We start from the raw sequence: 71,307 nt of genomic DNA, 5'->3' as shown, positions 1-71,307 counted from the left end.
AACAAATGGCTATTGAAGATGGTAGTTCACTAGACTTGGCTGACGCAGTTCATAAAGGGGTGGTGGATTTTTTTCAGCAGCTGTTGTCTATGCAACCTATTTTCGTTGATGAGCCAGGTATGAATTTGCCATTTCCTATTACTTCAAATGTAGAAAACATAGCCTTGGGTGCAGTTCTTTCAATGGAGGAGGTGAAGAAAGCTTTGTGGTCCATTCCACAAGATAGTAGCCCTGGTCCAGATGGGTTCTCTGCAAGTTTTTTTTAGCATGTTTGGGATATTGTCAAAGATGATTTGCTTAAGATGGCTATAGGAGATTTTGAGGGGAAGCCATTATCCACTTTCTTTGGTGCCACTAATATTGTGTTGCTCCCAAAAGTTGAATTTCCTGATAATTTCTCTAAATTTTCGGCAAATAAGCTTGTGTTCTGTGGTGTATAAAATTTTGGCAAAAATTATGGTATTAAGGCTGACACTAATTATGGACAAGATCATTTCAGAAGAGCAGGTCGCATTTCTCAAAGGGTGTAGTATTTTTTATAACATTGCCATTGCTCAAGAAATGGTCCAAGATGGAATCCCTTTTTTAGATTCCCAAAATACCCTTTTCTCCTTTTTTCGCTCAACTAGGGTTTTGTCATATTCTTATCGCATTAGAGTTCCCACGTAGGGTTGCATGGCAACCGTTGACGCCAATGGAGGTCACCATTTGTATGTGGGCCTTGTCTCGGCGATGCCTAAGCCCGTCCCCAATTTGTATGTTCTACTTCATGCGCTGAAAACCATTGATGGTGAATTATATTTTCAATTTTCAAAGGAAGAAATCTCATGCTTAGAAGAATCATTCAAGTTTTCCATTGTTCTAAAGTTTCTCAAGCAGTGCCCCTCTCTAGATGCCATTCAGGCTTTCATACGTAGCTGGCGGGGTCTAGAGGGAACCCCAGTGGTTTTTTCTATAAGGTGCCCTTGTAACATTTTTATCCGCATTTCTTCAAAGGCTGACTTTTTGAAGGCCTTATCGCGTGAAGCTTTCAATATAGATGGTGTTACCTTGCGTTTCATTGGACCCCTAAGTTCAGTGAAGATGAAGAACCATCTTCAGTTCTAGTATGGATCTTGCTGCCAGGTTTGCCACGTAACTTCTACCATGAGTCGTATCTATGAATTCTCACTGCTCCAATAGGAAAATTTATTAGGTGTGACAATCCCACTCGGTGTGTCACCCAAACTAATGGCGTTCGATTATGTGTGGAAATGGACGCCACCGAAGAGCCTCTCCCCATTCTTTTGGATTGGGGTCCCTGAGTTGGCATCAAGCCGCAAGCAAGAAGTCGAGTTTGAAAAACTTCCTGCTTTTTGTTGCAGGTGCAAGGTGCAAGGGCATAACTCTCGGACATGTCACGCTGGTAAGCCTATGACCGAGGATAAATTAAGGTTTCATAAAACAGTTTCTAAGTCGAGAGAGGAATTGAAGGACAATCATAATCAAGTTGTGGATGTGGAGCAACCTGTCATGGAGTAGAAAGAATATGAGAATAATGCAAATGCATGGGGTTTGTCACTGAGTAATCAAGAAGGAAAGCTAGTAGAGGATACTAGCATTAGAGATACTTGAGGTGACTAACTGGGTCTTGTGTAGCAACCACAAATGGCTTATATGGTTTCTAATGTTCTGGTTAAGGATTCTCACCCACTTCCATGGGTGGTTGAAGCTGAAATAGCAATTCTAAGAGAGGAAGTAGGGGAGTTACAGAATGCTATTGTGGTGCATGCTGAAGAAGATCCTCCAAGTGTAGGGGACATTTGTTTGGGAGGGACGTCTATGCTAGATCCAGAACCTAAGCTACATTTGGAGGTTTTTCCTCAGGAGAAAGATTATCTAACAGAATCTGAGGGCCATGTTACTAAGACAAAATACAACAAAAGGCAGTTTGCAAAAGTAAGGAGCTCTTCTCGTGTTCATAACCAAACCACTAAATTATCTCTATGATTGGTTCCATCTTTGCATGGAATATTAGAGGGATAGGAACCTCTAAAGGTCATTTAAAGAATTTAATTGGCACCCTTAAGCCAGATATTATTGTCTTATGGAGCCGTTTCAAAGTTTTGATAAAACACAAGGTTTGATGAGATGCTTCCGCTTTGAAAATGGTATTTCTAATGAAGAAGTGGGTGGGAAAGTTTGGATATTTTGGACTAATGTAGTGATGGTGCAAGTTGTTTGAATGAGTTCTCAATTTATTTCGATTCGTGTCTGGACGGGACTGCAATAGTTTTTGTGTAATTTCATATAAAGTGTAGTCGTATTGAGAGGTAGGAGCTAAGGATGATCTTAGTTCACACCATCATGGTTGAGCCTTGTTTATTGCATGAGACTTTAATGTTATTCGATTTGACTTGGAAACATCCAAGGCCTTGAGCTTCTATGGAAGAGCTCAACAGTTGAATCCATCAAGGTGGTTTGATTGAAATGCAAACAAATGGTAAAAGGTTCACTTGGTGCAATGCTCAAAGTGGTCTCACAAGAAGCTGGGCAAAGCTAGATTGAGTGTTTCTTGATACCACTTTAATCTCTCGGTTTGCTAATGCTGCTTATTCTTACTTACTAAGATAGATGTCAGATCACTGCCCGATGCACATTGTTCTAATCAAAGATCCTTTTTCTTATGGCCTTCCCCATTTCGTTCCAGTAAATGTGGGTTGATCATCTAGATTTTTTGGCTTGTGTTCAGAGAGCTTGGATGGGTCCTGTTGCAGGTATGGGATTGTGGAAACTTGCTAATAAACTAAAAAAAGTCCAGGTGGCTCTTTGTGAGTGGAATAAGGTGGTCTTTGGTCTGATTACGGCCAAGATTGCACAGCTTGATGAGCAAATGGAGAGGCTTGAAAGCAGATTAATGCAAGGTTGGGATGAAGATGCTGATAGGGAGTTAAATTGTGCTTCTATGGAACTGGCTTCGTGGAGACGCAATGAGGATACTAGGTTGGAGCAAATGGCTAAGTTAAAATGGAAAGTGGAAGGTGACTGTAACTCCACTATTAACAGAAAGGCTCATGGTGGCAATATCATCCTCAAAGTGGACATGGTGAAAACGAATGATCAAGTCGATTTGCAATTTTTGTTGGAGGTCCTTCCTTGCTTCGGCTTTTCCCTTCAGGTATATGATTTATTTCATGCTTGTATTTCGTCTCCTTAGTTTTTGGTTATGATGAATAGGACAGCTAAAGGTTTATCCACTCTCTCCCTACCTATTTATCATTCTTCAAGAGGTTCTCTCTAGACTTATAAAGCATAGTGTTGTGGAGAAAATGTTTGGTCAATTTCTCAAGCCCAAGGTATGATTCAAATTTCTTATCTTATGTATGTTGATGATATGGTGATTTTTACTAATGGTAGTACAAGATCAATAAAGAAGCTTTTATCTGTTTCTGATAAGTATGAGAAGTGGTTAGGCCAGAGGATTAATAAAGAAAAAACAACAATGTTTTTTTCTCAGACTTTCTCTTTGGGTTGTAAGAGAGCTCTTAAGCTTATGACAGGGTTTTCGGAAGGTTTTTTTTCCCTTCAAATATTTAGGGGTGCCTACTATTTTGGGAAAATTTAAACTAGTGCATTTGGAGGAGAAGGTTAACAAAGTTCAAAATAAAATTAGTGGTTGGAAGATGAAGACTATCCTCTAGAGGCTGCCTTATTTTACTTCGACATGTGCTATCTAATATGGCATTGCATTTGTTTACTATTTGGCAGGTCCCTCAATCTATCATTAAAGAGCTACACTGCTTGATGAGTACTTTCTTTTGGTTAGATGCTAATGGTAAAGGAAAGAAAAAATGGGTGGCTTGGCATAAAATGTGTAAACCAGTTGAAGAATGTGGTTTAGGTTTATGTAACCTGGATGATATGCAAAAGGCTTATAATCCAAGGCAATTCTCTTTGGGCTCAATTCTTTAAAGGAAAATATGTGGGTTCCAAACCTTGGACCCTCCTTGATTCCAACAAGGGTACGAAAGTTTGGAAGATGATTGTTAAAAGTATTCTGTTGGTCCTTGATAATTCAAAGTGGCATATCAGGGAAGGTAACCTTTTCTTTTGGTATGATAAATGGAGGGATCGGGTTCCTTTAATTAATGATTTTCTGATTGTAGACCAACCTATGATTAAAGTTATGGACTGCAAACTGTCTAATTTGTGGGATGTGGATTTGTTGGCTTGATTAGCTGGGCACGACAATGTGGATGATATTCTTGATTCTCTAACTGTTTGCAAGAGGAGCTCGGATGTGTTGATTTGGACGAAGCATGAAAGTAGTTGTTTTTTACTAAATCAGCTTGGAACTATATCCGTATAAAAGGTTCCACTATGGTAGGGCATACTTGGATGTGACATAAGTTGATTCCTCTAAAGGTCCCAGTTTCTATGTGGAAGGCTTGGAATAATGCATTAAGTGTTGATGATCGTCTTTGTCGAATTGGTGTCCGAATTATTTCTAGGTGTGACTGTTGTAATGAGGGTAAGTATGAAGATCAAAATCATGTGCTATTAGAAGGAGATTTTGATGCTTGGGTGTGGCGCTACTATGGTGCTAGCTATTTTTGGATTACCTCTTGGTGGCGCTTGGAAGGAAACTATGGATACATGGTTTTGTCAGGTGTCCTCTTTTTCTCAAGTGGGGATTATTGTGGGGCATCTTCCTTCTTTTCTCTCTTGGCGTCGAAGATGTGTCGCTGACATGAAGGGTAGGCTAGAAACCTTCAGTGTGGTTTGGAAATCTATTCAACATTGGATTAGTTCAATTTGTCAAGACATTCACAAGGTTTCTAAATGTTCTAGACATGATTCTCAGGTTTTACACTCTTTGTCTATTCCACCTTTAGCTATGTCAAGGCGAAGTCCTAAGTTGGTGGCCTGGAAAAAGCCCAATCAAGGTTGGTTCAAGCTTAATATAAATGGTAGCAGTTTTGGTAATCTTGAACCCTCTAGGTTGGGTGGTATTACCAAAGATGATCATGGTAACTTAATTCATGCATTTGCTTCTTCTATAGGCATTGGTTTGAATAATAGAGCTGAGTTATTAGCTTTTCTGCATGGTCTTAAAGCTTGCAAAAGCTTGGGGATTGGTTTTGTGGAAATTGAACTAGACTCTCGAGTGGTGATGTCGTGGCAGAATAGAAGGAGATGTGGGGTATGGTATCTGGAACACTTTTGGGAGGGAATTAGTGCCATTATGGATTCGATGGTTTGCTTCGTGCAACATATTTTCAGAGAGGGTAATAAAGCTACAAATTGGCTTGCAAAGTATGGTGCGATGGGTCAATACATGGAGGGCATACTATTGGGGATGTTCCAAGGCTACTTAGAGGTCTCATTCCTTTGGATAAGCTGGGTCTTCCTTCCATTCATTGCTACTAATTTTCCTTTGGTTGATTATGGCTATTTGGTTTGATCTTGTATTGGTGTTTTTTTTTTTTATTGAAGTTTTTTGTATTTTTTGGGTTTTAGGTTTGTTTTTTTATGCCTGGGACTTGTTCCTCTACTTATTTGTAATTCCCAAGCATCACAGTTGTAACCATGGTTTTTCTCCACCACAAGTGAGGGCTATCAATAAAATTGGGTTGTCGTCCTCTTTTTAAAAAAAAAAAAAGAAAAAAGAAATGGTCCAAGGCATTAATAAGAACGATAGGGGAAAATATTATGATTAAAATTGATATGGCGAAGGTGTATGATCGAGTAAGCAGGAAGTTTTTGATGGAGGTTATGCGACAGTTGGGCTTCTTGGAAAAATGGAGAGGACTTATCTTCAATTGTATTTCTTCTCCAATGTGTTTGATTATATTGAATGGATCAACTAAAGGTTTTTTCAAGCCTTCACGGGGTCTTCATCAAGGTGATCCTTTATCTCCGTATCTTTTTATTTTATCTCAAGAGCTTCTTTCACATATGATTTAGGATGATTTTCGAAGGGAGAAGGTGAAGCCGTTTATTGCTCATGGGGGTACATTGATTAGTCATTTGTTTTATGCGAATCAAGTTCATTGGTAGATAAAAATACCTAAGAAAAGTGGGAGCAGTCTAACCGATTAAGCCTAATGCTCATCAAGTCACATGTGAGTAAGAGTATTAGAGGTTCAATCCCAGAGTGTGATAAAGTCAAAGACTACATAAAGGCTATTGAAGAGCAATTTGGTAGTTCCGATAAGGCATTAGCTGGCATCCTAATGAATAAATTATCAGTTATGAAGCATGGCAAATCCAAAAGCGTGCATGAGCACATAATGGAAATGAGGGATATTACAGCCCAACTAAAGTCTTTAGAGATTGAGATTTCAAAGTCATTCCTTATCCATTTTATACTCAACTCTCTTCCTAGAGAATATGGACCATTTAAGATTTCCTACAACACACATAAGGAAAAATGGTCCACTAATAAACTTTTAACCATATGTGTACAAGAAGAAGAGATATTGAAACATGAAAATATTAAGAGTGCTCATTTTGTTACTCAAAGGAAGGGACAATGGAAGAAAAGCAAAAGTGTCAGTATTAATAAGTGGAAGAAGGACGGGAAAGCAACATTCAAACGCTATAAAGACAATGATACATGCTTCTTCTGCAAGAAAAAAGGGCACAAAAAGAAAGATTGCATAAAGTATAAATCATGGCTTGAGAAGAAAGGTAATCTCAATTTTCTTGTGTGCTATGAGTCCAATTTTGTAGACTCTCATCATAATACATGGTGGATTGATTCAGATACCTCAATTCATGTTGTCAATATCATGCAGGGGTTTCTCAGCCTAAGAAAACCTATGGGAAGTGAACAAGGCATATACTTAGGAAATGGGATGCATTCGCACGTCGAGACTGTAGGAACTTTTAGACTTATTTTAAATAATGGTTATATTTTGGATCTTGAAAACACATTTTATGTACCTTCATTTTCTAGAAACTTGGTCTCTATATCTAGATTAGTACCTTTAGGATTTAAATTTAATTTTATGAATTCAAATGTTTATGTATTTAAAAACTCCACATTTGTAGGCTCTAGGACCTTGATTAATGGTTTGTATAAATTAAATTTAGATTCTATTTTTGAAAATAGTCTATTAACTCTGCATGATGATGTTGGCACTAAACGTAATATTGTTAATGAGTCCTCTATATTATGGCATAAGAGACTGGGACATATCTCCAAAGAGAGAATTAAAAGATTAGTAAATGATGAAGTCCTAAAAATTTTAGACTTCTCAGATTTTGGTACTTGTGTGGATTCCATAAAGTGTAAGAAAATTAACAAAACAAGTAAAGGTGCCAAGAGGAGTGAGGAAATTCTTGAGATCATACACACTGACATATGTGGACCATTTATAAGTACCCCTTGTTTGAATGGTCAGAGATATTTTATCTCATTCATTGATGATTATTCATGGTTTATGTATCTTTACCTCCTTTTTGATAAATCTGAAGCACTAGATGCTTTCAAAATATATAAAAAGGAAGTAAATAGACAATTAGAAAAGAAAATAAAGATCGTAAGATCTGACAGGGGTGGAGAATATTATGGTATATATATAGAGTTAGGGCAACGACCGAGTCTATTTGCAAATTTTCTCAAGGAATAAGGTATTATTGCTCAGTATACAATACTAGGTTCACCTCACCAAAATAGTATTGTTGAAAGGTGAAACTGTACCCTTATGGATATGGTAAGAAGTATGCTCAGTATTTGTAATCTTCTTCTATATTTGTGGAGTGAGGCCTTTAAAACTGCAATGTATATCTTAAATAGGGTTCCATCTAAGTTTATTCCCAAAATACCATTTGAATTATGGAAATGATGGAAACCTAGTTTAAGGCATATGCGCATATGAAGTTGTCCAGTTGAAGTTAGGATCTATAATCCACAACAAAAGAAATTGAATCCAAGGATAGTCAATGGCTATTTCATTGGCTATGCAAAAAATTCTAAAGGTTACAGGTTTTATTGTCCCTCACATACACCTAGAATTGTGGAAGCCAAAAATGCAAAATTTATTAACGATTTTGGAATAAGTGGGAGTAATGTTTCTCGAAAGATAGAGTGGGAGGAAACACGGAATTCAGATACTACATCCGTGACTGGAAATGAAATGATTATCATTCAAGGAAATCAATTTTATATTCTTGAAGATCAATAAGAACCACCACCACCTCATGAGGAACATACCAACTTTGACTCTATATTGCAACATCCACATAATATGGATGAAAATGTAGAATTAAAAAGATCCTCTAGAACAAGGAAGCCTGCTATTTCTTATGATTATTATGTGTAGAGTCTGGCTTTGATGTCGGACTTGAAGATGTTCCCATATCATTTTCACATACCATGAGTGGAGAAAATTCAAAATTTTGGCATGATGCTATGACAGAAGAAATGGAATCCATGGCTAAAAATCAAGTTTGAGAAATTGTCGAATTACTTGAAGGAGTTAATTAAGTCATTGGCTGTAAATGGGTTTATAAAACAAAGAAAGACTCAAATGGTAATATCAATGGATATAAAACCACACTTGTAGCTAAAAGATTTACACAAAGAGAAGGTATTGACTACAACAATACTTTCTCTCCAATTCCTAAAAATGATTCTTTTAGAGTGATCATGGCATTAGTAGCTCACTTTGATTCAGAGCTACATCTAATGGATATGAAAATAGCTTTTTAAAATGGGACTCTTGAAGAAAAGGTATACATGAAGCAACCTAAAGGGTTTCATTCTGATAAAGGTGATCATTTAGTTTGCAAGTTAAAGAAATTAATTTATGAACTAAAACAAACATATCGTCAATGGTATTTGAAGTTTCATGATGTTATTATTTCATTTGGTTTTATAGAGAACATCATGGATAACTGCATATACCTAAATTTAGTGGGAGTAAGTTTATTTTCTTAGTCCTATATGTTGATGATATTTTGCTTGCAACTTATGATTTGGGCCTACTACATGACACCAAAAAATTTCTATTCCGAAGCTTTGAAATGAAGGATTTAGGTGAATCTTCTTATGCTTTAGGCATCGAGATTCATTGAGATAGGTCTAAGAGAATTTTAGGACTTTCTCATAAAACCTACATTGAAAAGCTATCGAAAAAATTCAGAATGAATGAATGTATACCCAATGCAGCACCCATATTAAAGAGTGATAAATTCAATTTAAGTCAATGTCTGATAAATGCCTTGGAAAAGAAAGATATAAAAAACATTCCATATGCATTTGCTGTTAGTAGTTTAATGCATGCACAGGTTTGTATAAGACCTGATAGTGCATACATTGTGAGAATGTTGGAAAGATACCAAAGCAATCCTAGAATAGAACATTGGAAGGCTGCTAAAAAGGTTATGAGATATTTACAACGAACCAAGAATCATATGCTTACTTATAAGCATGTTGATTTTCTGGAAGCTATTGGATATTCAGACTCAGATTTTGCAGGTTGTCAAGACTCCAAAAAGTCCACTTCAGGGTATGTCCTCATGTTAGTAGTACCAAACAAACAATCATTGCATCATCTACTATGGAGGCAGAGTTTATAGCATGCTTTGAAGCAACTTCACAGGCAAAATGGTTGAGGGGTTTTATTACAAAGCTTCAAGTTGTGGATTTGATATCTAATCCATTAAGAATGTACTATGATAATTTGGCAACAGTTTTCTTTTCTAAAAATAACAAGAGTGGGAGTAAAAGCAAACATATTGACATAAAGTATCTTGTTGTCAAAGAGAGAGTTAAGGAACCAGAAGTTTCAATAGAGCATACAAGTATATCCTTTATGATTGCAAATATAATGACAAAAGGGCTCTCAATAAAAATGTCTTTGAAACATGTAGAGAGTATGGGATTAATGAACTTATTTTATATTTGATTTAATTATTGTATACAGTACTTGTTGTTGTGAATAATAATATTTTTATTTGTGCACATAAAATATTTGCTCCTAATCTATTTTTATGTGCTCCTAATCTATAATGTATAGACCCAGAATGATTTATAGGAAGTCATTCATAAAGAAATATATCACATATAGAAATTTATTTAGAGAGACTAATACAGTGTAATACATGGAAGGAAATGTTAATATAATAACATAACCGCCATGATTGATGTATTATATTTTTCTACTAAAGTTAATGCTTTGAGTAGTTTTATTTGTGGCCATATTTGGTTTTGGTTGCCCAGATGATTTTAAATGATTATCACGTAAGCCAAGTGGGAGAACGTGGGAGACTTAAAAATGACTTATGTGTCACACCCTTTCAATATATTATATATATTTATTTTAATAATATTATATTTATAGTAAAAACTCTGAGTAATTAAAATAAAAATACTACTCATTTAAAACCCAACAGTTACATTCCTTGATGGAAGGAAGCAACTCTTAGAAAACAGTGGATAACAGCCTTGTCCTATCTATATAGAAAAGCCTATGATTCTCCATTAGTCACAATTTTTCATTAACGTAAATAAAGATAGACTGAAAACTCCTATCCAATTCTCTCAATATAGAAATTTGTGAGGGTTCACAATTCAAAAACAATCGATTACTGCGAATACTTGATCAACGATAGCCAAAGATTAATATTCTAATGATTATTTTATTATTATATATTCTTCCAAATCTTACGCTTAGTTGCATACGAGGAGGAAGAAACAATGACTGACAATAATCAAAATTTAGGACAAGGGATTTAGAAGAAAGTTTATTGTTGACTTGACGTTTGTAGGATATACAATTTTGCTAGGTACAAATGGGATGTGCAAGCGGGAGGCAATCAGATTGTATGTGAGACTTATGTGGAATAAAAAATAAATAAAAAGGGCAAAAGCTAATAACCTTTCTCCTTCTCTTTCTTCTTTTCTCGACTTTTACTTTTTTTTCCTTGTTTGTTTTCTGTACACTCATTTCTTTCATTTCTCTGCACACATTTCTCTTCATCTTCAAAATTTCGGAACACCAATAGCTAGAGCAAACATTTATGTACACCAACCTTTCGATGGTGAATCATTGATAGCAAACATTTTGCTAAACAAGACATTCGGTACTCAACTATTTTCACCTTTCCTTTTGTCTTTCCTATGCTTGCAGGAGCCATTCTCAGAAAAATGTCTTTGATTTATGAGCTTTTGTTGGGGACTTAACCATCGAGGAGGTATGTTTTGTTGGGAAGAATTGAGAAGTATCAGGACATTTTCAAAGCTTCTAGATATGTAACAGTATTGGGAATCGCATGGCCATGAGTTCAAGCTTGATACACTTCTCATGCTTGATGTCAAATGTGCAGATGGAAAATCACTATTCATTTTGTTGTACATGTTTCGTTTGCTTTAGCTGAATTGAAAAGCTAAGAGAGGGCTCAAGAGACCGAGAGATGGGAGAAGACCCAGAAGATGGGAGAGTTGGAAAAAATGCTTCGAAAACAAATGCTCTTTCTTTACAGTTTATCCCTTGTAACACATGTTTTTTTTTTTTAAAATAAAAATAAAAGGCTAAGAATGTCAGCATGTGAAATAGTGCACTTTTCATCCATATGTTTAGCATTTAATTCGTGCCGTTTGAGCACAATTTGCACTAGGCGCTTGCAATAAGCGTTTTTCAAAAACAAGATGTAAGAAATGCCTGCATCAACCTTTCAGAGACATTTCAATGTAAGAAAAGTCTTCCTAGAGTTTTTTCTCAGCTTTTGCATCCAGCAAGCAAAAGGAAAATGGTAGGAACTTGTGAATAGGACTTTAACAGAAGTGAAAGAATGTCTTTTAAGTCTCATTTAGTTTTAGAGACTTATCTCATCTCATCTTAATATCTAAATACTATTTAAACATAAACAATGCTTTAACAATAAAGAGCGTACTGTAAAAGAAATCTGAAAATTTTTTGTGTTCTCTTTACTTCAATGATTTCCTGCTATTTTATCTAATGGAGGGTCTTCTTCTGAATTTTTGTGTTCATTTTATGCATTTAGAATGTAATTAGATGTTTCTTTTATATACTTCCTATGTACATAGATTTTGCCAATTTCTTTCAATGAATAAAAGTGTCTTTCTTACTTATAAAAATAAAATAAAAAAAAGTCAAATTTTTAACTTTTCAACTTTTCTATATAATCATTACAAATTTTTCAAACTTTCAAAAAAAAATACAAAAAATATTTTGACTTTTTTAAAAATCAAAATAAAATTTATATTAAAATATTATATTTTAATTTTATAATATTTGTATTCAATTTTTTCTTTTTTATTTTTCAAGATTCTATCAAATATCTTGAGTCAAATAATTTTATTATTATTTATAAATTATTTTATTATTATTTACATATTTCTTATCTATAACCAAACAAGGACAAAAGCGTGTAGACATACTAGAGAGTGGTTGACCGCTGAAAGGAAAGCACAAGGGTATTTCTCACAAAAATCTAGACTCGAAGGATTGGAAAAGAGCATGCTTCCATGGTAAACCATCAAGTCAATTCTCACAACATATGGTTTCCTGTGTTCTTTCCTTAAGCCTTTTGAAGCTTTCTTCTTGAATTTTTCTTTTCGAGGAAATTTGCCGACTCTTGGAGTCCAAGCCCTTGCATGTTGCCCAAAAGCATTCGGCCATGGTCTCTGTTCACATCCTGAATTCCTGGCGTAAGATTCATTTGTTTTCGCAACTCATATCAATTCATCTTATCTTATTTTATATTATCTAATCATTATAATTTTCTTAAATTTTTACACAAAATAAAATAAACAATTCAATTTTTTCAAATTCTAAAATAAAAATAATATTTAAAATCTATATTCTAATAATATTTTATTCAATTTTTAATTTTAATCTCAGCTCATCTTATCTGTAAAAACAAACAATATAATGTTATATTTTCACATCCTCACCGAATGATTAATGAATTACAAGGAACCTAACATTTTTACTACCTTTACAGAAACGTTGTGACATCTTGTATTTATGCACTTTGCTAGAAAATAAATCAACTCCAATAGTCCATTCAACAAACCTTACAATTGTACCAAAATAAATCGAGCAGTTAATTCTAATAAAAAGTTAGCAATTACATTTAAAAAAAAAAAAAAAACCTGAAGGAAATATGTTATACAGGTTGACCTATCTTAAATTTAAGAAGTAGATCTTCAATAACTGTCTAGGTCTTCCATAAGCTCTACACAATAGGGTAAAAAAATAATAAGCATAATAATTAAAACAAATTACTAATATGATATACATTTTAGAGACAGTTAAAAAAAAGATGAATAATACTACATACCTGTACCCAAATTCTCAAACTCCTCAACATCATCCAATAAGGTGCAAATGTTAATCGAAACAGAAGAAGACTGGAGCCAAATTTTGTGTACAAATAAGGGCTTCCACCATTAGTGGAGATAGGTTAATGCGGAAAGGATCAAGTACTCAACCTGTTGTGCTAAAAGCTGACTTAGAGGCCACTATAGATGTCGAAACTGCAAGAACATCCCTCGCAACTCTTGAAAGTGCACGGTATATAATGGAGTTAATCTTCCACCAAGTCAACAAGTCAGATTGCGCATCATCTTCTTCACATTTTTCAGATAAATACCGCTCCACTTCATATTTACTCTTCAAAGAGTTCTCCGACTCCAAACGCTTCTTAAATTTTGCATGAATAAATTATCTAAAACACCTAACCTGCCCCAGTGGTTGAAACCACCTTGAACTTATACTAGTACTATATACTATATTATTAGTCAATAGTAAATATTAATAGTATAATACTATTGGTATATACTACCGTATAGTACTATATCAATATGTTAATGATAATATTATATTAAATAATAGTAATATTATTATTATTAATATATACTAGTACTATATATTATACTAGTATAGTGTTAGTGTGTTACTGTTACATATAGTGATAATAATAAATTATATAGACTATATAGTTATACATTAAATAATATAGTAATACATTGATACTAAATATATATAGTTATACACATAGTGATTTGATTATAATGATTAGTATAAACTATATAATAGTATTAGTATTTGACTATTAGTATAGCTAATTGCTATATATTAGTAATATTAATTATAGTGAATCAGTGGTTTAGTATAACTATATTCTTTATTACTATATTAGAGACTAGTGTATTAGTATTAGTATAAATATTAGTATTAGTTATAGCTATATTAGACTATATAATAGTATTAATATTAGACTATTAGAATAGCTATATCATTATTTCATATGTAATTATTTAGTATAGTGATTTATATACTAATTTAGTATTTTATATATAGACTTAAAGTATATTACTAAGAGTAATAGTAATATAGTATTAGACTATTAGTATTAGGCCATAAAATGTAAATTTTAATATACTAACGTATATTAGTATTACTAATTAACTAATGTATTATGTACTTATAAAATATATATATATATATATATTGAGAATTTATTAGGCCATAAAAATTTTGTAATAAATTAATAAAATTTGAGTGATTTTCTTTCTTTTTTTAGTAAATAATATTTTATTGATCTTATTTACAATTTTGGTATATAAATTCAGATTTTTAAACTGTAGAGTCCATTTGAATCTCCTTAAAATTGTTGGTAAAAAATCACAATAACAAAATAAATTACAATAAGCTAAAATAACAAATAATAAAAAAGAACGAAGTCGGTTGGACTAAGCACGAAAATCTCGTTTTCTTTAAAGAGATTCAAGCCTTCTATAGTAAACAATATTTAAATATTGGTGCAACAGACCTCCTCTTGGTTTGTCCCCTTCAAGATATAACATCTTAAAGGTTATGACTCGAACTAACCCTGCACACGTAATTGAGTTCAAAGCTCTATAAAAAACACCTCTTTTTTATTTGGAATCTCTCCGATATCACACAAAAACTAACAGATGAATTAGTATGAAATTTTTATGCATACCATCTGACTGAACCAAAGGTAAACTTGCCGATAATTACAGTGTAACGGCACATTAATTGAAGAAGTAACCGAAGAATTGAACTCTGCATAAGTTAACACACAAAATAATGAGTTGAATCGGCTATCTCACGGAACAATGAGCTAAAACGGCTAAGCCTTTAAAAGAAACTATCAAAAATCATAATGAATCAAACATGGAAGATGTTGCAACGATGGGTTTCTCGAGCTGGAGCCATTTTCCCGTCACTAAATAGAAGGATAACATAAAGAGATGAGTTAAAGTCATAGCTAGAAAACTTGCACTTCAATAGCCACAAATGCAATACATGCCTACTGAACAATAACGTACAATACTAAAGCCTTGTTTGGTTAGTAAGTTGAAATAAAATGAGTTGATATAAAAGGTAAATAAAATATTTTTAAAATATTATTTTTTAATATTATTATTATTTTAAGATTTGAAAAAGTTGAATTATTTATTATTTTTTATATAAAAATTTGAGAAAATTATAATAATAAGATGAGATAAGATAAAATATTTTTATTATCTAATCAGAATTTAAATAAATCAATTTTATTAGAAATCGCTCAAACGACTTTCAAGCCGTAATTACAATATATTAATACTACAAAATCTGCAACGGCACACAATTAAATAAAATCTCATATCAATCCTTTAATTAATCCAACGGCACAAATTAAAAAATAGGATCGTCAGAAATTTTTTTTTTCTTTTTTAATGTACCAACAATTATTCCATCTACTTTATAAAAGAAAGGCAGCGTGAGTAGAAAGCAGAGTCAAGAGAGCCCCATAAGAGAGACTATGACTTAGACATTAATTATTGGAAAAGTATAGTTACAAGTATAATTGTGTATTAATCTATATATCAATACGATGTAATTGATTAAAAAGTAAATTTTATTAAAAATAGTGTTAATTTAAATTTTAAGTATAAATAAATCAATATTAGTACACAGATTAGTGCGCAATTGTACTTGTATGTAGCAAAACTCTTTTTTTATATTCAAAATTTAAATCAGTACTGTTTTTAATAAAATTTATTTTTTGATCAATCACATTAAATTAATATATATATTAATATATATTTATACTTGAAACTAGATTTTTCTATTTCATTAAAAAAGACAATGTTAGTAGAAAGGCGAAGTCAACAGGTCCACAAAAAAAATGAAGAAAAAGATATAGGAAACAGAGGAGGCCCCCAAAGAGAGAAAAGAAAGGGTTAAATCGATATTGGTGCTATAGCATTGGGGAAAACAAATGAGAAAGGACATTTGTAGTCACAAGTACGTTAGTATTATACAATTATTTAAAAAAAAAAGAATAAATACGAAAGTTACATGTAAAAAAATTAGTTTTTTAATAATAAATTTTATTCTTTTTCAAAATAACTATACGATATTTACACACTTTACAATTAAACTTAGTATTACTCAAATAATAATTTATACCTAATCTAGAAAACTGAAAGAACTGTACGTTCTATTCCTGAGTAATAATTGAACCGAGCCATGGGCCGGTACTAAGCGGTTAGTCGAACGAGTGATGGTGGCAAATTGGGTTCAAGGATTTAGCACAAGGAGATACAGCCTCACTAACTCTGAGGTCGATCAAATATATATACAGGGACTCAAAAGTCTGCAATTGATTATATGAACTCCCTTTACTGGTAAAATCAATCATGTCAGTTTTCAGTTTTGCACAAAATCCAATCAGTGAAAAATGAAGATAAATTGCTTCAATGTTTCGAGTAGATGAGCATCAGTTTCAATTTTTTTTTTAAATTTCTTTGTTTCCCAAACAAGGTTCCACATTTTCTAACAGATAAACATCATAACGTTTATTGTCTCCCAGCTACAATTTTCACTCTGCCCATTGAAAGAAACCGAATTGAAGCATAAACATAAGTTTAACTCCTTTACACTAACATCAAACAAAGCAACACATCAAAATACAGTTGCAAAGGGCTGCGGAAAAAAAAAAAAAAAAAAAAAAAAAAAAAAAAAAAAAAGAAGGACAGGACCAAACCCTCAAAGCAGTGGATTAGGATTATCTGGCAGCACCAACCCTCAGCTGAGAGAACACTCCACTATCGGTTGTATCAGAACCATCAACCTCTCCTCCTATCAACAAATCATTATCCTCCCAATCAGGGATGCTATTGAGCGAAGGCAGCTCGACAAAAAAAGCATTTGTTGTCGTGTCCTCGTGTGGCTCTCTGTGCACTTTAGTTTGATGAAGCTGTAATGCATACTCCAAGTCCCATATCACATCAAGCATTGTAGGCCTGCTAGCTCCTTCACCCTTCAAACACTTCTCAGCTGTTTCACCAAACTTTCTCAATGAATCAGGATTAATGTCTCCCACTAACAATGGATCAATAATACTTTCGAGTTGTCCTTTCTTTTGCCAAAGCATCCCCCATTCAGCTAGGTTCATTTCCTCCCTCTTGGTTGAGTTAATAATAGCTGGTCTAGCACAAAGGACTTCAAGAAGTACTACACCAAAGGAGTAGACATCAGATTTTTCCGTGAACTGAAGGGATCTAAAATATTCAGGATCCATATAACCAAAGCTACCTTTGATGCCAACACTAAAATGGTCTGGATCATTGGGGCCTGATGTTGAAAGACCAAAATCAGCAACTTTAGCCACATAATTCTTATTCAGAAGAATGTTTGTTGACTTGACATCACGATGAATTATTCCCCCATGCGAACATGTGTGAAGATAGTGAAGACCTTTTGCTGAACCAATACAAATTTCAAGACGTTGCTTCCAAGACAATTTAGACCTTTTAGATGATCTCTTAGACTTCTCATTCTGATCATAGAGATGATCTCTCAGTGTCCCCTTTTCCATGAATTCATACACCAATATCATCTCAGACCTTTCTTCGCAGTATCCAATCAAGGAAACAAGATGGCGATGACGAATTTTGGATAAGACCAAGACTTCTGTTTCGAATTCCGGAAGGCCCTGGCCATGTTTCAGATCACTTCGTTTCACCGCCACTGTCATTCCATTCTGAAGAGTCGCCTTATAGACTTTCCCAAACCCACCCTCACCTATCAATAGCTTGGGGTCAAAGTTATGAGTGGCATCTTGTATTTGAAGAAGAGGCATCTTTAACTCTAAGTTTAAACTACGAAGAGAAGACGCATTTGCTTTTCCTTTACGAGAAGTAGTAGCATCTTTTCCATGAAAAACTGGCCATGAACCCACACCTTCGTCACCTTGCTTTGCTTTCTTGTATTTTATACCCAAAAAGAACAGCACCATCACAATGAAAACAAAGGCCACACCACATACGGTACCAACTATAACATAAATATGACTCCTATTTTCTTTACCGGGAACATCGACCAAACTAGACTTCCTCATAAACTCCATAATCTCCACCCCATTCAGATAGGCAGTTTTATTTTTAGAATCCTGCCTAGGCCCTACACTAATATCCATGGATCCCGAGTCATCTGATTCAACCACCAAATCATAGTAAAGTGGAGCAGCCAACAGTTGAGTGACGTTATTTGTAGAGATCATGTGAGTGAAATTACCATAAAAATAGAGATTGAAGAAGACATCACTAGCATTTTTACTGATAATATCGCAAAAGTGCAGCCGAACCAGATGCGTGGCGTTCCTACTCACGTCAAAACGCCATGTTATTTTTGAAGAATTTGATGACCCTTTGCTGCTATCTAAGTTCAATTCTCGACATGTCTTGTAGACAAGATCCGATGCAGAATAATTATTTGCTCCATTAACATCATAGTGAAGCGGACCTTTATAAGGAACACAGGTTTTCCCAGATTCTACTGGGAGTAGATATTTATCATCCGGTATCCAATTCCTCCAGAGTGAGTCGTTATTCTGTGGACCTCCAACATCGACCCTGTGGATTGTAAGTAAAACCTGAGATCGTACACCATAGTATCTATCATTGCTCTTGCCACTGGGAGTAATTCGATCACTGGCATCCTCGACGAAATCTTGATCTGGAATTAGAAAGACTTCGATGGCGCTTACAAAAGCAAAAGATTTTCTCCGAGGAGTAAAGTGGATGCTGAATTTGGTTGCATTGATAGTGAGTAAGTATTCTTTAATCAAAGGTGAGTTGCTATTGTCTTGAATTCGAAAGTTTGACAACAGCGAGAAATTAAAGGCTGAAACATCGAAGTGGGCATCGGCCAGATTAGTCCTCCCGGAGGAAAACGGAAAGAAGTGGACACGAACATAATAAATGCCAAAATCAGTGATATGAAAATCAAATGAAGCTTGGTTTTTGAAAATTCTGGCAGTTTGATAAAGAGAGCTATCTGTTGATGAGTTGGTGGTGACAGTATTGATAGCAGAACTTGATCCAAAAGAGAAGGAGCCCAAATTCATGTCACCCACGAATTCCCGACCACTCAAAGATATGTTGGATACCGATCCACAATTGATAAAGTAATTGGTGGGAAGAGCAGAAGCTGATGAGAGAAGTAGAAATGAAGGAAATTGGAGATTCAGGAAGAGAACCATGAGAAAATGAAGTTTTTCCATGGAAAAAGGGGTAGGAATTGCACCCTTTTCTTTTGATCTTCTTTTCAGTGGGAGACGGAAGTGAACCTTAGCCGCATAGGAGGAGGAAGAAACAATGGCTGACAATAATCAAAATTTAGGATACGGGATTTAGAAGAAAGTTTATTGTTGACTTAGACGTCTGCTCTGTTCAGATAAGAGTCTAGCTTATAACGCCAAATGTGATGGCTGGCAGCTGGAAAAAAGAAGATGTAAGAAATGTCTCCATCAACCTTTCGTGGGATTGGGGTCGGAGACATTTCAACGTAAGAAAAGTCTTCCTACTTCATATAGTTTTTTTTCTCAGCTTTTGCATCCAGAAGGTAGGAGGAACTCGTATAGGACTTCAACAGAAATGCAAGGAAAATTTCTTTTTATGTCCCCGTTTGATTTTACAGTTTCTACATTTAAATATTATTTAAACATAAACAATACCTTAACAATAAGGAGCCTACTGTAAAAGAAATCTGAAAATTTTTCATCTTTTCTTTACTTCAATAATTTTCCGCTATTGTACATAATGGAGGGAGGTCTGCTTCTATAATATAATTAGATGCTTCTTTTTATATTATGCTTATTTCATTCGATAAATAAAAGTGTCTTTCTTATTTAACAAAAAAAAATATTTTCAAGTTTTTAACTTTTCATAATTATTATAAATTTGAAAAATTTATAAACAAAACACAAAAAATAATTCAACTTTTCTAAATATCAAAATAAAAATTATATTAAAATTTTCCATCTTAATAATACTTTAATTTTATAATATTTTTATTTAATTTTTTTTTCTTATTTTTTAAAAATTTAAAATATCTTAATTTCAAACAATTTTATTATTATCTATAAATTATTTTATTATAATTTACATATTTCTCGTTATGCAAACGAGGACAAAAGCGTGTAGATAGTGGTTGACCACTGATAGGAAAGCACAAGGATATTTCTCACAAAAATCTAGACTCGAACTATTGGAAAAAAGCATGGTTCCATGGTAAAGCATCAAGTCAATTCTCACAACATAGGATTTCCGTGTTCTTTCCGGTAGCCTTTTGAAACTTCCCTCAACTTTCTTCTTCTTGTATTTTTCTTTTTGAGGAAATTTGCCTACTCTTGGATTTCAAGCCCTTTCACGTCGCCCAAAAGCACTCGGCCATGGTTTCTGTTCACATCCTGGATTCCTAGTATAAGATCTAGGCCCAGTTTATTTTGATAACTCATCTGGTTTTATCCTATTTTATCTTATTTAATTATTATAATTTTTTAAAATTTTTATATAAAATAAAATAAATAATTTAATTATTTTTTAAATTTTAAAATAAAAATAATATTAAAAAAATATATTCTACTAATATTCTATTTAACTTTTAATTTTTATTTTAATTCATCTCACGTGTCAAAATAAATAATATAAAGTTATATTTTCACATCCCGGCCAGATGGTTGAATTACAAGTAAGCTAACTTTCTTACTAGCTTTACATGTACGCTGTGACACCTGGTGTCTCTGCACTATGCTAGACCTCGTTGGTCAAAGATGCTCAAAGAAGGAGACTGATAAAAGTAATGCTAGACCTCGTTGGTCAAAGATGCTCAAAGAAGGAGACTGATAAAAGTAAGGCAATTTTTCCAACTTTGACGGCTATCTTGTACAGATGCATCAAAACAAAAATCTATGTTGGCCGCTTGATTTGTCTTAAAAAAAAAAAAAAAATTGATTGCCTACGGTGTTGACTGCTATGCAGTGAAGAATCGGTCAAAAGTCCAGTGGACCCCCTGAAACTAATTATGCTAAGCCGGTTTGTCATTTTTGTCAAGAGCTTCAATTTCTTTAAACAAATCTTTCTGTGCAAGTACACCTATCCCAGGTTTATTCAAGACAAAAGCATAGGAATTCAAATTTACTTCGAATATGCACAAAACTTTTATTCAAGATATTCAATTTTGGCATGCCAGTATTCACGAATTATAGCACTAGCAGTGGAATTAATAAAATTTTATCAAAATTTAATTATAAAATTCACTTATATAAAAGTTTGATCAGATTTCACATCCGTTAAGGAAATAGTATATCTACTATACAACATCGAATTAACAAAATTATCAAAAGACATAGGCAATGAGCACAAAACGATTAGAGCTTGATCCTCTTCCTCAAGCTTAAATTGATATTTCTCAAATCCATAATAATCTAATTAAATTCATCTAAGTGTTCAAAGATATGAGTACCTTTCCTCATTTTGAGTGTGTATAACCATTGCTTCATACACAAATAGTTGGTGAGAGATTTCTTCATATACAAACTCTCAAGCTTAGACCAAAGACCAAAAGCAGTCTCCTCATCAGCAACCTCCCTCAAAATTCCATCCGATAATGACAACAAAATAGCACTATGTGCCTTCTCTTCATCTTCTTTTGCTGGTGCAGGAGAATCATCAGATACCTTCCCTTCCAATACTTTCGACAAGCCTTGTTGTCGTAACAAAGCCTTCATCTTGATGCTCCATAAGCTAAAATTATTTTGATTGTCAAATTTCTCCACTTCAAACTTTGTCATAGTCATTCCTCAAGACTTTGCACAGAGCCTAGAGCTCTGATACTAGTTTGTTGGGAATGGACCGAATAAACAAAGGCTAAATTGAAGTAAATAATAGCAGAAGCAACAAAATAAATAACAAGCACACAAAGAATACCAAGATTTAAGTGGTTCAGCTTAATGTGAGTCTACATCCACAAGCGGGGTCGGTTTCAATGATTTCACTATCAAGAAAAGATGGAGTATAAAGTATTGATTACAAAATCATCTTCCAAAGTGTTCAAACATACTTAGGAATATCACAAGAGGATGCTCTCTATTTTTCTCTCTCAAATACTGCAGCCTCAAAGATCCAAATGACAAAATAAATGTTAAAACATTCATATTTATACTGTAGCGACGCGAACTGTGTTTTACGGTCATTCGCTTGACACATTAGGATTGCACTACTACTCAAGCGGATATCGAGCGAAACTCTTTGGGTGCATACCACTCGAGCAGAGACTCAAGTAGGGGTCGAGCGAAACTCTTTGTTTCCACTTCACTCAAGCAGAGTGTCGAGCGAAGTGTCAAGCTCAGCTTGCTTGAGCTAAGGTCGAGCCACAATCAAGCCAGGGTCAAGCAACAGTCAAGCCAAGCCCCAAAAAATACATTTTTAACAGGAAATCAAGCCAAACTCAATAATTTATTTTCATAACTCATCCCATCTTATCTTATTTAATTATTAGAATTTTTAAAAATTCTCATATAAAATAAAATAAGTAATTCAACTTTTTTAAATCTTAAAATAAAAATAATATTAAAAAATATATTGTAATAATATTTTATTCAACTTTAAATTTTTATCTCAATTCATCACATTTGCAAAAACAAATAATATAATGTTATATTTTCACATCTTGGCCAAATGATTGAATTACAAGGAAGCTAACATTTTTACTACCTTCACAGATACGGACAACTTGTTTCTCTGCATTATGCTCGACCTCGTTGGTCAAGATGCTCAAAGAAGAATACTGATAAAAGTAGAGCAATTTTTCCAACCTTGACGGCTATCTTGTACAGATGCATCAAAACAAAAATCTATGTTGGCCGCTTGATTTGTATATAAAATAATAAAAATAATAAAAATAATTAAATTGATTCCATACTCTGTTGACTGCCCTGCTGTGAAGAATCGGTCAAAATTCCAGTGGACCAGCTGAAACTAATTATGCTAAGCTGGTTTGTCATTTTTGGCAGGAGCTTCAATTTCTTTAAATACCTATCCCAGGTTTATCCAAGACAAAAGCATAGGAATTCAAATTTACTTCGAATATGCACAAAACTTTTATTCAAGATATTCAATTTTGGCATGCCAGTATTCACGAATTAGGGCAGTAATAGTGGAATCAATAAAGTTTGGCCAAGATTTAATTATGAAATTCACTTATATAAATTTAGCGGGTCATTTTTCAACAATACCAAATAACAGACTCAATAAATTTATTACTATTTTATTAAAATATTAATTTTTACCTTTAAGTTTGAATATTTATTCAATATTATTAAAAAAATTACACATTAAGTTTCTAGCATTCATATTATTTTAACGGATAAAATTTTCTAACGGTTTTTTTGTTTTACAATGGTCATATCTTTTAATTGATATATTTTTTTAGTGGTCATATTTTTCCATGTATAGTATAGATGCAAATTAAACTAAAAAGCTACGCAAAGGATTAAATATGTTTAAGAAACATAAACTAGGAAATGCAGCAGGTAAGAACCGAAAAGCAAGAGGGGGAGGAAATTTTTTATGCCAAAATAATATTTGGCCAGCAGTTGAGGCTCAACAGATTTGGTCAGTAAAATTGATCAAAGCTAAAAGAGTACTACTACATCTATAAAAAAAAATCACACAAAAATAATCTCACAAACTAATGTGGCTTTATCTGATCCGTTAAATCTGCTTTACATTAAAAGCAATATTACAATCTGATGAACCACATTAAACCACATTAACCACATTACAATCTAACTAAACTTTGACTAAAATATAACTTTGTTGAATCTACTATTACTGCTCTTACTACTATATAAGATAGTACTTTTCCGATTAAAGTTCAAAGATCGCAACCAAGAAAATGGGGCCTGATAAAGCAAGAAAATTAGGATCATACGTACTGTTCTGAGCCCATTCCAAACTCAATTTAGTTGAAACATGTCCATAGATATGAACAGAGGAAGTTTGGCCTAACATTACAACCCTAGCCTGAAGGCGGTTCTTTGCCCCTATAAAAATTAAGGTTACGAGTGAGAAGTTTGTCGAGTGGTATGAGACCAAATCTTGCCTATTAATGTGTCAAATATATTGCCCATGTGCCACGACATCAATTAGCAAAAGAAAATCTTTATGCTTAACATGAAACTTTGCCATTTTACGAGGTTTCTGGCCCATCACTCCTAATCACACACTGGGTTTGAGCAAGCCTATTGGATTGCTGCAAGTTCAGCCCCATCTTATTCTAAAGCCGTGGTTGGGTTTCCATCGCCCACTCTTTTACAACTTTGTGGTAAGCGGTTTCATTTCACCTGGCCCCTAGTTTCCATTTCCTCTCACACTTAATATACTACCCTGCCCTCGCCCCTCCCGTTCCAACACACCAAGGCAGAGAGACAGACAGAGACAGAGCTAGGGCTGTTCATCCGGCCGAATAAAATCTAGCCCGAACCGGAATCCGGTTATATTCCAGTTCTGGTTTTCGGCCCGGATTTGATCCGAGCCGGTACCCGGATTTAAAAAACCAGATTAATCCGGTTCGGGTACCGGATTTTATAAACTAAAAAAAAACCCTAATTCTACCCGCCGCCCACCCCCCCAAAGACCCATTTCAGATCTCTCTCTCTCTCTCTCTCTCTTCTCTGCTCTACGAAGTGCTTCGCCTCCCTCCCCCAGTTTCCTCTCTCTCTCTCTCTCTCTCTCTCTCTCTCTCTCTCTCTCTCTCTCTCTCTCTCTCATCCCTTCAAGCGCTTTCGTTTTGTCCGGAACCCGACGCGTGGCTCACTGATCATCTCTTTTTGTCCTCAATCCATCGTCTCGCCGTTGACCTTTTGGTAAGTTTCTCTCCCGATCTGTGAACAATGAATGTAAATGTGGTAGATCTAGTGATTTGGTGAACTGGGTCTCTCTGTGCTTGGATAGAACTGGGTCTTTCGACTTTGAAGCATTTTTTTAGGGTTTTTTTTCTTTTATTACTTTGTAAATTGAGGAGTATTTGGGTATATATTTGGGAATATATACGACAATCTTGTCGTTATTTTTCACTACTGTAATCGATTTCTAAGGATCGATCCCACGCTAATCACACAAGTACTACTGCCACTGCAAATTAAAAACTTCCAACTATTGAGATGAAGTACTTATTCTAAAAATAGGCTCCTTTTGATAAACAAGTACTGATCATTCCATGTAAAACGAGCTCATAAACATGACTCAGAACTAGCTAGCATCCCTGGCTGCCAGAATATTCTATATTATGTTTGCAGCAGGAGACAGATCGCTTAATTTACCCCAAAAAGAAGAAAAAAAAGAGAGCAGAAAATGAGAAAGTAAATTTGTCAGTTAGGCTAATTATTTTGGTGATGGTTTTGGGTGTCCCTGCGTATACCATGTAGCCAGCACCCTTCTGCTGGTAAATTTGTTGATTTAAACTTATACATTTTTGGCGCAGGGTTTGATTGTTGGGGCCATATCCTATAGAAAAGGCATATATATAGGAGTTTCAGGAGTGTCCAAATTGGAATACTGTGCTTCTTTATAATAATAATGTGTAGACCATTTACTTTGAGAGATTAAGCTCTTTAAGATTTGGGTAAATTCCTTTACTCGCAAGTCTATATTTCAACACATCACTTACCCATTACATGAATTAAGGTTTAAATTTGACATGTACCAATCCTTCTTGTCAAAGCAGAGAAATCCCTCATCCTATCACTTAGTTTTTTATTTTTTTCATTTGTAAGTCTTATCCTATCACATACAATAATTTAGAAAGAGTTTCTGGATTAGCATCTCCTTAGAATTATGAAAGTGAAGTCAGAGATTTATTTGTTTACCCTGTTCTTTCTTGGCAGCTCGATGAGATTTGTTCAAGAAATCACCTTCAACAATCCAAATTGGAATTCAAGAGTTGTCCTGTTTTTTATTTTTTTTTAATGTAAATTTGATGCTCGAAACTTTTGGGTGTTTGTTTTGTGCCTATATGGGGGGGTATTTAGGATGTGTTTTGATCTCGGGTCCTTACCCATAATTTAAAACTGCTCACATTTGTGGCTGAGTTTGATTGGGGATTTCACATTTGTGGGTATGATGGTTGATTTTCATAAGATGTTTAGTGCTTGAGTTTATTTATTGATGCTTTGATGTTGAATCTAAACGAGTACCTTGATCAAGAAAGACATAGCCTTAGTGAAACAAAACATTGTTCTTGGATGGAACAATATGTTCATGTGTTATGTGTGAGCCTTGATATGTTTTAAGTGAAAAGTTTGACTTGGGTTGATGATGGTTTTAGGTTGGATTTATGTGTGCATATATGTGTAAATGTGGGTTTGCAAGATAACAGAACTTTGCTTGAATTCTGAAATCTTGGAGTGTGATTTGGAATAAGTTAAAATGTGTTTCTTTGCATACAAATTGTGCAGGATCTCTCTCAATCTGAAATCTTATTAGTAGTAAATTAGCTAATTAATACTATGCAATTAAAGCCTCTAAAGACTACTGACTTTCTTTGCATACAAATTGTGCAGGATCTCTCTCAATCAGATCCCTCGAAGTTGATACTTGCTGGATTTATTTTGTAATTCATATCTTGTAATTTTGTATTTTGTATTATAATGTAATGTGTAAATAATAAAATAATGTAATATGTAGTGGATTTGATGCATTTTATTTTTTCATTTTTATATATTTTTATTATTCTGGAAAATGTTAGTATTATGCTTTTTAATGAGTTAGAAAACTTTTTATATAATATATGGCTTTGACGAAAATTATTATTTTCAACACTTTTTTTAATATTTTAAAATATAGGATAATCATGCTTCTCAATATTTTCATATAAATATAGGCTTTTTAAAAAAAAAAAGTATGATTTTCAATTTTTTTTTAAATTTCTATAATAAATATAGACTTTTACATAAAGAGAATTATGCTTTTCAATATTGATTTTTCTTAAAAAATCTTTAATATAATATAGGTTTTTATTTAAAAAATAATTATGCTTTTAAAGCCTCAGAAAGGAAAAAAAAAAAAGAACCTAGTTCAATCCGAAACCTAGAATCCAGTTTTTACAAAACTCAGATTCATCCGGGTTTCGGCTCAGATCTGATCCGGGATAACCCGGTCTGAGTTTCGGTCCAGATTTTAAATCCAAGTTCTAATTTGGATATATCCAATTTTCTAGATCGGAATTCAGATGAACAGCTCTAGACATAGCACTGTCAAAATATAAGATCAAATAGAGTAAAAACTCAGGAGGATGGTGGGGCAGTTGACGGTGACTAAACCAAGCCGTAGCGATGGCTGGCATATAACGCCAAATGTGATGGTTGGCAGCTTAGGAAAATAGAAGATGCAAGAAATGTCTCCGTCAACCTTTCGTGGGATTGGGGTCGGAGACATTTCAACGTAAGAAAAGTCTTCTTACCTCCTATAGTTTTTTTTTTTTTTCTCAGCTTTTGCATCCAAGCAAAAGGAAAATGGTAGGAGGAACTCGTATAGGACTTCAACAGAAATGCAAGGAAAATGTCTTTTTAAGTCCCCGTTTGATTTTACAGTTTCATCTCATCTTATTTATACATTTAAATATTATTTAAACATAAACAATACCTTAACAATAAGGAGCGTACTGTAAAAAAAATCTGAAAATTTTCGTCTTCTCTTTACTTCAATAATTTTCAGTTATTGAACTTAATGGAGGGACTGCTTCTATAATATAATTAGATCTTTCTTTTATATATTACCTATGTACATAAATTTTGCCTATTTCATTCGATGACTAAAAGTGTCTTTCTCACTTAACAAAAAAAATATTTTCAAATTTTTTACTTTTCGTAATTATTATAAATTTTTTAAACTTGTAAACAAAACACAAAAAATATTCAACTTTTTCAAACATTAAATAAAGATTATATTAAAAATTTATATTTTAATAATATTTTAATTTTATAATATTTTATTTAACTTTTTCTTTCTTATTTTTTGAAACTCTATAAATTATCTTAATTTCAAACAATATCATTATTATTTATAAATTATTTTATTATTATTTACATTATTCTCGTTATGCAAATGAGGACTAAAGCGTGTTAACAGTGGTTGACCAATGAAAGGAAAGCACAGGGGTATTTCTCACAAAAATCTAGACTCGAACGATTGGAAAAGAGCATGGTTATGTGGTAGAGCATCAAGTCAATTCTCACAGCATTTGGTTTCCCGTGTTGAAAGCCTTTTGAAACTTATCTGAGCTTTCTTCTTCAAGTAATTTTTTAAATTTTAAGTAAAATTACGTATTAATCTACGTATTAATATTGATTTTTTCATATTTAATATTTAAATTAATATTTTTTTAATAAAATTTATTTTTTAACTGATCATATTAAATTAGTGTACATATTAATACACAGTTGTGCTTGCAACTCGATTTTTCTTAATTTTTTAAGAAAAATCTAGTTGCAAGTACAACTGTGCATTAATATATGTATCAATTTAATTTAATTGATCAAAAAGTAAATTTTATTGAAAACAGTGTTAATTTAAATTTTGAATATGAAAAAATCAGTATTGGCACACCGATTAGTACACGACTTTACTTTTAAGTAACAAAACTTTTTTCTTCATATATATGCAGGCGAGACCGTGCACCACCGGCGCACAAATTTGACATCAGCACTTTTTTAAAAAAGAAAACACCTTCCGAAAGAATCACAGAACTCAAACTCTACTCCCACACGTCATGCTAACTCCTAAATAGAAAACTGCTAATTTACGACTATTTAATTTCAGCGAATGATTATTTTCAACTAAAACTTAGTTGTAAATGGTCTTTTGGTTGCAATTAATTGATCACAAAAGTCTCTTTTTCTTGTAAATTAATTAATATTACACAAAGATATCTTGGATGAGTCTTGGGTTTGAGGATACCATTGCCACAAACTGATTGTTTGTATTTACGTAGGCATGTATAGAGGTTGAGCAAACCTTTTGAATTTTCTTCGTCGAGAATGCTTTAGTTTCCATTACCCACACGGAACTTTCTCTACTCAATGTTGACTTGAATATTCTAAAATTTTCAAACCTCCTCACGCGCTTATTACTAGTCTTGCTTCTCAAACGAGATCCTTCCATAAATTCCTTATTAGTTTTGGCCCCTTTTTTTAGTGGTTCTAAGTCGTTTTTTTTATTTAAATCTTTATGGGACTTTGATATGAAGGAAAATAACGTAACACTGCATTGTTTCAATAGATGAATTTATTTATTTATTTATTATTATTTTTTTAGCGAACCAATTTATCCAACTTAATGAAAAGTTTTGGCTACTCACTTAGTATTTTGACAAGAGTATTTTGGGGCTATTCTTTTCACAAAAGATTATAACTTTATTTTTGAGTTTTAATAGAAGGACCAATCTTGAAGCCAACTATTTTCCTTTTGACCTTCCCATTTTAGTTGCAATTCAATTTTCCTCGATAGTCATTTAGCGAAGCACACAATTGATGCCTAAATGCAACTTCATTCATTATATCAGTTTTCTCTCAATCGAATGCTTACCAAAAATAATAATAATAAAAAATTCCAACTTGGACCACTTCATCTTTGGGACCACTGCATTGTGACTACTCAACCTTTTCTACCCCACGAGCTTGGTGGAATAATTAATGTACAAGTCAAAGTCTTTCTTTGATCGTCATCAAATTTATTCCATTCTCATATACCCATAAACACTGAAAAAGCAGCAATCCCTACCAGAAAATCCATGGAAGTTCTTCCCTCCCATAAGCTTCTTTCCCGATTCTGTCTTCTCTTACCTCTCCATATCACCTCACTTTTCTCTCTTCAGCTTACTCTCCTCTTAATAATTACTTCATCAATTGTGGAGCACACTCCAACACCAATGTCGATACCTGAATCTTCGTTGGCGACCGAGGTTTCTTAGTCGGAAAGGGAGAAGCTATGAAAAATAGCAACTCATCAGCAAGCACTTCACCTCTCTATCAAGTGGCAAGAATTTTCCAACACCAGGCTTCATATAAGTTCGACATCAACCAGGATGGTATATACATTATACGCCTTCATTTCTTTGTTTTCATGTCACTATATACTGATCGTTCTATTCCTTGGTTCAATGTTTCGGCTTCTGGGTTTTCACTTTTGATGAACTATAGCTTCCAAAACGTTACTAATTTTCTGAAGATTGAGGAATTCTTGCTCACCATCCCAAAAGGTGAATTTAAAATCAATTTCATACCTTACGAGCCATCTTTGGCTTTCGTGAATGCCATAGAAGTCGTTCTTGGCCCCGAGAGCCTCATCCCTGATAAGGTCCCTCACATTACATCTCAAGGAGCTAAGAGTGACTACAGTGGTTTGAGAACCAAGGTTCTTCATAAAATCCAGAGGATCGATGTTGGAGGTTCTGCATCCAAGCTCGATGAGTTATGGAGGAATTGGGATTCAGATGATAAATACCTATACCCAAAAGATGCCATGTATCAATACAAATTCGAAACGCTTTATGACCAGGCCAAAAGGATCCCCGAGTATATTGCCCCAGCTTTTATGTATCAGACAATCAGACGATGGAATATAAGCAGCAACTCCAGTTTACCAAAGGTAAGTTGGAGTTTTCCTGTCAATAAGAATTCTAACAACTTTCTTCGAGTCCATGTCTCCGGCATAATAAGTGGAAGTACACTTAATGACTGGTGGTTCAATCTCTCTATCAATAGAAATTTTAGTAAGGAGATGAATCCTTACGGTATAACAGAGAGGATCGGCGTGGATCCATTTCACATCGATTTTGTGGTTGATTCAGATGGGTTGGGATTTGTGAATGCTAGTATCATAATCGGCCAAATGGAGGGCTCTTGGATATATAATGCCCTTTTCACTGGGTTGGAGATTCTTGAGATAGTGAATGAGTCGAGTTTCATTCCTCCTAGGGAAATTGTAGTAGGGAAAAAGAAACTTTCCCCTGCTATAATTGGTTCTGCATGTATTGGGGCGTTTTTCATTTTGGTAATATTGGTGGTGTTGGGTTTGAAATTCAGGAAACCAAGACATGATAAGATTTTGGGTGGGTTTAGTTCAAAAAATAGGTTGACTCAAAGAGGTCCTAATGCTTTCCTTGTTGATCCTAGTCTAAAGCTTAACTTAAGGGTACCTTGTTCTGAAATACTGGGTGCAACAAGGAACTTCAATGCCGAGTTATTGATTGGTGAGGGTGGATTCGGGAAAGTGTACAAAGGAACTCTTAAAAATGGCACCAAAGTGGCTGTGAAACGAAGTGATCCACGACATGGGCAGGGTCTAGAGGAATTCCAAATGGAGATCATGGTGTTGTCTCGGATTCATCATCGCCATCTTGTTTCTCTGATTGGATATTGCGATGAGAGATGATATTGGTTTACGAGTTCATGGAAAATGGGATTTTGAGAGACCACCTCTATTATTTAGATGACAATTCCGGGAAGTCAACTTCAGTGTCTGAATTATCTTGGGAGCAAAGACTAAAAATCTGCATCGATGCAGCAAAGGGCCTACACTATCTACACAGTGGTCTGGCTGGAGGAATCATTCACCGTGACGTGAAATCAACGAACATTCTACTTGATGAACATTATGTGGCTAAAGTTGCCGACTTCGGAATTTCGAAATCTAGCCTTCTCGATCGAGACAACTTCACCATGGGTGTAAAGGGTAGCTTTGGTTATCTTGATCCAGAATACATTAAAACCCTACACTTGACAGAGAAATCTGATGTATACTCCTTTGGAGTTGTACTTCTTGAAGTTCTTTGTACTAGACCGGCTATCATATCGTCATCTCGACTAGATGAGGTGAACTTAGCAGAATGGGGGATGTTGTGGCAAAAGAAAGGCCAACTCGAGAAGATTATTAATCCGGTGCTTATTGGTAACATTAAGCCAAGTTCATTGCGAATATTTGGTGATACTGTAGAAATGTGTTTGAAGGCATTTAGTATTGAGAGGCCGACTATGCAGGATGTGTTATATTACCTAAATTATGCACTGCAGCTTCAAGAAACTGGGATGCCCAAAGAGCCATTTGAAGACAGCACGACGACTACCATAACTTCATTGGAGTTGCAATTTCTGGTTGTTTTGAACTTTCCTGTTCATGAAGATGATGATGCACCCAATAGAGGGGATGATAGTTCTAATTTAGAGGTTAGTGAAGCCTAAGTCCATTGGTTTGGGTAAGTACCGTCAGGTTTGCATTAACACCTAAATTCATAGCAATAACTTTTATTAATGGTTGTTTCAAGGCATGTTAAAGCCACTTTCTTTAAAACAATATTTGCTACCACCAGTTACAATATGCATACAGATTACAAGTGAATTTACCTCCAAGATATAATGAAGTGTAGAATAAGTTTGTTTGTTTAACTGCGTTATGCACATACAAAATTAGACCTAAATGCCTTGAGATTCTACTGTTCAACTAAAAGATTAGAAATCTATTATTTGCAGAATAAATAGATCTTAACAACAAGTTTTGAAGAAATGAAAATTAGTGGAAGAGAGAGAATTTTAAAATTGCCTTGTAAGATTTTTCAATTCGTAAGTTAATGTGTCGATTTATAAATGACCAAAAGATGTGAATTAAAAGTTATTACGTTTGGTTTTGTTGAAATCGATTACCAACATGTATATACCTGCTGCCAAGTAACACAGATTGTACTAGGTCCAACGGTTGTGTGCACGTTCACCTACTAGATTGGATTGGTTCGGATCTAGCCAACACGTCCTTCAAGAAAATTTTTCATCAAGAGCGCTTGAGCTGATGGCCGCTGCATGCCTCGTGGACCTGCTGCAAGGCGCTGGTTGTGCCCTGCGTCTTGGGTTGGCTGGCCGCCCGCAAGCCTAGGTCCATATGGAGTCATCCTCTTAATGAAGGATTAAAAACCCTTCTTAACAAGGGTGTGGTTTGAATTCCTTCCCACTTGTTCAAATCTACAACTTGATTTAGATAGTGAGTTGAAAGTTGAATAAAATATTATTAGAATATTATTTTTAAATATTATTTTTTATTTGAGATTTGAAAAGGTTAAATTATTTATTGTATTTTGTTTGAAATTTCAGAAAATTATAATGATGAGATGAGATGAAATAAGTTGAAATTATTTTAATATCCAAACTAGGCCTAATTGTTCTACACCACTAAGCCAAACATCTACTTTGACTTGTAATATAGACCCATTTTATTATAACTATAAGCCCTATAGCTCATAAATTTTCCATAATTCATCTCTTTTCAAAATAATTCATAATTTTTAAAATAAATTTTAAATATTATTAATAATATATATAATTATAATTAATTTGAAAATCTTTCCAACAACTATTAATGTGATGACTTTTTTCGTCGGCCTTCTCAATCTCGAAGACTCAAAAGTTAGTCTAATTGAGTTCTAATAAAATGGGATAAACTCCATTTGAAAATTTGATCCAAAAAAATGCGAAAAGTAGAGAACTAGCCCTGCGAGACCCTCAAGCCTCCACTTGAGTGAGCTTCACACCTGATATCCCTCTAACTAAGCTAAGGGTGAAAACTGACCATATTGGCTTAGTTTTTGACTAAAATCGATGCGGACCGATATAGGGGATTTGCATGGAAGAACCTAGAAGACCGACTGATGGGGAAGAAAAATGTTGGTCATACCAACTGCGGCGGTTCTCCATCCCCCTAGTAGTGAGGTTCATCTGAGAGTGTAGAGAGAGAAAGTGTTGTAGTCTGGGAGAGGAGAGAGAGAATGAGACAAAATAGAGAAGAAGAGGGGAGAGGAAGAAGATGAGCTCAAATCGAAATGACGCCATTTGGTTTAAAATCAAATAACATCGTTTCACTTATATATTTTTTAAAATATATTACATATAAAATGACAGACATCGTTTCACTTTAAATTTAAGTGGAACGGTGTCGTTTTAAATACGATATATATAAAAATATATATTTATTTAATCAGCCGGTTCGGCAGTTTGAACTAGGTTTAAACTAGAACCATACTGTCTAGTGTTGATTTTAAGGAATTTCTACCGTTGGCAAACTGGTTTCGTGCTCCGACAATCTGTTTGTGTCGATGCCAGCCGGTTTCATCATTTGTTGTATAGCCCTACCTCTAAGCATATTGTTGGTTTTGTGTTAGGGGTTATTTGGAAGATGGGATCATCTCATCTCATTTTATTTCTAAACATAATTTAAATATAGACATTTCTCAATTGCAATTTTTCAACTTTTTTATCTAATTATTATAATTTTTCCAAACTTACAAACAAAACACAAAAAATAATATAACTTTTTCAAATATCAAAACAAAAATAATATTAAAAAATAATATTCTAACAATATTTTGATTTTAAAATATTTGTATTCAACTTTTTTTTTCTAATTTTTTAAAAACCTATAAAACATCATAACTCAAATTATTTTACTACTATTCCAAAATCATTTCACTATTATTTACAGATTTCTTATCGCATCTCGTTTCCCTAGCATTGCCTTAAGAGTTTCAACCACCTATGTCTTCATTTTGATGCCAAAACATTATGTTGTTACAATATTATTTTATATGTCTATCTGTCTTATTTGAGATCTTTATTTTAAGAAATTTGAGAGAGAAGACTGACATGGTTCTTTTAGGCTAAGCAACTACAGTTGGGGGCTATTTTTATGAGCAATGATGTACGTACAATATTTTTTATAACTCTTTATACAACTATTTTAAATTAAAAGTATTTTTGTAAAAAACGATGCTATTTTTATTAGTTAGTTTATAAAAATATCTCTAATTTAAAATATAATTACATAAAAAAATGTTTAAAAGCATTATGTGTATCTTTTTTTTATAAGATTGCAGGAAAGGATTAAGATTATATCCAAGAGATACTCCCATGTCATGGGTCATCTCTTATTATTATTATTATTATTATTATTATTTTTTTTTTTTTGGTCTGATGCTTTTTTTTTTTAAGCTAACATGTCCAATATTTCAGCGTTAGTGCGGCCATCCATTTGAAATAAATTATTGTTAGGGAAATTAGAGAGCATGCTGTTCAAATATTGGCTCGCCCGTCTTGAAGGTTTGGACCGTCGTATTCTTTTAATATATATAACACAATAGCCGCTAAAATCAAACCTTTTTACAAGTTTTTCAACCACTTTGGATCTATTTATTTATTCTAAGAAAACCTACGTATAAATGTTTCCTTTGACGCCCCCAAATTCCGTTTGGGATCGGACGGACATTTGAAGCGTCGAGACATGCAACACAAGGTTACCTGCCCCCGTTCATGACATATAAGATGCAATAATCCTAACATGCATCTAACATTATGCAATATTCGCAACGGATAATTTTTTTTTTTTTCAATACTATGCACCAAACTGAAAATATCCCAATACTTAAAACATACTTCATACATAAAGATCCATTGAATAACTAAGATCACAGCACTATTCCAAAATAGTTATGATCCAAAAGTACTGGAGATGCAACTCCATCGTACAAGTAGTAATTTAACTGCTATATTAACATTAACGACGCACCGTCGTTCAGTCGACTGTGTCTAGTTGGTCAGCTCTTGATCCTCCTTCAGGTCCTATAACAAGATCTACCATTCGGGGGGAATGATAGTTGGGACTACCACAGTGAGATTTGATTACAAATCTCAGCAAGTTAACAAAAAAACTTCCATACAGACTAATGATGCATGTATGACAATAAAAGTATAAATGCATAATCAAATTTATAAGTAATTAAAGCATAACTTAGCGTACAACATAGCATAATTGACATAGCTTAAATTGAATCATGAACTGAACTTGACTTGACATGAACTTGATCTGAAACTTGACTTAGCATGAACTTGCTCTGAAACTTGAATTAACATGAAAAATACATACTCCACAGTTGTTGTGGCCCCATGTATTCTACGTGTAAATACATACTCCACAGTTGTTGTGGCCCCATATATTCTACACAAACTTGACTTAACATTAAAAATACATACTCCACAGTTGTTGTGGCCCCATGTATTCTATGTGTAAATACATACTCCACAGTTGTTGTGGCCCCATGTATTCTATACATCACTATGCAGTTAAATACATACTCCACAGTTGTTGTGGCCCCATGTATTCTACATAAACTGAATATACTCAAGATGAAACGTGACTGGAATATGAAAGGACTGAAGCCCTGACGTAACATAACGTGACTTGAACATAATTTGAAATACATAACCAACTTGAGATAGTAACATTTCGTAACATGGCATAACATATAACAGACAACATATTTAGCATGACATATTTGTAATGTATAGTAATACATGACAGAATATATTGTGTAACAGATAAAAATTGATGACAGAATAAATTCTGTATAATAGACAATTACATGATAACTTGGCATGGCATGACATATATGATAACATACCTACATGCACTGTAATTCTTTTACTTAGCACACATACACAGTAGACTGCTAGTAAGTTAAAAGCTAACTTACCTCGATCTCCGCGTTTCTTATAAAACTTCAAGTGCGATCACGAGGAACTGTAATTAGTGATTCTAAAAGTTAGAACTAAATCACTAATAATTTGAAATATGGAAAATACTAACTTAAAAAGTAAAATTTTTTATTTTACTCTCTACATGTGGGAAAATGACCGTTTTATCCATAACTTAAGGATTTTGCATACTAACTCCAAAAGTTTCCAAAATTTACATTCCTCATGTAAATCTTGTCCTAAACTTATATATCAACTCAGAAAAATTTAAAATAAAACACAACTATGAAGAACACACTATGGTCGAAACATCCATAGGCCATTTCCCTTTATTTTTGTTGCAATTCCTTCCAACTTCAAAACTCATGCTTAAACCAAAATTTTGCAACAAACATCTTCCAATCCTAAGTTCAAAACCATACTTAAAAACATCCATTTAGAAAAAACTAATAATCAACACCAAACTTTTTTGTAAAAAGATCCAAGCACTTGAATCACAAGTTTTGACCTTAAATCAAAACATCTCCAAGAATTTCAAAAATCAAATCTTACTTCTAACATATTCATAATATCATCCTAACATCAACCATGCTTTAAATCATCAAACTAAAGTCACCAAAATCACAAAATAACATTTGGAGTTTTTGGTTTTACACTTAGTCCAAAAACATAAACTTTTCCCTCAACTAGTTTTGATAAATCTCTTGATCTATGACTTATAAATATATGATCTTCAAACCAAACCATCACATGGTTTAAAAAGATGTCCTAAAACATATATAAGCTTCTAATTCAAGATCATATGGTTAGAAATTAACCAAAATATAAATTTAGCCAAGAATATCCACACTTTGACTTATTTGAATATCTCTTTGCATAAAATTTCATATCTTTGAAACTAACATCAAATATCTTCAAAATAATAATATAACATGTATATAAGATGTTTAGTATCCTCCAATAAAATTATCAAAGTCATTAGAATAGGTTTAGACCACCAAAGAGTTAAACTTTCTCAAAACAGAAACTGTTTTTCCTCTTCCAGTTTCTAAGTTTCTAAATCTAAGAACATCTTTCATCAAAACCTTTAATCATGCAAAAATCCTCAACCAATAGTCACATATACATGTTAAAAATACTCCATAAAAATTTCGGACCAATATCTATCCATTAGCTTGGTCAAAAACTCCAAACTATAACATATTCTCCAGTTTATCTTCCAGAATGACCTTTCTATAGTTTACACAATATTTGACTGATCAAATGATCTTCAAATGGGGAAAATAAGATACCCATGTAAACTAGACTCAAAAAGGAACAACTTATATGAAGGATACTTTATGATAAAACACTTACAACAGCTTCGAAATGGGCATGCAAAAGATCTCCTAAAATCTGTCCGAGAGAGAGTGTTTGATAATCTTTTATTAGAAGGAGTAATTGAAGATAAGTTCATGAGTGCTGGCTGGACACATTTATGGACGAGATAAGGGAGGTGATAAGGCTGGAGTTGAGAGTTAAGTGTGGTTTTCTCCTACCCAAAATATCTATAAAAGATTATCTCATAATATTCTATCCAATAATATCTACAAAAATCAACTTAAGATATTTTTATCTAATAATATCTATAAAAATCAATTCAAAATATTTTTACCCAATAATATTCACGAAAATTACCTCAAGATATTTCTTTTTATCCAATAATATTTACAGTTTTGAACAGACGTTTTGTCCGAAAATATGAAAAAATGTTATTGCGCCATAAGACTTTAAATAACCCTCCGAGTCTAATGGCACAAACCATAATACATTTTGACACTTCTAACTATCTCCAATAATCAAAAATACACTTCTAATACCATAGTAAATAATAACACTAACTATGTAGTTAGACAAAAACCTATACGATTAATGGATTCGTGAAAACTTATGGGTTTTTCACGAGATTCCTAAAGTTAATAGAAATTTCACAATTGAATTTCTAGCGGACTGTTACATTTCCCATATTGGGTTGGGCACAATTTTGGAGTGTGCAAATCTTACGTACTTTATTTGAAAAATATTAGATAAATTCAAGCTCTAAATGAAAAAAAAAATAATTTTTTTAATAACAAACACCACTTTTTTTGAAGAGAGTGCGCAAAACTTATATATCCTAGCATTACTCCATCACTACCCTTTTTTATGAAATTGGTGGAATGATATTTATATTTCCAAGTCATTGTCTTTCTTTAAGAATTCCACTACGATGCATGAATATCCATGATGACTTTCATTCATGATCGTTACCCCCACCTTAATTTATTCTATTCTCATAAACCTAGAACTATTGAAAAAGCAGCAATCCTTACCAGAAAATCCATGGAAGTTCTTCCCTTTCATAAGCTTCTTTCCCAACTCTATCTTCTCTCACCTCTACATTTCACTTCCTTTCAGCTTTTCTCTTCAGCTTACTCTCCTCCCGATAAGTCCTTCATAAACTAGGGAGCACACTCCAACACCAGCGTCGACAATTCTTGGGCCTTTGCTGGCGACCAGGGTTTCCTAGTCGGAAAGAGACATTGTCAAAAACAGCAACCCATCAACAAGCAATTCACTTGATCTCCGATATCAATAAGCCTTCCTGATCAAGATAACATCTCCTTCACTTGAAATCTCCAATAGATAATTATGTTTAGGTGACGATCGATAATTGCAGGGTACTTTTGTGGGAAAATTAAGAGAAGTTGAAAAGTTTAGGTAAACGGTATTCCTATATTGCTAGACTTTGCCTAAAACTAACTCAGGTTGACTTGGTGAAAAATTTGCACATTTTGTTATAAAAACGACCTCGATTATTTTTCTGCATTAGCCTTTGTTCTAAACTCGTGAAATATGATATTTTATCATGATTAGTGTTGACATGAGCAATTTTTATACTCTGTTTCTCTACTACATAAAATGTGAAGGTGAGTATACAATTTTTATTTGATTGTATGATGTGTGTCTGCTCAAAACTATTAAGATATGATATTGCATTTGGAAATCCCTGAGGCATAAGATTTTGTTTTGCTTTGGTTATGACTCTACCATAGTTTATAGTAGTGGCCTTGAGCCCAGCCACGAGTAATAGAAGTGGCCTCCGACCTAGCTACAAGTGATAGTAGTGGCCTCTAGCCCTTCTACGAGTAATAGTAGTGGCCTTCGGCCCTATCCAACCGCCCAAATGGACCATCGGCCTAGAAATAGTTGAAATTGGCCCAAAATGGGCCAGAACCAAACTAAAAATTAATAAAAAAAAATACAAATAACAAAAAGAACAAGCAATGTACAATAATAAAAATAATATATTACTAAGTTGCAAGCAACTACAAAAGTGCTAAGTAATAAATTAATAATCATAACTAATCTATTAGAATAATACAAATTAAAAAGAAAACAATTGCAAAATTACAAACATATATGGGAGATTGTAGCAACATTAAAATTAAGTGAATACAAATAAGTGAGTTGTTTGATATTTGCGGTGGCCATGGGTGGAAAAGACATGTAATTAATGTTGCCTGCTGTGAGCCTGTGATATCATAAAATCTGAAATATTAACAATTTAATAGGAAAATAAATTAAAAGTATAAATAAGAAATTAAAATTAAAATTACAAATATATATTAGAAATGAAAAAATTACAAACTAAAATCTGACTAAGTTTAAAAGGTCTGAAACCATCCCCAACAAAAAATAATTGCACCTATAACTTTCAACGTGACAATCTAGACTTCAATGCCCATCAATTTCTCAATTCTAACAAGCATTCGTTCTAGTGGTAACTAAAATCATTTCTTAAAATCTACAAACCTAAGTCCTCAAATCTGATAATAATCAATTGCCCAAAACTCTACCCAAATTTATAACCTTAAATCTTATCAAAATTATTTCGTAGTCTACAAAATAAGCCTACAGAATCTAAAATCTCAAATATCATAAAAATCATTTCTTGAAATCCACAAAATCTCAAACCTCATATTCTAAAACCTTAAATACCATTGAAACCATCTCTTGGAGTCCACATAATTCTAAAACCTTAGATTCAAAATTGTTTTTAAAGTATACAAAATCTCAAACCTCAAATTTCATACATCACATTCCCTAATGCCAACAGATTCTAAAACCTTAAATATCCACAGGATTATTTCTTGAAGTCCACAGAACTTCTAGTCTTCAAATCTGAAAATTATAATTTCCTAAAGCCCACAAATATCCAAAATCACAAATATTAATAGTCTGTAGAACCTCAAACCTATCACTGATACCAACTATAACACCCCAGTCTCAAATGGGGTCGGAGAGTTACTACCTTTCAATTAAAATCATATATCATAGTACATATATAGACTCCAATTTCTCAACCACACATAGATCTCATAGTTTCAAATCAACTATTACAATATGATTACTCTAAACACCACAAAATCTCAAAATAAATATCAATATATTCACATTTAGATTTTCTAATCTCAATATGTGTATTGATTTGTATAAAATGAAAGCAAATCAAACATATCAAGAAAATATGCCACAAAAAATAGAGTTTCTTGAGATAATGTATATAGATGCATGTAAACCTTTTTCTCTATAATGTTTGATAGATAAAAGTATTTCATTACTTTCATAGATAATTTTCATGGTATGAATGTTTATATCTGCTACATGAGAAGTCTCAAGCCATTGGTAATTCTTGAGGTACTTCTAATGGGGAGGAAATGCAGCTAGGTAGAAAGGTGAAAATCATCGAATTGGATTAAAGTAGTGTCATGAAAAATATTAAGAGTTGGGCCATAATCCTGACCTATTTCATTTACTTCTTGAAACAAATGTAGTAAAACTCTTAAAAATAATGGTGTAGAACTTATATCTTGTTCTACACGATATTACTTAATGGTGTAGAACTCTTAACTCTTAATGGCTTAATTTTGATTATGGATTGATTTAAGGCATATACATGTATGCATAGTCAAGTTAAAGTAATACTTTATAACCCAAATGAAAGAAAGTTGAGTCCTATTATAGTTATTGGATACATTGTCATTATTGATTAGTCATGAGATTCAAATGATTTAGGCTATATTGTTTCTATTTATAGTTTGAATTTTAAGGAAATTGAAATATCAAATTCCTTAAAGTTGGCAAAATCAGTGGGAGCATAGAAACTAGAGATGTGATTGTCGTAAAGTGCATTCTTGTACTTAAAAAATTCTTGTAGTTTCTTTTTATGATTATCTTAATGATAATATGAAACAACAAGTAAATGATCATCCATCTCATCAAAGAAACACCGTTGAAGAATTGACCATGGAGACATCAAAACAGGCAACCTCATGTGATCTTCTTGATTTGCTATTTTGTTAGGCTACATAGTGTATCTTCAAAATTTGAAACAAATAAAAATTCACATATGTTTTCCCAAGTTTTAGAAATAAGTGATTCTATAAAAGATCAATGTATAAAAGAATGATTGAAATCCATGAATAAATATAAAGTTTGTAATTTCGTTTAATTGTTTAAAAAGCATAAAAAGTCGAGTGTAAATGGGTCTTGGAGACAAAACCCTCACTTTAAAGACAATATTGAATGATATAAAGTCAAATTTGTAATAAAGGGTTTTACTCATAAATGAGAATTGACCAGAGAGAGATTTTCAATTAAACCTGAAAGAACTCATTAAGGATCACTATGATATTAGTAGCTCATTATGGTCTAGAGTTATATCAATAGGATGTGAAAACAATTGTAGACTAAAAGTCTGAAGTTTAGAAGAAACGAATAAAATGATTACTTAGAAAAGGTAACAGATTTTTTGAAAATCGATATCTAAAATTTGATAATACCAATGCTGTTTTTGGATTTAAAAAAAATATTTATTACTAATGTATATACCCATAGGTCAGTGGAAGTATATTTGTATTTATGGTCATACATGTATATGACTTTTAGCAAGTATGAATCATGGTTTGTAGTATGACATTAAAGCTATGTCTCTAAATAACTTTAAAAAGTAAAATTTATGAATGAGACATCTTTCGTAATTGGAATTGAATTTTAATACCAAGATGATGACTGTTAGGATTGTCTCAGTATAGTTGCATGGAGTTTTGGAAGATTTTATATGAAGAAATGTTGTTCAATAGATGTTTTAAAAACAAAATTTGACATGCTCAATATTTTATAATGTCCTTGAATTGATTAGTCTGTCAAAGAAATTCTATATATAATGGTTATAAGGAATTTAATGGTTGCACAAACTTATACATGGCCAAATATTCGTTTTATAGTTGGTATCCTTGGTTGTTGCCAAAGTAACCCAAGGATATTTGACTTAAAAGCTATGAAAAGAGTGCAAGGTATCAAACTAATTCCCTAAATGCCTATCTGGATATTCCTCAATGTCCCGGCTATTTACAGAACGTGAGAAACAGATGCTTCCAGAAATCGAAGAATTTCTTGGGAATCCTACAAGATCCATTTGTTCTTTTTTCTCTGACAGATGGTCAGAACTTCATCTGGTTTCAAATCCTACTGAGAGCTCCATTAGAGATTAGAAATTGTTGAAGAAAGAACAAGATGTTTCTTTTGTTCCTTCCAGGCGATCGGAAAAGAAAGAAGTAGTTAATATATTCAAGATAATTATTTATTTAAAAAAATACCATCTATTTACAAGAAATTAAAGATTATATTATTGCCTTTAGAAGAACTAATACTCTTTAAGTAGTTGGATATTCAGACTCTATTTTCATGATTGTGTTAATGATAAATAAAATAAAATACATTTATGGTTATGTATTTTGCTATTTTTATAGTTATTTTATGGAAAAGTACGAACCAAATCTCTTACTGCTTCATGTGCAATAAAGGCTAAGTTTGTAATATGGTTTGAGGCCACATTGTATGATATATGACTGAGGAAACTTATCTTAGGACTTGGAATTGTCGACTTTATAGTCAAGCTGCTAAGAAAGTATTGCAAGAATTACTCAGAGTATTTTTCTTCGAATAATGAGTATTTAAGGAGATTTTAAATATCTAAGTGTTAAGGAGAAATTAAATAAACAAATAATGTCCATATTAATATTGCATTAATGATTATACTTTAAGAACATGTTGAAAATATGGGTCTTATACTTATACTCATGATGTGAACATGTTAAAGAGATCATTGATAGACTAAGTATTTTGTTACTAGACATTGAGAGATATCTATTATGGTTATTTCTGTTGTCTTGTCTTTCCACTTTATATGTAAATTGAATGGTGTGGAAGAATGATGACAAGATAATATCTACAATGGACATGAATTAGAACCCAATGTATTACAGTATTCGCCTTAATTTTCTCAATTAAAATTGTGTTAAATTAAGTTATTAGTGTTGTGCTACGTTGAAGGAAATTTGTTAGTTATATTATAGAGGACCATCATGACTCGCATTGGTAGCCAATTTGACATTGATATTACGAAACTCAAATAATGTATTTTGAGCTAAAAAGTTTTCTAGAAATGAACGTGCACGGTATGATTATTAATTTCTTATAATAAACCTATGAACGAACAATATTATTTTATAGGCTTATGGGCCAAGTATGAGAATGTAAGAATTTTATTAAACCTCTATGTTCCACCCACCCATATCCTAATGGGTTTAGACTAACTCAAATATTATGACTTAATTAATGAGTCAATGAGATAAGAATACCACTATATCTAGTCACAGTGAGACATAAAAATCTCTAGATTTCATGATGGTCGGAAGTCTATAAATAGTACTGAGGGATTAAGGGTTTTCACCTATAACATTATTGTACCTCTAGCCTTTAGGAGACACTCAGAGGTAAAGTTGTTAGGGTGATCCTGCTTTCATAATCAGGTCAGATTCATTGTCAAACTGTAATGGATGGAGATAAGTTTTCTAACTGTTATTATTTTATTATCGTGGATTATAGAAAATCAACCAATTATTAACATTTCGTGTTAAAATATTAAACAAGCAGAACTTGGTCCAACAGAGAAGAAGCCAAAATTCAGGTCACTCACGAATTCCCGACCAGTCAAAGATATGTTGGATACCTATCCACAATTGATAAATTACTGGGTGAGAAGAGCAGAAGCTGATGAGATGAGTAGAAAAGAAGGAGATTGAAGGCTTAGGAGAGGGAAGAGAATCATGAGAAAATGAAGTTTTTCCATGGAAAAGGGATAGGAATTGCTACCCTTTTCTTTTGATCCTCTTTTCAGTGGGAGATGGAAGTGAGACCTTAGTTGCATGCAAGGAGGAAGATACAATGGCTAACAATAATCAAAATTTAAAAAAAAAAAAAAAAAAAAAAGAAAAAAAAAAAAAAGAAAAAAAGAAAAAAAAAAAAGCCACGTACGGTGTACATTATGTGCACTGCTACAGTGGCTACTATGTAGTTTAAATAAGATGTAGGAAATGTCTTCATCAACCTTTCGTGGGATTGGGGTCAGAGACATTTCAACATAAGAAAAGTCTTCCTAATTTTTTTCTCAGCTTTTGCATCCAACAAGCGAAAGGAAAATGTAGGAACTTGTGAATAGGACTTTAAAATAAGTGTAAGGAAAATGTCTTTTAAGTCTCGTTTAATTTTAGAGACTTATCTCATCTCATCTTAATTTCTAAATACCATTTAAACATGAATGGCGCTTTAACAATAAAAAGCATATTGTAAAAGAAATCCGATAATTTTTTGTGTTCTCTTTACTTCAGTGGTTTCTTGCTATTTTACCTAATGGAGGGTGGTTTGCTTCTAAATTTTTGTGTTCGTTTTCTGCTTCTAGAATGTAATTATGTATTTCTTTTATATACTTCTTATGTACACAGATTTCGCCTATTTCATTCGATGAATAAAAGTGTCTTTCTTACTTATGAAAAAAAAAATTCAAATTTTTAACTTTTTAACTTTTTTATCTAATCATTACAAATTTTTCAAATTTTCAAATAAAACACAAAAAATATTTCAACTTTTTTAAAAATCAAAATAAAAGTTATATTAAAAAATTATATTATAATAATATTTTAATTTTATAATATTGTTATTCAATTTTTTCTTTCTCAATGTTCAAGACTCCGTAAAATATCTTAAGTCAAGCAATCTTATTATTATTTATAAATTATTTTATTATTATTTACATATTTCTCATATGTAACCATACAAGGACTAAAGCGTGTAGACAATGGTTGACCGCTAAAAGGAAAGCACAAGGGTATTTCTCACAAAAATCTAGACTCAAAGACTAATCATCGTTGGGCGAAAAAACCAGAGCCGCACGATGCCAACCCTTTCCTTTCTATCTAATCGTCCCCAACCCAGAGCCGCGCGACCCGGGGGGGGGGGGGGGGGGTGGGAGCTTCGGCTCCCGCTCCCCTCCCTTTCTCTATTAGTAGTTTTTTCTTTTTTCTCTTTTTTGGTTTTTTTTCAGATCAATAAGGGAGGAAGTGCCGCTCCGAACTGTCCTGCCACCGACCGTCAACAAGCGACCCTCCAGGAAGTTGGTCAACTACCGATCTACACGCCCACCGAAGGTGGTGCCAGACGGAGTGGGGCGTTGCCCGCACGCGCAGGACAAAATCTCGGCTTTCTGCGGCTTGTGGCTGTCACGCGCCACCAAGGGGCCACCTGCAGACGTTGTTCTTGATTTTTTTGGATCCTCAAACTTTTGTACTTCACTTTCCGAGTGGTGGTCTTCCTCCCAGTGTAGTTATGCATCTGGAACAGCCCCTGTTTGCCTGCTATTTTTGTGTGTTGTTTTCTGGTTTTCCGTTGTCCGGCTTTTGTGTTCTTACACGGCTTCTGCCGTTGTTGGTTGGTGTCGCCGGTGGGTGTGTCCTGTACCTCCGTTTTACGGAGTTTGTGTCTGGCAGGGTTTTTTTTTTTTTGTGTTTTGTTCGTTTCCTGTGATATCCAGGATGGGGTGATGAGCTGTTGATCGGCCTCAATCTGAGGCAAAGAGCTGAGAGCGGCAGTCGATGTTATGGCTGGTGGTTGTACGGCCGGCTTTCGCTGTGGAGGTTGTTGTGGTCCGTATGCAAGCTGGGTGCTAGTGCCATTGGGGCTCGTGATGCCGATTACCTGCGGAGGGTGTGCCGTCGGAGTGCACGTCGTACTCGTGGTTGGGTTGTTTTTTGTTGGTGTTTTGTTTTGTGGGTTTGTTTGTTTATTTAGTTTTAGTGTAGGTATATACTATTGGACTGTTTGTTCATAGTAGTTGTCTCCCATATTCCGCCTCCTTGGAGGTTGGAGGGACCATCCCGTCTCTGGTTATACAGAGTGTTTACTCTCTCTTTTGAGAGTTTTAGAAGTTTAGACAATATCCGTCACTTTGTGTGCAGGGAAGCTCCTGAGCAGTTTACGTTAGTTGACTTATAATCTAGTTCTCCTGTATCGATAAATCACAGTTATAACTTCGTTTACTGAATGAATGCAATGAAGCATATTCCCATAAAAAAAAAAAAAAAAAAAAAATCTAGACTCGAAGGATTGGAAAAGAGCATGCTTCCATGGTAAACCATCAAGTCAATTCTCACAACATATGGTTTCTCATGTTCTTTCCTTAAGCCTTTTGAAACTTCACTCTGCTTTCTTCTTCTTGTATTTTTCTTTTCGAGGAAATTTGCCGACTCTTGGAGTCCAAGCCCTTGCTTGTTGCCCAAAAGCATTCGAGCATGGTCTCTGTTCACATCCTCAATTGCTGGCATAAGATTAATTTATTTTTTAACTCATATCATATCAGCTTATCTAATCTTATTTTATCTAATCATTACAATTTTCTTAAATTTTTACAAAAAATTAAATAAACAATTCAACTTTTTCAAATCTTAAAATAAAAATAATATTAAAAACATATTCTAATAATATTTTATTCCACTTTCAACTTTAATGTGATACCCAATTTTTACGTGTATTTTAATGAATGATTATTTAAATAATTATAAATATTAGTTCTCTTGTTTTAAATTTAATATGATATTTGTTGGATTTAATTTAAGATTTTAAGTTGTACAATTTATTTTAAAAGGCCTTTTTGATATTATTTATTATTTTGCATTTAAATCACTCTTTGCTTTAATTTATTTTATTTTTGGCCTTTAAATACTTTAGTTTATTTATGTTTAATTATAGTGTTTTTATTGAGTTTTTATTTATTTTTATTGGATCTTTTCCCATATTTTTCGGACTGGACTTTGTTTTAATGGGTTTTTATCTTATTTTGGACCCAGACCCACCCAAATTCGGCCCGGCCCGTAGCCACTTGAACCCAGCCCCTTAACTAACCTAAAACGGCGTCGTTTTGACTTCTAAACTCTTCCACTTCTCTTCCTTTCTTCTCGTCACCGTGCACTTCACTTTTCTTCTTCAATTTTCGTTGCTTCTTCTTCTGCAGCAGACCGACTTCTCCTTCCTCCTTTGTGACGCCAATTTCTCTACATTTTCGTGTGGTTAGTTTGCTTTAATTTTTGTCTTGTTGTTTTGCTTCCATTTTTGCTGTAACCGAAGCTCTCTCTTCCTTTTTTTTTTTTTTTTTTTTTTTGCTGTTTTTATTTTATGGATTTTTCCTCCATTGTTGCAGGTCTGGCCGAGTTCCTTGTGTGCCTCTTTTCTCTTCTTTGTTTCTTGTTTATCTCCTTTTTATTGTGGTGTATAAAGCCCCTTCTTTCCCCTTTGATTCCCACGGTTTATGCCCTGTTTTGTGCCGAAATTTATACTCTGTTTTTAGCTTTAATTCTTACTCGGTTTCCACTCTGTTTGCTTCTAATATTTTCGTGTTCTTGGTAGTGGGAAATTCCTTGCAATTTTCGGTGGTTTGGACTCAACCTTTGCTCTGTTTTTTAGCTCAAAACCGTGCCCCTGTTTTTGCCTCCAAACCGTGAGTGTTAAGCTGGGTTTTCCTTGGGTTTCTTGATTATTTTTCCTCCACCGTAAGCCTCTTTTCCAGCCATCATCATCATCATGTGTTATTTCAGTAAATCAGCCCCTTTTTGAATCCGAAAATCCCACCTTTAAATCTCTTTGTTTTCAAAATCCATTTTAGTCCCAAAAATCGGAGTTAAAGTTGGTATTTGATATTCCAGCAATTTACCTTTATAGCACTATAAGTATTTTTCCGAACAACTCTTGTGATTTAAATATATTTATGTTTTAACAAATATTTTGTGTTTTGTTTGTTGTACCGGACTGAGTCTGAGGAGTTTGGGGGTCGGTTGGATTGGAGGAATGAGTTGTTAGCTTGTTTGGTTGATGTTGAGATTTGCTGGATTATTTTTGTGACTTATTGCATAGTGCACGCATGTTCATGTGTTAAAAAATGAAAATAGAGTTTTTGCATAGTGCATGCATATTCATAGACATGAATGGAAAACTGGGTTTTCAAGTGTTAATGGATTTTTTGGTGTATGCGTATCACAACCCCAAGTCAAGATGAGACATTATCTCGGTGGAACTCTTCTGGTCACTCGGGAGCGCAATATACTGAATGACGTCTCATGAGTTGTCGCTGGGCGACAACACGATCAGACGGGATGGTAATGCTCTCGTGCCGATTCTGTGGCCCTTCTGCTGGCGAAGGCTAGAGGATACTTGGCTACGTACGGGCTGAGCACGAAACTGGACATCGCTCGTTACGAAGTCACATGCATGATCGTTACCCATAGTGTGATGAAAGGAGCCAGAGTGTACAGATGATCCCTATGAGAGACCAATGTGCATACGGATAAAATTAGAAATCGGTTCTGATAAATATTGGGCCATTTTCTAGGAAATGGCGAAACTGTTTTAATGGATTGGACTTTGGGTCAAATGAGATTTTTGGCATGAGTTGGAATATGAATTATTTTTTGGAAAAGATAATTTTTGGGGTCTCATGCATATGACATCATATTCATGCATTTTGTTATTGTATGAATGTATTTTTATCTCGAGGTTTGCTTAGATGATTACTTACCTACAGTATTGTTTCTTGGTACCGTAGATTTCAATGCAGATAGCGAAGAAGCTGAGCCCAAGGAGGCGACCCTGCCAAAGGAGTAGTTTGGAGTCTCTATATGTAATTGTTGGAAATTATTTTCAGCTTTCATATTATGTATTTTAGTTTATTACTTGTTACTTTAATTTGTAATATTTTTAGTACACTTATGTTTAAGTGAGTTTGTATTTAAACAAAATTTTGGTATTTAGTCGACTGGCTTTATTATCTGCTATGTTGTTTTGTTGTACATGAGTTACATGTTTACACACTTAGCACTTGATGATGAGATACGTGACCCATGTTGTTATCATCCCGATACCTCGATTTCCATGTGTCTATACATGGAAGTTAGGGGCATCATATTTAATCTCAACTTATCTCATTTGCAAAAACAAACAATATAATGTTATATTTTAACATCCTCACCAAATGATTAATGAATTACAAGGAACCTAACATTTTTACTACCTTTGCAGAAACGTTGTGACACCTTGTGTTTATGCACTTTGCTAGAAAATAAATCAACTCTAATATTCCATTTAATAAACCTTGCAATTATATGTAAATAAATCAAGCAGTTAATTCTAATAAAAAGTTAGTAATTACATTAAATGAAAAAAAAAAAAAAAAAAACTTAAGAAAATATGTTATACAAGTTGATCTACCTTAAATTTAATAATCTCCAACCAAAGCAGTACGTCTTGAATAACTCTCCTAGGTCTTCCATGAACTTTACACAATAGGGTAAATAACAAATAATAAGCATAATAATTAAAATAAATTACTAATATGATATACACTTTACAAACAGTTAAAGAAAATGTGAATGATACTACATACCTGTATCAAATTTCTCAAACTCCTCAAGATCATCCATTAAAGTGTGAAGGTTAATTAGGGTAGAAAAGGAACGGAGCTAAATTTTGTGTATAAATAAGGGCTTCTACCATAAGTGAAGATAGGTTACTGCGGAAAGGATCAAATACTGGACCTGCTGTGCTAAAAGCAGACTTAGAGGCCATTGTAGATATCGAAATTGCAAAAACATCACACGCAACTCTTGAAAGCACGTGGTATCTAATGGAATTAACCTTCCACCAAGTTAACAAGTCGGATTTCTCATCATCTCCTTCAAATTTTTAAGATAAATACTTCTCCACTTCATATTTACTCTCCAAAGAGTTCTCTGATGTCAAACGCTTCTTAAATTTTGCACGAATAAATGATCTAAAATCACCTGACCTACCCCAACAATTGAAACCACCTTGAACTTATACTAGTAATATAATAATATAATAATATTATATATTATTAGTCAATATTATATAGTAATAGTATAATACTATTGGTATATACTACCATAATGTACTATACTATATCAATATGTTAGTGATAATACTATATTAAATAATAGTAGTACTATTATTATTGATATATACTAGTACTATATATTATACTAGTATAGTGTTTGTGTTACTGCTACATACAGTGATATTAATACAATATATAGACTATATAGTTATACATTAAAGAATATAGTAATACATTGATAATAAATATATATAGTTATAGACATAGTGATTTGATTATAATGATTAGTATAAACTAGGCCTGCAACCCGTGAGGCAAAGCCGGTTTTTCTGCATGTCAAATCCGACCTGGTTACCCAAAGCGCGCCAACCCAACCCGAACCTTCCGTACATGTCGGGTTGTACGGACGGATCTTTTTTTTTTTTTTTTTTTTTTTTTTTTTTTTCTAGTTCTGTTTTAACGAAATTCTGCAATTCTCTGCACCCGCTTTGGTTTGTTTTCCATACAAATAAATATCATTTTATTACTAAGGAGTGTGCAAAATACTGTATTTTGTACAAAACTATCAAGAGAAAAACTGCAAAATAAAAATATTTTTCTATACAATTGCTGTTAAAACTATTAAAACCAATTCCATAATTTGTTGAGAAGGCAGCAACAAAAACCTCCACTCATCCTTGGGTTTCCAAAGCTACTACTTACATTCCATTTTAATCCACCATTTTGCAAGTGAATCTACAAATCCAATATCAAAGGTTTAGAAACTAATATTAGGGAAAATCAAATCAGAATTTTTAATTCATGCAAATTATATAAAAATGAGTGAAAATGAAAATCATACCATTCATGCATACCATAAGCCTTGAGTTACTCCTCAATCTCATCATCATAAGCAAAGCTTGATTTTGGACCAAACTCTATAAAAACACATGATGATTATTAAAATGATATAAAAATAAACATTACGAAAAAGTTTAATAAATATGTAAATAAGAAATAAGTTCATTACCCAATTCTGCCTCAAAACTTTCAATAAATTCAAAAAATCAAGACACAAATAAGGCACTTTTCAAGAACTAGTGCATGCATCACGATAACATTGGTCCAATTCAAGTACAACAAAGTTATATAACTAGTTTTAAAACACTTGTCATGCAAAATAGATTAAAAAAATGCAACCTGGTTGGGATAAGAACTAGTCGACTAGTTGAGATCCAAAGAAAAGGTGAATTTACTCTAAACTTTTAGAAGCAACAGGGACATAGCTTGTAACTAAATCACTAAATGCAGCCCATGCTCTGTTTCCTATAGTTACATTAAGCCAGCATTTCAACCCAAAAACAGGGGGTCACTAAAAAAGTAATCATCAATGAAGATAGTCACTATCATCACAAACTCATGCAAACTCTCCTTGATATCATATTATGGGACTTACTCGTCAAAACAATCAATAGACCATTCTGACGGATGGGCGCTCACAAAAAACTATAAATTACATCATTTAAGAAATAGATAATTTGATGGTTGGTTAAGCATACGAAAACTTGATATAATGGACTGCAATTTGTCAAAAGGGGGAAGAAACTAAAGCAGAGTGGGAAATGATATAACCATATCTAGACTTGATTCAGCAAAGCTTCCAGTCCGAAATATAAAAGTATTTGGATTATTAAAAAACCATATCCAGAAGCCCAATGCAGTATTAATCAACTTCTAAAAACATCAAAATATCCCAACACCATCACAAAACAGAAGAACAAAAAACCTTCTTCTTATGTTCTTTTCTGTGGTAAATTAAGAACACGGCAATTGTTGGCAGGTAGGAAATGGGTGAACAAAAGCTCATCTTACATCTTTACTTATTTCTCAAAAATGATGCGACCTCTAAGAACCGACACTAGTTCTCTACTTATGGACCACTGTATCATCTCAACATGTATGTGTCATTGACTAAATCAGTGTCTAGGCCATCTGGTCTGCAAGAAAATCTTATCTTATCTTATCTCTTATTTTCTCTTTTTTTAAGAGGGGTGGGGGTGGGGGGGGGGGGGGTGAAAAGGTGGGACAGAACTATTAGAGACGGTATCTATTTGGTGAGAGTATGATATCTACAACCTTTTCTTCCCTCTATACCAGGATAAAAAGCTATAATCTACTTGAAAATATTGGAAGCAAACAGTTATTATGTTTTTTTTCCCACAACCTGTCACGTGTGGCCTAGTGATCAAAAGGGAGAGTTTGTAATGAGTTGTAGATTGAGACATCTTGGGTTGGATTCCATACTAAGATTACTTTGATAATGTGGTTCTGAGGGGTGGGGTCATGTATTTGGGATTTACTCATTTTGAAGAAAACAATCCGGTCATTTACATATGAAATGCCATTAAAGACACTTTTTTTGGAAGCTTGCCCCTGCCATGAAAAGAGTTACAAATTTGAACTCCAAGGTTGTATGACTTGGGAATTCTCTTTTGCAGAATGTGATGGAACAGGCGAGCCAAATATCGAACCACAGGTAAAAGGATTACTGAGCCAAATATTGAACCAATATTATTATTATTCTTTCTTATCTGATAACATCCAGCATTATCAGAGACTTCAATATCTTAAGATCAAATTCTATGATGCAGTTTCACTATTAGTGCGAAATGGGATCATCACTGGTTCGACAAATAGCAAAATAGAAAGGAAAATAGAAGGACTCACTGGTTCGACAGCAAAGACGGATGGCGAAGACGAACCGAACGGCGTGGTGCACTGGTGGCTAGGGTTTGTAAAGCTAGGGGAAGACCGAAGAGCTTGAAATGAAGTTAACGGATCCATCGGTTTCGACCGATATTAGTGTCTCTCAACCCGTAAGAGGGTTGGATCCGAATAACCCGACATATGTCGGGTGGGCTCACTTCGGTTGCTGCGGACGGACCGGCCCAAGGCATTTTATGCACACCCCTAGACTATAAACTATATAATAGTATTAGTATTAGACTATTAGTATAGCTAATAGCTATATATTAGTAATATTAATTATAATAAATCAGTGGTTTAGTGTAACTATATTCTATATTAATATATTAGAGACTAATGTATTAGTATTAGTATAAATATTAATATTAGTTATAGTTATATAGCCTATATTAGACTATATAATAGACTAAAAGTATTAGTTATAGTGATTAGTATAATTATATTAGTATAAGTATAACTATAGTCTATGTTAGACTACTAGTATTAGTATTAGTATAAATATTAGTATTAGTTATAGCTATATTAGACTATATAATAGTATTAACACTAGACTATTAGTATAGCTATATCATTATTTCATATGTAATTATTTAGTATATCGATTTATATACTAATTTAGTATTTTATATATAGACTTAAAGTATATTATTAAGAATAATAGTAATGTAGTATAGACATACTATTAGTATTATGCCGTAAAATGTAAATTTTAATATACTAATGTATATTAGTATTACTAATTTACTAATTTATTATGTGCTTTTCAAAAAAATATATATATGGAGAATTTATTAGGCCATAAAAATTTGATAATAAATTAATAAAACTTGAGTGATTTTCTTTCTTTATTTGGTAAATAATATTTTAGTAATCTTATTTACAATTTTGGTATATAAATTCAAATCTTTTGATATTTAGGACTTTTTTTTTTCAATTTTAAACTGATTTTAAGTAATAAAAAAATATTGGTGTGATTTATCAATTTCAGTTTAAAGTTTTAAAATTTCAGTTTATTTTTAAATTAATTTATTATTTACCAATTTTGTGATTTATCAATTTTATTTTTAAGTATTTTTTCTCATTCTAAGTGGTTTTTATGATAAAATGTTATTAATATATATATTTTATGTTTAAAGTATATGATCAATTAAATTTTCATGTTTAAGATTAAATTTTTATTTTATAAATTATAATAATATTATCTTATATATAATTATAATTTATATTATTATATATTATCTATAAAAATTCTATATAATATTATATAGTATTTAAAAAAATAATTTAAAATACATATTAAATGGAACCGGTCCAACCTGGTCCTAAAAAGCTTAGAATTGGAACCGGATCGATTCCGACCAGTTTTCCCATTATGAAAACCGGTTCTAAACAGAGCCGGTCCAAACCAATTTTTCAAATTTTTTTTACACCCCTAAATGTAGTGGAGTAAGTAGTATTGTAATAATATAAAAATGATTCATAAGACAATTCAAAAGATAGCATTGGCATTTATACTCATCATTTATGTATTTTTTCTACCTTATCTTGATGAGCCTTGTGTTGCTCTTCTGTCATTTTGTCGGTCTTGTTTGGATTCTTCTCCATGAGCACATAGGAGACATTGAGTAGTCAAAGATAAAAGAGCACTTTGCACTTTCACAGCTTGAAATGGGCTCCCTTGAAGCGAAATGGCTTGTTGAGATCTCCGATGCTATCATTAGATTTTTAAACTGTAAAGTCCATTTGAATCTCCTTAAAATTGTTGTTGAAAAATAACAATAACAAAATAAATTACAAGAAACTGAAATAACAAATAACAAAAAAGAACAAAGCCGGTTGGACTGAGCACGGAAATCTCGCTTTCTTTAAGGAGATTCAAGCCTTCTGTAGTAAATAATGTTTAAACACTAGTGCAGCATACCTCATCTTGGCTTGTCCCTTTCAAGATACAACAGCCCAATGATTATGACTTGAACTAACCCTGCATATGTAATTGAGCCCAAAGTTCCATAAAAAACACATCTCTTTTATTTGGAATCTCTCCAATATCACACAAAAACTAGTAGAATTAGTATGAATTTTTAATGCATAGCGTCTGACTGAACCAAAGGTAAAGCTTGCTGATAATTACACAGTGTAATGACACATTTATTGAAGAAGAAACCGAAGAAATGAACCCTGCATAAGTTAACACACAATAATGAGTTGAAACGGCTATCTCACGGAACAATGAGCTAAAATGGCTAAGCCTTTAAAAGAAATTGTCAAAAATCATAATGAATCAAACATTGATGGGTTTCTTGAGCTGGAGCTATCTTTCTGTCACTAAGAGCATGGCTTCATCAAAGCTATCTTCAATTTTGTTCATATTTTGCAATTACACTAACCATATATACATTAATAATTTAATTTGATACTTAAATTATTGTTAATAGCCAATATTGTTACCAGATTAATAGCCAAAAGGCATCAATACCTTGAGAGAAAATTAACCGGACCATCAATATATATTTCTTAATATAGCCAACATTCAAATTAAATATTGCAGGTAAAAATTGACCATTTTGAAACCCAAACTAGCAGTCTACTGCATATCTCCAGAATCTTAGATTCAATGCAGAAATATAATGAGCTAATAAATAACATTTCCAACATTCAGATTATGTACAAATATAAACACAAATGTTATTGAAGTAGCTACAGCAGGATATCTTATTGATGAACACTCAGCCCATAAGATCCCAAACAAGGACATTTACAGCGGGGCAAGAATATCTAAGTGTTTATCTGCGACAAGATATGCTAAAGAATGGCATCAGGGAGAGAGTCAATTCTCTGAGAACAGAAATCAAACATGCAACATGCTTGGATCTGAGGGTAGTTTATATTATGCTATTCATTAATATAAGAATACTGAGATAATGTGAAACAAAAAAAGAAATGAACTTAAGACGTGTTGATGTTGGGAACTCAACAAAGTAAAATCTTCACTTAACTGAGCCTCATACCACTATATGCACTAGTTATAGTGGCAATTTAATCCTGTGAAAGCCAATTTTTTAAAAACAGGGCTCTAAATCACATTTCATTTCTTTTCACTTCTTCCATATTCTTGACAACCAAACAGATCAAATGTAAGTGCAGTGAGACTACAAGGATTACAATCAAATGCTAGATATTTATTGAAAAGTATCCAGTTATGCACATGACACGCGAGTAAAATTGAAAAGAAGAAAAAAACAACCTAGCGAAATACTCGTTAAAAACAATCGAATGCTAGATATCTATTGAAAATACTCGTTAAAAACAGATTCAAGATGCCCAAAAGCCTGAAATCTTTGGCATGAGAAGAACCTGAAATCTGAGTTGAGGTCCCACGAACCTGAGAGGAGACCAACCTAGTGAAAAGCCTCACTCTGATTCTACGTGAAGAATCGTAGGGAGGAAGAAGCGGTGCAGAGCTTGAAAACGAGAGAACGAGAGAAAGGGGGAGAGAAAACACACGGGATGCCTTCGGAGAAGAAGCTCGCGCAAAATTTTGATGAATAGAAACTGGTTTTCTACAACCAATTTGATTTCAGTGTGAAGAAGTGAAAAGAGGCCAGAAGGTTAGGGTGCACTGCAAAGAACCAGAAAGGGAGAAAAGGCGGGGGGAGGAAAAGGAGAGAGGGAAAATAAAAGGATAGCGATTGAGAATTAAAATGTAGTAAAATAATCGGTTGATGAGTGTATAGTAGCCCTTCAAATTTGAAGGAAAATATAGAAACCCTGTAGCTCAAAACTCCCCATTTTTCGTTTGTCGAGACCAATGCAGCTCTAATTTACACATATTCATCATTTTATGCATTTGGCTTGGCTTTTTATGAAAATTGATATAAAAATTAAATAAAATATTTTTAAAATATTATTTTTTAATATTATTATTATTTTAAAATTTAAAAAATTTGAATTATTTATTATATTTAATATAAAAATTTGAAAAAATTATAATGATGAGATAAGATAAAATAAAACATTTTATTATCTAATCAGAACTTAAATAAATCAATTTTATTACAAATGACTCAAACGACTTTCAAGCCGTAATTACAATATATTAATACTACAAAATCTGCAATGGCACGCAATTAAATAAAATCTCATATCAATCCTTTAATCCAACGGCACAAATTTAAAAATAGGATCGTTAGAAAAATATTTTTTTTTAAATGTACCAACAATTATTCCATCTACTTCGTAAAGAAAGGCAGCGTGAGTAGAAAGGCAGAGTCAGGAGGAGCCCCCATAAGAGAGTAAAGAAATGGTTAAAATCGATATTGGTGCTCTGGAATATGGGAAATAACATTTATAGTCGTGAGTCCGTAGGTATTGTATAATTATTTTAAAAATAAAATAAATAAATACAAAATTTATATATAAAAAAAATTAATTCTTTAATAATAAATCTTACTATTTTTTTAAATGACTATATAATATTTACACACTTTATATCTGTATTTAGTATCACTCAAAAAAATAATTGATACCTAATCTAGAAAACTAAAAGAGATGTACGTTCTATTCCTGGGTAATAATTTAACCGAGCCGTACAAAGCGGTTAGCCGAACGAGTGATGGTGGCAAATTAGGTTCAAGGATTTAGCATAAGGAGATACAGCCTCACCTTACAGTCATGTCAGTCTTCAGTTTTGCACTAAATCCAATCAGTGAAAAATGAAGATAAATTGCTTCAATGTTGCGAGTAGATGAGCATGACAGTTTCAATTTTTCTTAAACTTTCTTGTTTCCCAAAGAAGGTTCCACATTTTCTAACAGATAAACATCATAACGTTTATTGTCTCTCAGCTACAATTTTCACTCTGCCCATTGAAAGAAACCGAATTGAAGCATAAGCATAAACATAAGTTTAACTGCACGGTATCCTTTACACTAATATCAAACGAAGCAACACATCAAAATACAGTTGAAAAGGGCTGCGGAAAAAAGGAATAAAAAAGACAGGACCAAACCCTCAAAACAGTGGATGAGGATTATCTGGCAGCATCAACCCTCAGCTGAGAGAACACTCCACCATCGGTTGTATCGGAACCATCGACCTCTCCTCCTATCAACAAATCATTATCCTCCCAATCAGGGATGCTATTAAGCAAAGGCAGCTCAACAAAAAAGGCATTTGTTGTTGTGTCCTCGTGCGGTTCTCTGTGCACAGCAGTTTGATGAAGCTGTAATGCATACTCCAAGTCCCATATCACATCACGCATTGTAGGCCTGTTAGCTTCATCACCCTTCAAACACTTCTCAGCTGTTTCACCAAACTTTCTCAATGAATCAGGGTTAATGCCTCCCACTAACAATGGATCGATAATATTTTCAAGTTGTCCTTTCATTTGCCAGAGCATCCCCCATTCAGCTAGGTTTATTTCCTCCCTCTTGGTTGAGTTAATAATAGCTGGTCTAGCACAAAGGACTTCAAGAAGTACTACACCAAAGGAGTAGACATCAGATTTCTCCGTGAACTGAAAGGATCTAAAATATTCAGGATCCATATAACCAAAGCTACCTTTGATGCCAACACTAAAATGGTCTGGATCATTGGGGCCTGATTTTGAAAGACCAAAATCAGCAACTTTAGCCACATAATTCTTATTCAGAAGAATGTTTGTTGACTTGACATCACGATGAATTATTCCCCCATGCGAACATGTGTGAAGATAATGAAGACCTTTTGCTGAACCAATACAAATTTCAAGACGTTGCTTCCAAGACAATTTAGACCTTTTAGATGATCTCTTAGACTTCTCATTTGGATCATAGAGATGATCTCTCAATGTCCCATTTTCCATGAATTCATACACCAGTATCATCTCAAACCTTTCTTCGCAATATCCAATCAAGGAAACAAGATGAAGATGGCGAATTTTGGATAAGACCAAGACTTCTGTTTCGAATTCCGGAAGGCCCTGGCCATGTTTCTGATCGCTTCGTTTCACCGCCACTGTCATTCCATTCTGAAGAGTCCCCTTGTAGACTTTCCCAAACCCACCCTCACCTATCAATAGTTTGGGGTCAAAGTTATGAGTGGCATCTTGTATTTGAAGAAGAGGCATCTTTAACTCCAAGTTTAAACTACGAATAAAAGATGCATTCGCTCTTCCTTTACGAGTAGTATCTTTTCCATGAAAAACTGGCCATGAACCCACACCATCATCACCTTGCTTTGCTTTCTTATATTTTATACCCAAAAGGAACAGCACCATTACAATGAAGACAAAGGCCACACCACATACGGTACCAACTATAACATAAATATGCCTCCTATTTTTATTACCGGGAACATCGACCAAACTAGACTCCCTCATAAACTCCATAATCTCCACCCCATTCAGATAGGCAGTTTTATTTTTAGAATCCTGCCTAGGCCCAACACTAATATCCATGGATCCCGAGTCATCTGATTCAACCACCAAATCATAGTAAAGTGGAGCAGCCAACAGTTGACTAATGTTATTTGTAGAGATCATGTGAGTGAATTCACCATAAAAAAAGAGATTGAAGAAGACATCACTAGCATTTTTACTGATAATATCGCAAAAGTGCAGCCGAACCAGATGCGTGGCGCTCCTACTCACGTCAAAACGCCATGTTATTTTCGAAGAATTTGATGACCCTTTGCTGCTATCTAAGTTCAATTCTCGACATGTCTTGTAGACAAGATCCGATGCAGAATAATTATTTGCTCCATTAACATTGTTAGACTTTTTGCTCCTTTGGTTAGTCCCACATGGGTGGGAAATGGTAAGGAGCAAGCTCTCAAGGCTTATAAATAAGAGGCTTAGCCTCTTAGTTTAAGGGCACCAGTCAAATGCTTAACTAGTAACTTTTGACTCTAGTTAAATTTCTCTATTGTCCATTTTTGTAAAATGGGAAGAGGTGTGAGTTAAAGTTTTGCTAGTGGAGAAAGCTTTGTGGGTGTGTTTGGGGTGAGGAGAGAAATTATGTGATTGTAATAATTTTTCACATAGTGTATTTTCTTCTCTGGGTCTGGTGGTTTTTCTCCTGTTTTGGAGTTTCCACGTAAATTTCTTGTGTTGTTATTATTTCTCTATTTTTCTTGTTACTCCTGCAAAGGGTAGATCCTAGGGGGGTGAATTTGGAGGTCCAAATTCCCAACAATTGGTATCAGAGCCACTAGGTTCTTTTTGTGGGGTGGAGTTTTGATGTGGTAGTGTAGATACGTACAGTCTAATGAGGTTCTGTCTAGGAGATTGGAAATTTTAAGTGTGTCCATTGTGACCCTCCAATCTTTCCTGGGAACTGACTTAGTGAGGTACTATTCATTTCTACAGTAAAAATTCATCAAGACGATGTTAGGAATAAGGTGGAGAAATTGGTTTACACAAGGTGTGGAAGGGCAGATCAACCCCTAAAGTCAGCAGTGATTCTAGCGACTGGTGAAACGGCTAGTACAAGGAGCTGGTTCGGCAAATGGCTCCAAGTCAGTAAATGGAGATACTGGTATTGATGCTAATGTTATGTCTCTCTCCATGAAAAAGGAGACATGTACATCCTTATGGCATGTTGCTAATTCCCAAAGTTGTCATGATAGAGGATGTGTTAATATTAGCAGGTCCACAAGTTTGCACACGGGCATTGGTTTGGCATTAATGCAGGGTGTGTGGTGGAAATTCATGTCGATGGCTGATGAACTTCCAGGAGAGCCAAATGTGGAAGTTACACCATAATTTTCAGCAAGGTTGTTTTCGACATGGGCCGAAGTGAAATGCTTGGAATTGGTTTATTCTGAGTGTGTATGCTTTTATGGTGAAGCATGATAGCGGAAGCTATGAAGATCTTCATTGAGGTGGAGCTTGGCTGTGGGACCAGTCAAAGTCGCAAGGTGGAGATTGTTAGACTTTTTGCTCCTTTGGTTAGTCCCACATGGGTGGGAAATGGTAAGGAGCAAGCTCTCAAGGCTTATAAATAAGAGGCTTAGCCTCTTAGTTTAAGGGCACCAGTCAAATGCTTAACTAGTAACTTTTGACTCTAGTTAAATTCCTCTATTGTCCATTTTTGTAAAATGGGAAGAGGTGTGAGTTAAAGTTTTGCTAGTGGAGAAAGCTTTGTGGGTGTGTTTGGGGTGAGGAGAGAAATTATGTGATTGTAATAATTTTTCACATAGTGTATTTTCTTCTCTGGGTCTGGTGGTTTTTCTCCTGTTTTGGAGTTTCCACGTAAATTTCTTGTGTTGTTATTATTTCTCTATTTTTCTTGTTACTCCTGCAAAAGGTAGATCCTAGGGGGGTGAATTCCAACAAACATTATAGTGAAGCGTACCTTCATAACGAACACAGGGTTTCCCAGATTCTCCTGGGAGTCGATATTTATCATCCGGTATCCAATTCCTCCAGAGTGAGTCGCTATTCTGTGGACCTCCAACATCGACCCTGCGGATTGTAAGTAAAACCTGAGATCGTACACCATAGTATCTATCATTGCTCAGGCCACTGGGAGTAATTAGATCAAAGTCATCCTCGACGAAATCTTGATCTGGAACAAGAAAGACTTCGATGGCGCTTACAAAAGCAAAAGATTTTCTCCGAGGAGTAAAGTGGATGCTGAATTTGGTTGCATTGATAGTGAGTAAGTATTCTTTAATCAAAGGTGAGTTGCTATTGTCTTGAATTCGAAAGTTTGACAACAGCGAGAAATTAAAGGCTGAAACATCGAAGTGGGCATCGGCCAGATTAGTCCTCCCGGAGGAAAACGGAAAGAAGTGGACACGAACATAATAAATGCCAAAATCAGTGATATGAAAATCAAATGAAGCTTGGTTTTTGAAAATTCTGGCAGTTTGATAAAGAGAGCTATCTGTTGATGAGTTGGTGGTGATAGTATTGATAGCAGAACTTGATCCAAAAGAGAAGGAGCCCAAATTCATGTCACCCACGAATTCCCGACCACTCAAAGATATGTTGGATACCGATCCACAATTGATAAAGTACTTGGTGGGAAGAGCAGAAGCTGATGAGAGAAGTAGAAATGAAGGAAATTGGAGATTCAGGAAGAGAACCATGAAAAAATGAAGTTTTTCCATGGACAAGGGGTAGGAATTGCACCCTTTTCTTTTGATCTTCTTTTCAGTGGGAGACGGAAGTGAACCTTAGCCGCATAGGAGGAGGAAGAAACAATGGCTGGCAATGATCAAAATTTAGGACACGGGATTTAGAAGAAAGTTTATTGTTGACTTAGACGTCTGCACTCTGCAGGGTATATGCTCTGTTCGGATAAGAGTCTAGCATATAACGCCAAATGTGATGGCTGGCAGCTTAGGGAAAAAGAAGATGTAAGAAATGTCTCCATCAACCTTTCGTGGGATTGGGGTCGGAGACATTTCAACGTAAGAAAAGTCTTCCTACTTCCTATAGTTTTTTATTTTTTGTTCTCAGCTTTTGCATCCAGCAAGCAAAAGGAAAATGGTAGGAGGAACTCGTATAGGACTTCAACAGAAATGCAAGGAAAATGTCTTTTTAAGTCCCCGTTTGATTTTACAGTTTCATCTCATCTTATTTTTACATTTAAATATTATTTAAACATAAACAATACCTTAACAATAATTTTCCGTTATTGTACCTAATGAAGGGTCTGCTTCTATAATATAATTAGATGTTTCTTTTATATATTACCTATGTACATAAATTTTGCCTATTTCATTGGATGACTAAAAGTGTCTTTCTTACTTAACAAAAAAAATATTTTCAAATTTTTTACTTTTCGTAATCATTATAAATTTTTTAAACTTATAAACAAAACACAAAAAATATTTAACTTTTTCAAACATTAAAATAAAGATTATATTAAAAATTTATATTTTAATAATATTTTAATTTTATAATATTTTATTTAATTTTTTCTTTTTTATTTTTTAAAACTCTATAAATTATCTTTATTTCAAACAATATCATTATTATTTATAAATTATTTTATTATTATTTACATAATTCTCGGCATGCAAATGAGGACTAAAGTGTGTTGACAGTGGTTGACCAATGAAAGGAAAGCACAAGGGTATTTCTCACAAAAATCTAGACTCGAACGATTGGAAAAGAGCTTGGTTATGTAGTAAAGCATCAAGTCAATTCTCACAACACATGGTTTCCCGTGTTGAAAGCCTTTTGAAACTTTCCTCAGCTTTCTTCTTCATGTATTTTTTTAACTTTTAAAGTAAAGTCGCATATTAATCTGCGTATTAATATTGATTTCTTTATATTTAAGATTTAAATTAGTATTATTTTTAAAATTAAAAAAAAATCTAATTGCAAGTATAAATACGCATTAATATGTATATCAATTTAATTTGATTGGTCAAAAAGTAGATTTTATTAAAAATGGTGCTAATTTAAATTTTGAATATGAAAAAATCAGTATTGATATATCGATTAATACGCGACTTTATTTTTACGTAAGAAAAAAAATTTTCTTCATGTATATGCAGGCGAGAGACTGTGCACCACCGGCCCACGAATTTGACATCAGCACTTTTTTAAGAAAGAAAACATCTTCTGAAAGAATCACAGAACTCAAACTCTACTCCCACACGCCATGCTAACTCTTAAATAAAGTAAGAATTTTGCTACATACAAGCAAAGTCGTATACTAATCTGCGTACCAATACTGATTACTTCATATTTAAAATTTAAATTAGCACTGTTTTCAATCAAATCAACTTTTTGACCAATCACATTTGATTGGTGCACATATTAATGCACAATTATGCTTATAACTAAATTTTTCGATAAAGTAAACACCTTCACCTGCATATGACCATGCACAACTAATCTCCTACCTCCTTGCCACTCTTCTCTCCGAATAAATTCTTCTCTCCATCAAAGTTATACACATTTTTTGAGTTTCCTCGATCCAACTCTCTCTCACTCTCTCTTTCTCATTTTTCTCAACCATTTCTTTGCCTACTCAAGTCTGTGACAGTGGTTGAGTTTCAGACTTTTGATAATTTTTTACAAGACATTTGCGTAGAATTTAAAATATGAAACGCCTCTGATCTGGGTTGGTGAAGAATAACCACAGCTTATGAAAAAATACACAGAGGATGAGGCAATTGTTTTTCCTTTGGTATAGAATCCGAAGCATCTGTGTGGCCCTCGTGGGTGGTAACCACATTGCATCCAAATTTTGCACCATTCGAGTCCATTTCTTTCAATTGTTTTCCTCACAATCTTCAACGTTTTGCATCTGGGTGTTCTCCCAATTGAAGAATCAAGCTCTTGTTCACATAGATCGTTGTCTCAGTATTTTTACGTTGAGGAGTTTTTACCTCATGGAGAAGGAAATCAAAACGCAGCGCATCACTCAGAAGTTTTTTACGCACCGTTTCATTTGGGTGTTGTTTTATCTCCCGACCATATTGGAACGCACCGTTTTATTTTTGGGCTGGCGTGCTAGACTGTGTTTTGTCCCCGAGTTCGTCCGCCATGATGCTTGAAGATAGAGTTTTCCAAACTCTCATTCAAGATATTCAATTTTGGCATGCCAGTATTCACGTATTAGAATATTAGTAGTAGATTCAATAAAATTTGGCCAAAATTTGACTATGAAATTCATTTTATAAATTTAACTAGTCACTTTTTAATAATATCAAATAACAGACTTAACAAATCTATCAATTTTGATCTTTAAGTTTGAATATTTATTCGATATTATTAAAAAAATTACACCTTAATTTCCTAGCGTTCACATTATTTCAATGGATAAGATTTTCTAACAGTCTTTTTTTTACAATGGTCATATTTTTTTAACTAGTATATTTTTTCAAGTATAGTATAGATGCAAATTAAACTAAAAAGCTACGCAAATGATTAAATGCAGTTTAAGAAACATATACTAGAAAATGCAGCAGGTAAGAATCGAAAAGCAAGAAGGGGAGGAAATTTTTTATTCCAAAATAATATTTGGTCAGCAGTTGAGGCTCAATAGATTTAGTCAGTGAAGTTGATCAAAACTAAAAATATTGTAGATTTATTGAGTCCACTATAGCTACTTTTTATGCAATCTAGTTAAATTTTGATCAAAATATAACTTTGTTGTTGGATGATCCTTTATTAAATGATTCTTTATCATCCAAAGATGATAAATATACAACATCTTACATAGTGTGATAAAAACAGAATGAGAATATGAAGTATAACATTACTCTATGATAAATATATAGATAAATACATATTTTTATAATATATGTACAATATCGGAATCGGATTCAGAGTCGGAGTTGGAGTTGGAGCATAAAGTCAGAGTCGAAGTCAATCCAACAACACCTCCAACTCTGACTGCAAAATTTAAAAAAAAAAAAAAAAAATCCGACAGAGCTGAGAGCCATATTCGGAATCGGTTTTTCAAATATTTTATCTCATTTTATTTCCTTTCCAAACATCACTTAAATATAAATATTTTTCAATTTTAAATATTCAATTTTTTCATCTAATAATTACTTACTCATTATAATTTTTCTAAATTTCTAAACAAAACGTAAAAAGCAATTCAAAATTTTCAAATTCTAAAATAAAAATAATATTAAACAATTATATTCTAACAATATTTTAATTTTATAATATTTTTGTTAAACTTTTTCTTTCTCCTTTCCCAAAACCTAATAAAACAGTTTAACTCAAACTATTTTATTACTATTCACAAATTTTTCATCTTATTTCAATATCCAAATGAGACCTTAGTGAAATGCCTCAAATTTATCTAAACAATATATGTAATGTTATATTTTCACTTCCAATGGATAATGAGAAATGATATTTACAGTCATAGAGTACATAAGTGTCGTGCTCTTCTTTTGAAAAAAAAAATAAATATGAAATTAACACAAAAAAAAAATAATCTTTTAATAGTAGACGTGCCACACTCATTTCAAAATAAGTGCACAATGCTTGAACAAGATATAACTATATCTAGCATTACTCGTGACCAAATCTAACCTAACATTTTTACTACTTTTACAGCATGAGTCGTGCTACACCCACACACCCACCTAGCTAGGGTGTAGCCGGACAAATTCTCCGAATTATAAGGCCATTTGGCCATTTAGTGTTTTCCTTACAGCATGCGTTGTGACACCTTGTCTCTCTGCAATTTGCTAGACCTCAATATATGCTCAAGACGCTCAACGAAGAAGACTGATAAAAGCAAAACAATTTTTCCAACTATGATGGCTATCTTCATGTATAGACGCATCAAAACAAAAATATATTTTGGATGCTTGACTACAATGACTGGTAAAAAAAATTTTGTATGCAAATTCTGTTGAATGCTCTGCAGTGAAGAATCAGTCAAAATTCAAGTGGACCCGCTGAAACTAATTATATATGTTAAGCTGGTTTGTCATTCTTGTCAAGAGCTTCAATTTATTTAAACAAATCTTTCTATGCAAGTATACCTAATTACCTATTCCAGGTTTATCAACAAAAAGTATAGGAATTCAAATTTACTTCGAATGTGCACAAAACTTCCATTCAAGATATTCACTTTTGGCATGCCAGTATTTACGGATTACTAGTATATAAGATGGTATAAGTTCACGGGTTGCCAGTATTCAACATATTCACTTTTGGCATGCCAGTATTCACGACACTACAAGAAATTCCTCCATTTCCTGCGGGTACAGTAGCCGGAAAAAACAACGGTTTTCGCTGGTATTATTTATTACCCGCTATTTATAGTCGCCACGGAATAGCCGCTATTAAAGAGCCAAGTAAAACATTTTCCGGCTACTTTTATAATAGCCAGAAATACATATTATTTCCGACAATAATAATAGCCGCAAATAAATAAAATGTTGTCGCAATAACTTTTGCCAATATCCATCATAAATAGCCAAAAATACTTTCCGGCTATATTTTTTAGCTGGAAATACTTATTAGAGTCAAAATTTTTTAAGCCGCAAATAGATATTGGCTAGTTTTTAGTCGCCCACGTATTTTCCGGCTATATATTTTTAGCTGGAAATTTGTATTTGCAGCTACATTTATAGCCGGAAATAGTGCTGGATTGGTGTTGACAATTTTATTACCGGCTATATATTTTCGCCGGAAAAAAGTATTTGCAACTATTTTTGTAGCCGGAAATAGTGAAGCTTTGGTGTTATTTAATTTATTCCGGCGAAATATTGTTGCCGGAAATGTTTGGAAGCAGTCCCTGTTTAATTTGTACATTCATACGTTGTTTTTCCCTGAATACTTGCGTGTTAATAAACAAAGCAAGTTAATAAGTTAAAAAATACTATATATAGAGAAATTCATTTTTGCTTGAAACATCATTCATATAACCTCAAAGTACATATGTAAAGCTTAACCATTGCACTGCCATTGTTTTAAATTTTACATAAAACCATCCAACATATCACAATGTAACAAAAATTTACAAGTGAAAGTAATTCTATATGGGTTTAGCTAGCTGTTCCATCAATCTTTGACAGCTTATGAAATGTTTTTGCGCTATTTCTTGATATCTTGGTTCAATCCTGTGAGAAACAAGAACAAAAAATAAGTCATGAGCTTTTAGAGATGTCATCAAACACAAGCTAGCTAGCATGCACAACCAAATAGAATGCAAAATGCAATAAATCAAAGTATTCAACAATGTTGTTATTTTCAAACGTACATGTTTTCTATACCAAGTATGTGAAGAATTTTCTAATCAGATTTTTTAACGATGTAGCAATAAATTTCCCCATGCATAGTTTTTATAAAAAGAAATGTAACATAGAATGCAGTATATTCTGCTACCTAATTGATTTCAATCATCACATATGTATCACAAGATAATCATGGGTCTCAAAAACGTTAAGTTCCAAATCAAATAGATAGTCATACTGAGTTATTTAATTGGATCTTCGTATCAAGAACCATTATTCAGCTCATAGCATCCCTGAGATAACATGGGATTTAAAAGGTTGGATGCTTCATGTGTTCTTTACTGATTGGTGGTTGCTAGTGCAAGTTTGGCTTGTCTCCTTTTGCATCAAGTGGACATTGAACAAGCCTTTCTAAAAACGTGGGAAGACTTGGTCTAAGTTGCATCATCAGTTATGTTTTATATGTTGCAACTATTTGATGCTTCTGACCCGGACAAGAGAATGATTAAAAGCAAAGAAAAGCAAGCAGAAGACTACACTCCTAAGTTTGAAGTATTTGTTGGTCAACGGCCACATTTAATATCAACATTAATTATAATCAAAAGACAACCTATTCAATATTTTCACTTGATTTAACCCATATATACAATGAAGACAGCTGGGAATAATTTAGCTGATTTCTAATCTGAAAATGAACATAAATTATTTAATCATCGCATGACTAAAATGGAAAAGTTGGATGGAGGCCAACTTGGGTTTGAACCGATTCAGAAGTCAGGAAAAATTTGGATGGTGACTGGTTATTAATCAGCTATATTCTGATATTAGCCGGAAATTAATTCTTAAATACTCATTCAAATTGCAGTGGTTAGCTTGTTGTTGTTCGGAACTAACACCCACACATATAAGTAAAACTATATCTAATCCTGTGTAGGGAGACACCATTCTTTATCACCAGAAACTCTGTATGCAAAGCAATCACTTCTCACCTATAGCATCCATCAGTTCTAGAAACTTTACCAACAAAACAGAGAAAAATAAATCTTGGCCAATTAAGCATCTAGCTCTCTTTCAACCAATTAGTGAATGCACGAACAAGTCAATCTTCATAAATCATAGTCAACTACGTACTTACTTTACTCTAATAAATAGGATATATGTTCCCCTATAAGTAAAGAGGAGTGAGAGAGGGAGAGAAACCTTGGGCTGCCTTTTTTAAATATGCACTTCCTCCTCTTAGAGAAAGTCACCTGCCATGTTGTGGTGTTGTCTATCCTCTTCATCTGAATTTTCTTACTCGTCATTTTCCTGGAAACCATCGTCCGACGCTTCATTGATAAAACCAAATAGTCAGTCTATAATACTAATCGATAGAATTTTTAAGCTCTTAACAAGGAAATATTCATCAAAGAGATACTAAGTGATACAAAAAAAGGAAGAGATACGAAATATGCCTCATATATACTTCATAGGTTTCCAGATGGTTTAGGAGAAATAAAAACTGCAGTAGCACCAAAGAGGGATGATTTTCTTGTCATAAACTATTCAATCGATGTCCCTCATAACATGCAAATAAGTATGCAATAATAATCGTTAAGAATTCAAATCAGACCATAAAAAAGCCTATGGGTGTAGGACATTACTTACCTTGTTGTAGTAGTTTGACCTGACATCCAATGACCAATAACTTCCATGTGAGCAGTTGGTGGCAACAGAAATGTACAATGGCATAAGCTACAAAATATCCACAAAACCTAACCTTACACTACCTACCCCACACCATTAGACCCTAAACAAAATATTAACTAAGTAGGAGGCATTTTGTGAAAAGTATATTACTTTCACCTTCATCTCCTTATCAAAATTCACAAAAAATGGTTCATGGCCAAATATTAACTATGCAGGTCCCTGAGTCTCTCTATGAGACTCTCCTTGCGTCTGCCGCTCTGACTCATATCTCTCCATGAACTTGTCGTATTCAACTTGTCTCTCCATTAGCATTTGTACATTCGCTCGTAAGTCATCAAGCTGGCCCTTATAATCTGAAGCAGCTTTCTCAAACCTTTCTGCACGTTCAGTTAATTCCGCTATTTGGGCATCAGCTGCTTCTCTAGATGACTCCGGGATAACCATCTCGATAAGCCCCCTTACATACCCTGATCTTTGGCCCAAAACTTCCTTAAAGATTGTTGTTGCAGCCTCATTAGTCCTCTTCTCCGGCTCCAGCTCTGACATCTTTGCTGCCATCTCCAGCTATTAACCATTGGAAAATCACAAACTCGGTAATAAGTTGGTTGTATTTAGACAACACCATATAATAATGAAAGCAATTGAACCCAGATTAATTTAGCTAGCACTTTAACACTCACATATTTCTCTTCAGCAATGGGAGTCACAAATTTGTTCTTTTTCTTTGACCACCTCACTTCTTTAAAAAAATCTACCAAATTCTCCTCATTCCCAAACTGCCAATACAAGCAAATTAAATTAAATAGACACTTAAACTATATCACACTAAGTTCTCATTGATGTGCATCTTGCATGTCGACCTTAATTGACTTACCCTCATCTCCATTAGGCGTACAAATGACCTTCGTCCAGCCGTGTGATTGTTTTCTTGCTTATCTCTATTACCTTTATTTCGTTCAGACATTCGCTGCACTCACACGAGACATGATATACATTAAAGCAATCACACATGCCAAGCT

The 71,307-nt window shown here is 33.5% G+C and overlaps 2 protein-coding genes, 1 long non-coding RNA gene and 1 pseudogene across 4 annotated transcripts; 1 reads left to right on the top strand and 3 right to left on the bottom strand.

Moving 5' to 3' along the window:
• Positions 1-16,743: 16,743 nt before the first annotated feature.
• LOC122304907 (probable receptor-like protein kinase At5g24010) lies at positions 16,744-19,885 on the bottom strand. Its single transcript, XM_043117172.1, has one exon. The coding sequence runs from the start codon at positions 19,534-19,536 to the stop codon at positions 17,038-17,040; it is 2,499 nt and encodes an 832-aa protein (XP_042973106.1). The 5' UTR covers positions 19,537-19,885; the 3' UTR covers positions 16,744-17,037.
• A 10,171-nt stretch (positions 19,886-30,056) lies between these two features.
• Positions 30,057-33,318, top strand: LOC122304924 (annotated as a pseudogene).
• Positions 33,319-51,689: 18,371 nt separating this feature from the next.
• Positions 51,690-57,793, bottom strand: LOC122304928. Of its 2 annotated transcripts, XR_006241007.1 has the most exons (4): positions 55,869-57,793; positions 55,487-55,677; positions 52,044-52,119; positions 51,690-51,937 (listed from the first exon to the last, which is right to left on the bottom strand). It is a non-coding gene; the product is annotated as an uncharacterized LOC122304928 (long non-coding RNA). The 2 variants fall into 2 exon arrangements; XR_006241006.1 differs by having other exon boundaries at positions 55,487-57,793.
• A 905-nt stretch (positions 57,794-58,698) lies between these two features.
• LOC122304917 (probable receptor-like protein kinase At5g24010) lies at positions 58,699-63,224 on the bottom strand. The gene is made up of 2 exons (XM_043117181.1): positions 62,264-63,224; positions 58,699-60,692 (listed from the first exon to the last, which is right to left on the bottom strand). The coding sequence occupies exons 1-2, from the start codon at positions 63,038-63,040 to the stop codon at positions 58,977-58,979; spliced, it is 2,493 nt and encodes an 830-aa protein (XP_042973115.1). The 5' UTR covers positions 63,041-63,224; the 3' UTR covers positions 58,699-58,976.
• Positions 63,225-71,307: the final 8,083 nt, after the last annotated feature.

Source organism: Carya illinoinensis, chromosome 1 (assembly GCF_018687715.1).
Source record: "Carya illinoinensis cultivar Pawnee chromosome 1, C.illinoinensisPawnee_v1, whole genome shotgun sequence".
NCBI classification, from domain to species: Eukaryota; Viridiplantae; Streptophyta; class Magnoliopsida; order Fagales; family Juglandaceae; genus Carya; species Carya illinoinensis.
The sequence above is the reverse complement of the archived record's forward strand: the minus strand, read 5'-3'. Positions and strand labels throughout refer to the sequence as shown.

Bases quoted from the DNA above. Each gene is read 5' to 3' on its own strand.
- LOC122304917 (XM_043117181.1), bottom strand. From the start codon at position 63,040: ATGGAAAAACTTCATTTTTTCATGGTTCTCTTCCTGAATCTCCAATTT. The intron at 60,693-62,263 runs GTTTGTTGGAAT...AAGTCTAACAAT, and splicing joins AAGGTACGCTTCACTATAAT to GTTAATGGAGCAAATAATTA.
- LOC122304907 (XM_043117172.1), bottom strand. From the start codon at position 19,536: ATGGAAAAACTTCATTTTCTCATGGTTCTCTTCCTGAATCTCCAATTT.